The sequence below is a fragment of the Mus caroli genome, unplaced genomic scaffold (assembly GCF_978045245.1).
Source record: "Mus caroli unplaced genomic scaffold, Mus_caroli_1 scaffold_16, whole genome shotgun sequence".
Taxonomy (NCBI): domain Eukaryota; kingdom Metazoa; phylum Chordata; class Mammalia; order Rodentia; family Muridae; genus Mus; species Mus caroli.
Genome location: NW_028227271.1, coordinates 49,853,711 through 49,909,532, shown reverse-complemented (window position 1 = coordinate 49,909,532; position 55,822 = coordinate 49,853,711). Strand labels below are relative to the sequence as shown.

At 38.8% G+C, this 55,822-nt stretch overlaps 1 pseudogene; it reads left to right on the top strand.

Moving 5' to 3' along the window:
• Window positions 1-2,663: 2,663 nt before the first annotated feature.
• Window positions 2,664-52,524, top strand: LOC147000777 (ubiquitin-conjugating enzyme E2 C-like; annotated as a pseudogene).
• The last annotated feature ends 3,298 nt before the right edge of the window (window positions 52,525-55,822 follow it).

Here is a 55,822-nt window from a genome sequence, read left to right as displayed (position 1 = left end):
TTTTACTGTTCTTACATGGTTCCACGCTTAGGCAATTTTGACTTTCATGTCCCTTATATATGTGCTGTCACCTGTCATTGTTAGACACTCTCAATAGACTGACTAATATATGTTTATATTTTTTTTCAAAAGTCAATCTATATTTGGGTGACAATTTATCATGTTCAATTTAGAAAACAAAGGCAGTACAAACGTCCATGCCTACACAAGGGACTTTAGACACACTAAGCACTTTCAAAGTAGAATTATGTCTTTAGTATTACAAATGAAACTAGAGGGCTCAAATTGTCACTCTGTGGTGAAGCACTTATACTGTCACTCAATATATCTGCTTCCTTGTGATCATGACGAGGCTAGTAACTACCTGACTCCTCTTCCATGGATAAGTCTTACTAGGCTGGCCAAATAGATCAACAGCTTTATCCAACCACTGTGATTAGTTCTTGAAATGATATATGACCACACAAGATCAACTTCATTATTCTCACGAGTTAATATACAGATTTGGGGAGACACCATCTATCTTTCTTTCTCTGATATTACTAATAAATAGATAAAGGTGAAGGAACAGCTACCAGCACCCAGCCTTCTGAGAAGATAGGAACTGTTTACAGTATGAGAATGACTCATACAGTCAGATTTAACCCGTGGAAGATCTAACAGCATTCATCTCACTGCATCTCACTGCTGAATTCACACATGTTAATTCAACTTCAACTTCAGCCCTTGGGACTCTGAACAAGTTCCGGAAGAGAGATTTCAGAGACTCCCATGGAGGAAGAAGGGAGGAAGAAAGATAAACGTTAATGGCAACAGAGAAAATAAATCTAGCAAGAAGAAAATGAGAACTTTTAGGGGAAAACCAACAAATCTACATTGAATACCTTAGAATTTTAAAAGAATTATGAAGTCCTATACTTGACATTCCAGGATTTGAGCAGTGGTGATATCAACACCAATAAATGTTCTCCAGTGTCATTCAGAGAAGAAGATGATTTAACAAAGAAAGGTGCCCATTGAAAGAGCTACATGGCACATTCATACTTCTGACTACAGAATGACTTTGAAATGATGTTAGTAGTAAGAACCTTGAGAATAGATGATAAAATATATTAAGGCACAATCTAATGAACAACGTTTCCGCTTATTGAGACTTTCAAAGTTGCATTTACTTAAAGAAATCTTATAAACCGAGGGCAACTTCAGTGGAAGCTCCAGAAAGAAACAAACAGGAAGTTAGATCCCAGTAAAAGTAACCGATAACTTCACTTAACATTGCAGGGAATAAAAAGGAAAAGTGTCTAGCCTGATCTAGCCTCACTAGGAATTCAATTCTGTTAGATATTTGGAAGACATTTTTTATAAACTTAATTATAAAAAAATTTTAAAGAGTATGTGAGAAAGAAAAATATTTTTGACAGCTGAGGTAAACTAAGAAGTTTCAATAATGCAAATTTAACATCTTTGAGTCACTGAGTGACTAAGCCAGTTTATAATATTTAGAAAATTACTTTGAAATCTTGCACATGACCCACTGAGCCCAAGGACCAGACTGAACTCTGGCATTGCACACAGCAGGTACTCCAAAATAAGCTTTGTAAATAATGGCTATTAACCTTGCAGTAACTCAAATGCATAGCTAGACACCTAGATAAATAGATAAATGATTAGAAAAAAATATTCTTCATGGGTTAGTCAATGAATTAAAACCTAGACTATTTATTGAGTTTTGAATAAAATGTATCAGTAAGAGAATTTGTATCCCACAGAGCATTATCCTTTCTTTAAAGAATGCAGTATATTTATGACATATGACCCTTATTTATTTCCATATTATTTGGTGATAGGACTATGTAAGATGTCAAAATGAAGTTTAAAATTAATTTAAACAGACCTATAATCCCAGTGAGTCATTAGATGTCAACCACCACCAAACTCCCCCACCAAAAAAACAGTTCAGGGTCAGATGGTTTTAGTGCAGAACTCAGTCATACTTTCAAAATGAGGTAATTCTAATGCTCCTCAAATTATTCCACAAAATAAAAACAGAAGGGACATTGCTCAACTCATTTTATGAGGCCACATAGTATGAACCCCAAACCACAGAAAGACCCAATAAAAGAGAGAGAGAGAGAGAGAGAGAGAGAGAGAGAGAGAGAGAGAGAGAGAGAGAGAGAGAGAGAGAGAGAGAGAGAGAATTACAGGTCAATTTCCCATGTGAACACAGATACAAAAAAAACTCAATAAAATACATGTAAAATTGAAATAAGAGCATATTGAATAGATCATTCATTCACCATGATCAAGTTCGTTTTATCCAGGCGATGTAGGTATGGCTCAATATACGAAAATTCATCAGTATAATCCACCATGTTAACAAACTGAAATACAAAAAGCCAAATGATCATCTCATTAGATGCAGAAAAGGCCTTTGACAAAAAAAAAAAAAAAAAAAAAATACAACACCCATTCATGATAATGAATGTTGGAGAAGTTGCTCTTTCTTCTCTATGCTCTTGTCTCCTTGTCAGCACCTCTGGGATGGCCTTGCAAAAAAAAAAAAAAAAAAAAAAAAGTGACAGCCAACATTGTCACCTTTTGCAAGGGAGCCTAGCCCAACAGGGGCTCCATGCCCTGTGGGCAAGAGCCAAAAGCAGGAGATGATGACACTCATGATGTCTGGTAACAAAGAAATCACTACCTTCCCTGAATCAGACAACCTGTTCAAGTGGGTAGGGACCATGCTTGGAGCAGCCGGCACCATAGATGAAGACCTGAAGTATAAACTCTCCTTAAGTTCTCCAGTGGTTACACTTATAACCCACCCACAGAGAAGTTCCTCACACCCTACTACCACCCCAATGACTTCAGGGCACCATCTGCCTGAACATCCTCAAGGGTAAGTGGTCCACACTATATGACATCCGGACCATCTTGCTCTCTATCTAGAGGCTGCTTGGAGAACCCAACATTAATAGCCCTTTGAAAACACATGATGCAGAGCTTTGGGAAAATCCCATTTAAGAAGTACCTGTGCCGGGCGTGGTGGTGTACGTCTTTAATCCCAGCACTTGGGAGGCAGAGGCAGGCAGATTTCTGAGTTCGAGGCCAGCCTGGTCTACAAAGTGAGTTCCAGGACAGCCAGGTCTATACAGAGAAACCCTGTCTGTCTCGGGGAGAAGAAGAAGAAGAAGAAGAAGAAGGAGAAGAAGAAGAAGAAGAAGAAGAAGAAGAAGAAGAAGAAGAAGAAGAAGAAGAAGAAGAAGAAGAAGAAGAAGAAGAAGAAGAAGAAGAAGAACCTGCAAGAAACCTACTTAAAGCAGGTCTGCAGCCAAGAGCCTGACCCAAGCTGTCCAGCTTCTATTACGTGTCTTCCTTTTTCTTCCCTGGTCTGTCCTATCTTCCTGATTTCTAAGCTGTGGTGTTATTTTTGTTTTATTTGTTTATTTTTTTAATTGAGTCTGCTTGAACTCTTACAATGTATGTTAAATAAATACACATTGAGTGTTTTGTATAACAACAAAAACGAGTGTTGGAGAGATCAGGAATACAAGGGACATATGTAATCATAATAAAGGCAATTTACAGAAAGCCTGTAGCCAACATCAAATTAAATGGCAAAAAGCCCAAAGCAATTCCACTAAAATGAGGAACAAGACAAAGTTATCTACTCTATCCATATCTATTCAATATAGTACTTGAAGTTTTAGCTAGAGTAATGAGAAAACTAAAGAAATCAAGGGGATCCAAACTGGAATGGGAGAAGTCAGCGTATCACTGATAGCAGATGAAATGAAAGTATCCATAAACAACCCCAAAAATTCTACCAGAGAGCTACTAAGCCAATGAATACCTTCAGCAAAGTAGCTAGATACAAGATTAACTCACAAAAATCAGTTGTTCTCTAATTCACAAATGGCAAATGGATTTAGAATGAAATCTAAGGGAGGGGGATACCTTTTACAACTGCCTCAAATAATATAATATATCTTGCAGTAACTCTTAACAAAGAACATGAAAGGCTTGCATGGTAAAACCTTAAGTCTTTGAAAAAAGATACTGGGGATATCAGAAGATGGAGTGATCTCCATGTTCATGTATTGGCAGGATTAACACAGTAAAAATCCCATTCTACCAAAAGCAATCTACAGATTCAATGCAATCCTCATCAAAATTCAAACACAGTTTTTCACAGCCGTTTAAAAGACAATTCTCAGCTTCATGTGCAAAAGGAAAAGGCCCAAGATAGCTAAAACAATCCTAAACACTAAAAGAACTGCTGGAATTCTCACCATTCCCGATCTCAAGCTGTAGTACAGAGCTTTAGTAATATAAGCCACATGGTATTGGTACAAAACCAAACATATTGATCACTGGAACTTAATAGAAGACTCAGGCATAAACCTACATACTTACAGACACCTTATTTATAATAAAGAGGCTAGATAACAAAGTGGAAAACAGATAGAATCTTCAACAAACGATGTTGGTCAAACTATACGGTTGCATGAAGAAAAATTCAAATAGATCCATACTCATTACCCTGCACAAAATTCAACTTCACATGTATTAAAGACTTCATAAAATCAGGTACATTGAGCCTAAGAGAAGAGGAAGTGGAACATAGCCTTGAACTCATTGGCACAGGACACAACCTTCTGCTTAGAACACCAGTATCACAGACACTAAGATCAGCAATTAATAGATGGGACCTCATGAAACTGAAATACTTCTGTAAGGTAAAGAACACCACCACTGTGTACAGGGGCAGTGTCCAAAATAGAAACAGATTTTTATCAATTCCACATAACATCAAGGGCTAATATTCAAAATATTTTTTAAAAATTCCAAAGAACTGGATATCAAAAAAGTAATAATCCATTTTAAAAGTAGAGTACAGATGTAAACATAAAATTCTGAAAAGAGGAAACCAAATGGTGGAGAAGCACTTAAAGAAATGTTAAACATCCTTAGCCATCAGGGAAATGCAAATCAAAACGACTTTGAGATTCTATCACATACCTGTCAGGATGGCTAATATCAATAAAATGAGTGACAGCTTATGCTGGTGAGAATACAGAACAGGGCAACACTTCCCCATTGGTGGTGGGAGTGCAAACGTGTACAAAGACTATAGAAATCAGTGATAGATCCTTAGAACATTGGGAACTGATCTGCTTCAGCTTCGAGATCCAGCTCTACCAGTCTTAGGAAAGCATACAAAAGACACTCCATCCTACCATAAGGACACTTACTCAACCATGTTCATTGCTGCTCTATTCATATTAGCCAGGACCTAGAAACAACCTCAATATCCCTCAACATAAGGGATAAAGAAAATGTGCATTTACACAATGGAGTATTACTCAGCTGTTGGGTTTTTTTTTTTAAATGACATCATGAAACTTTCAAGCAAATGGATAAAACCAGGAAAAAAAATCGTTCTGAGTGAGGTAACTCCTGCAGCAAATGGGAACAGATAGAAGAACCCACTACCAAGCACTATACAGAAATAGAGTCCTTGGAACACACAGCTCTATCTAAATGGGATGCCTCTATCAAATCCTTTGCCTCAGAGCTCAGGGAATCCAGCAAAAAAGGATAGCCCCCAGAGATTAAACCACCAACCAAGGAGTACACATGAAGGAACCTATGGCTCCAGTCGCATATGTAGCGACTGGACATCCTTATCTGGCATCAATTGGAGTGGAGGCCCTTGATCCTGTGGAGGTTTGATGCCTCAGCATAGGGGAATGGTAGAGTGGTGAGCTGGGAGTGGGTGAGTAGAGGAGCATGCGCATAGAGGTAAAGAGGAGGGGGGATACAATGAGGGGTTTGCAGAGGGGAAACTAGGAAGGGGGATATCATTTGAAATGTAAACCAAGAAAATGATTAATAAAAAATAATTAATTAAAAAAGACTATTAAACTATTGGAGTTTTACATTAAAAAAAAAAAAAAGATCCAGAGAGAATAGAGAATACCAGAAGAACAAGACACTCTGAATCAACTGAGCAAGGCTCATATGAGCACACAGAGATCAGTCAGCAAACACTATGCCCACACGGGTGTGTGCCAGGTCTTCTGCACGTACGTCATAGCTTTCAGGTTAATATTTTTATGGGATTCTCAAGGGTGGAAAGAGTGGATATCTGATTCTTGTGCCTACTCTTGGGGATTTTTTTCTCCTTCATTGAGTTGCCTTGTCTACCTTTAAAGTGGTATGTTTTTTATATTATCTTATTATATTTTATTACTTCATGCTTAGTTGTTATCTCCTAGAGTCCTGTTCTTTTCTAATGAGAGACAGGAAGGGAATGGATTAGACAGGAGGAGAGGTGGGAAGGGACCACAAGAAGTCAAGGGAGAGGATTCTGTAATCAAGATATATTTGATGAGAAAAGAATCAATTTTCAATAAAAGGGGAAAATCTCATAAATAAAGAAGTAATTATAACATTGTTTGTCACATTCTTCTAAAACACTGATATAGTTCATAAACTCTAAGGTACAGCCAGTAGAGTGTTGCAAAATTGATATGCACTTTGAAGTCACTGTACATTGAATTTTTAATTTTCATATTTTTTTCTCGAGGCTACAATAAAGCAGTGTGGTGCTGGACAGTGGCACGGTATTCAGTTCACAGTCGTCTATGTTAATGGTAGGATAAAGAATCCTAAGTTAAAAAGGAAAGGCAGGGCTTGGATTATGACGAGTGATAAATTATTTATCTGTTATGAGTGAGGTTCTGGGATCAGTCCTCATTACTGCGAAAGTAAAAGAAGAAATAATAATTAAGTAATACACATAAGAAGTGCTTAAAACTGGTCCACAGTGAGATGGCTCAGTGCATAAAGACTTATGCTGCCAAGCCTGAGGATCTGGTTTTGATTCCCAGAGACCTATGTATTAGTCAGGGCGACCTCACTCCTGCAAATTGCTCTCTGACCTCCACACGTACAGCATGGCACCCTGCCTAGGGGCAGGAGTAAGAGAAGTGCTTATTGTTTAATTGGGATTTTTCAACTTGAGAGGCTGTTATCAAAACAAATCTTTAAGTAACTTATTTTATTCCTTGTCTAGAAACTCATAAACCAATGAGTTTCTAATGTAGCCAATGAATGCACATTGTCATGAAGTACCATCTCTTTCCCCGAGTATTACACTAATGAAAAACTTTAACCTAGTGTGTTGGCCCCTTCATTGAGAATTGAAGTGATAGTCTTGCATAGGTTAGACAAGGACTCTATTGAGCTACACCCTCACCCCTCTTTGTTAAAATTTATTCTTTGGAAAGCTCATACATATATATACATTTTGACCATATCCACTCCTTACTCCTATCTGCAACCCTTCCTACAACTTCATGCCCCCTTCTTTTTTTAAAGTATAATACAGAGTCCAATTCCTGCTGTCTGTGCAGGGGTGTAAGCCTAAAAATAGTGTGGGCTACAAACCAATAACCACACATCTGGAGAGAAATGACTCTTCCCCCCCCCCCCCCCATCAGCTGTCAACTACCAAAAGCTCCTCAGTTAAAGGTGGGGCTTTGTACACACACACACACACACATACACACACACACACACATGTTGATGCTGGAATGTTGAGTGGCTTGATGTTGTATGTGTCTACTGCAGTCAAAGTGAGCTGCTGTGGGGGGTTTATGATTGCAAAGGCCATGCCATGTCCAAACATACAAGACACTCTTCCCTGACCTGTGGCTCTTATAATCTGTCTGCCTCAGCTTCCAAGTGGTTCCCTGACCTTTGGGGTGGTGGGTGTGATATAGATGTCTCATTTGTGCTGAGCATGCCACAGTCTCTTATTCACTGTATTGAGATCATTTGTGAATCTCTACATTAACCTGTGTCCACTGGAGGAAGAGGAAGAAGAGGAAATGGTAAAGAAGGAGGAAGTAGAAGAGGAAGAGGAGGAGGAGCAGAAGCAGGAGGAGCAAAAGCAGGAGCAGCAGCAGCTTCTCTCTGTGGCTAGGGCTGAGAGCATCACTAGTCATCCACGGGCACATAGTTAGCTATTTAGAAAACAGATTGATATTTTTCTCATCTGGCAATTATTTTAAGGTAATTAAGTTGTGGAAGGCAGCCTTGAACTCCCTGTGTAGCCATGTCAGACTTTGACCTCGCAGTCCTTCTCTCTCAGTCTTGTGAGTATCTGAGATGATTCCAGGCCTGTGTCACCAGACCTGATTCTGTCAGCATCTAATTCTCACATATCTGTATTAGCAAAACTATTTGTTCTGTGTGACAAATGCCATCAAAAAGTGTCTGGCACACAATTGCCATCTCAGTGGTATAAAATGGAAGAAAATTGAACAAGTGAAGCAGTTTACAACCTTTTCAATCATTTATTTTAAAATGCACACTGTTGAATGCAAAGGGGATTAAAACTACAACAAAGGAGATTAACTTTCAGCCTTTGGCATGTTTTCTACATTCTACATTATGTGCACAAACAAAACAGTCATATCAGTATATGTATACATGTCCATTTCAGTGCTCTATTTGCAGTTCCATAGAGTACTAGTGCTATATATTCGCAGTTACTGACTTCTTATGGTGGGTAACTGTGTTATCCTCTTGTTTACTATAACTGCAAAAAAATAGCTAATATAACTCCAGAGAAAAGGTCTAGTTTGACTAACAGTTCGATGGTCTTGATCCAGCCTTGGTAGACCCTGTGGGTCAGTGCTTTTGCAAAGCAGCACGTGTGTCAGGAAGCATGTGGCTCCTGGTGGTCAGAACAAGTGGCTCACCTCATTACAGCAAGAAGCAAAAGACAGAAAGAGGAGCAGATTCCCCAAATCCTCTTCAACAGAATGCCTTCCAATGGCCTAACTTCTTCCCACTAAAATCTATGGGTTCAAACAACCTCCTTGGCATAGGCCAAAGACATTTAAAATCTAATGTAGCTCAGAGTTTTATGCCTTGCATGTATTAAGTCACACACCTGTTATACTTCCCATCAATTTACAGGTGAGAAAATCATTTGGTTCTATAGATACTATGATATCAGTGGAAAGTGATGTTATCTTTGCAGTTTGAACAGCTTATCAGAAGCGGGGAAGAGGGAAGATGAGAAATAAAAAAATGGAAGAGGAGGCAGAGAAAGGGAAAAAAGGGAGAGAAAGATGGAAGGGGTGTGAGAGAGAAAGGGAAGGTGAGAGGGAAGAAAGAGGAGGAGAGGGAGGAGAGAGAGAAAGAGGAAAGGAAGAAGGGAGGGAGGAGGAAGAGGAAGGGGAGGGGAGGGAGAAGGGGAAAGAGATGGACTGGGAGAGGGAGGAGGAAGGGGAGGAGACAAGAAACTGGAGACACTAGGGAGTTTAGAAGCCAGGTGTGGTGGGGACATCCACTAGGAGACGGGGTGTGGTGGGAGGAGGTGTGGGATGTAGGTGTGGGAGGGTGGATGGGGGAACAGGAATTGAATATGGAGTGTAAAAATTAAATTATAAATAAATAGATAAATAAATAAATAAGAAAGAAAGAAAGAAAGAAAGAAAGAAAGAAAGAAAGAAAGAAAGAAAGAAAGAAAGAAAGAAAGAAAGAAAGAAAGAAAGAAAGAAGGGGAGGGGAGGGGAGGGGAGGGAAAAGGGAGGAGAGTGGAAAGAGAGAAAGAGAGAGAGAGGAAGAACAAGAGGGAGCATTCCTGGCCAGAATTTGTTACACCTATATCAGTATGAGTCACTCAGAAATTAGGAGACAGACACCGCCAGTCACAGGGGAAAGGGTTTGGCTGGGCGTGGTTCTACAGCACAGAGACCATAGGACATTTCACACATGGTTGAATTTTTTCAGACTTCATGTTTTCTCTATGTGTTGCACTGGATAAAAAAAAAATGTAACTCAACAAACAAACCACAGAAAGTCACACTAACTTATACAAAGATTTCAGATATGATGAAGACTTTAGGGAAAGCAAGTGGTAAATAAAAGGTCCTGTCTCAGAAAAAGGGCAAGGTGTTGGCCCTTCCCAGAGCCTTTTATAAAAACAAACTCTGAATTTCTTTTACAGAAAATGAAGGCCCAAAGACAACTAACATATAAGCTAAATAACTCTTTAAATCTGAAGAGCTGGCAGCTGGCAGGTTAGAGGATAGGAAGGTAAAAACATTTACAGGAGGAGCCTGAGAACCCGAGTGTCATTTCTTCAAAGAGTGGCAGAGGAAAACAACTGACTCCTAAAAGCTGGCCTCTAACTACCATGCACACCATGGTATGTAGAACCCCACAAACACACATAAAACACTAACAATCACTGAAGACAATAGCTTTGTATGCCAACTTGAGGACAGAGTTATATTTAACCATTATACATAATACACAGAAGAGTATATGTCTGTATATTTGCTTATATATGCTTATGTAAAATAATTAAGATAGTTAGTAGAGGTCCCCAAACAAGTCAGACGACTTTTACTGAGTCACTCAAGTTCTGAAGCACCTGATATTCAGGGTTATGATTTCCTCATTGCACACATGAGGAAATAGAAGCTAGTAGAATGCCCAAGGTTACACACTGCACGCAGAGTGTCATCTGAAGTGTGGTCTGACTAGTGCCCACAAACTCTCATAGCTCTTTATCCTACTAAAAAGCCAACTTGCATTTGATAAAGTACCTTTGGCAGTGGGCCCAAAGGCAAACACAGTGAAGGTCAAGATGAGAGCAGAGAAGCAAGGCAGGTTATTGACTACAGGTTATGGGCTACTATGAGAGGCCCTTAGATAACTTTTTTTGGTCACAGTTCTACAGGTGACCTCAACCTGGCACAGGTTAGGTGAAGGTTACAGTAATGAAGAGGAAAACAAGGGGAACTGTTGGTACCCTGGTACCCTAAAAGAGCGAAGAGACAGGAGTGAAGTTCAGAGTGGATGACATTGGAAGTTCTAGCTTGGGACACTGGGAGGAACATATCCAAGGGTGAGCGGGCATACAATGAGTGGGAGAGATTCAGAGGGTCGAAAAATCACAATAGGAAATCGATCTAGGAAATCACTGATACTGTCAGCGGGCATTGTCCTGCTTCCTAAGACCAAGGCTTGATTTATCTAAATCATTCTTTACTCTTCTGGCTTACTACATCATTTTTATTTTCATGGATTTCTGTATGATTTATTTTTTATGCATATGGTTTGTTTGCTTGCATATATGTCTGTGCACCACATGTATTCATGATGACCACAGAGACTGGAAGAGATCATTGGATCCTCAGAAACCAGAGTTGCAGATGAATGTGGGCCACTGCGTAGATGTTGGAAACTGGACCCCAGCCCTCTGCAAGAACAAGTATTCATAACAACTGAAACTTCTCTCCAGTCCAATAAAATTTTTTTCTTCAATAAAATATTATTTGAATACCTGCAAGTAAGCATGAATTATATATACATAAATAAATAAAATAAACATTTGTTGATCCTTTTCAAGATATTTGATTTTGAATTTATTTTAGATCATATTATTTTATAAATTATATTTTGCAATTGTCTGTTGCTCCAAATTTGTATCTTCTGTGTCTCTTGCCTCTCTCGGGTTCCTGCTGAATGTATTTGTTAGTATTTCTAAGGCTGCACATCCCTTCTACTTTCTATATACTCTAAAATTTGTAAATAAAATTTTGTGCCTTCTTTCCTAATCTCTATGTCCTGATTTCTATCTCCAGTGCTTGGGCTATAGTTTCCAATACAACAGGGGAGCAAGTATTGAAAACAGACAACTTTTTCTGGCCCCTATGTTAAGAGAAAGCAATACATTACATGATCGAGTATATTAATTAGAATCAAGTATTTCCATCTTTAAATGATAAGTGCTACTTTTATGAATCAGTGTGTGTGTGTGTGTGTGTGTTGTACATGTGTTAGCTTCACAAAACAAGGTATAAAATCCATGTTGTTATTTTATGTGATGAGTGTTTTGCTGCATGTGTGCATGTACACTACCATGTGCATGTCTTCTGCCATCCAAGGTCAGAAGATGAATGTGACAGATGTCCTAAAACTGAAGTCACAGACAGTTGTTATCTGTGGTGTGCTGGGAACCAAGCCCAGATCATCTGCAAAAACAACAAATGCTCTTAACTTCTGACTCAACTTTTTAGCCATCTCTCCGCTTCTGTGGAGGAATTTTTTTGGCATGGTGATACTTTCTCCCTAAATGTCTAATAGAATCAGACAATTTCTCACCAAATGGGCCTGGACATTCTTTATTTAAAAAATAGATTTTTTGCATATTTAATACATTCCATGAATAAGATCTATATGTTCTGTTCTGTTATCATTTTAATATGCTGTCTTTTAGAAATTTGTCTAGTGTAAATTTTCAAATGGGCTAGAAAATTATTCTTTAATATATTTCCTTATCCTTCCTGATCTGGAAGATATACAATAAGAGCCCTGCATCCTTACTGAATATCAGTATTTATGTTTCTGTGTGCCGGTGTCTGTTTGTCTCTCTGCCTTTCTTCTTTCCCTCCTTTAGAGCAGTCTCGTTACTGTTTTATCTGGCCTTTTTTGTTTGCATTCTTTTCCCTCACGACTATACAGCAAATACCTATTCCCCCTCTGACCTGTACCCCAAATCCCTGAAGATCCTTGACTTTTGACTTTGTTGATTTTTCTGTTGTTGTTATCTTTATCCTATTTATTTATTTATTTATTTATTTATTTATTTATTTTCTCCTTTCTTTGGTTTAATTTTATCTAGATGCAAGCGATTGAAACATAAATGATTTGGTCATTTATTTTGTAATGTTAACATTTGATGTGATACATTTCGCAATGAATCCTGTTTTACCCACAGCACATTATTTTTATGCCATGATTTTATCATTCCATTCAAAATTTATTTCTCACGCCTTTTATTTTCTTTCTTATATTTACATGTTATTTGAAATGTTCGTTTTCCAATTTCTAAAAGGTGGAACTTTTATACATATCTTATTTCCACTGACTTATAATCTAATTGAGTTGAAGTTATGAATCACATTCAATGGCTCTGTCCACAGACCACACTCTGTAAGTTTTCATCTATTTGAATTCAGTGAGACTTGTTGCATAGTCTGAGATATAATCTATCTTGACAACACCCCCTAGGCTTTGTTGGGTGTGGTGCCCACACATGTCAGTTACTTCCACAGCTTGAGAATGCTTTTGGAGTCATCCACATCTTCAGGACTTTTGTTAATCGTGATTGTCACTTTGATGAGATTTAATCACCACGGAAATAAATCTCTTGGTGTGCATAGGTGGGATTTTCTAGATTGTGCTGATTGAGGGGGAAAGGCCCTCCCTAAACTATTCAGTGGGCTGGGTCCTAAACTCAGTGTAAAAGACAAAGCCAGATAAGCATAAGCACTCAGTCTGCTTCCTGAGTGTGTCTGGATTGTAAACAGACATCTGCTCCCACCACCACACTCTCCCTGCTTTAATGGCTTGTTTCTCCTGGAACTGTAAGCTACAATAAACCCTTCTCACTCCACAGACAAGTAACTACTGCAACTCTCATCTACTCTCGCCATATGAGATTGTAATATCTCATGTAACAGCCATGAATGAGGAGTGTTCTGGACTCTTCAAATCTTCATATATTCACTGACTTCAATCTGCTGCAACAGTTATGAGGGGGGAATGTTTTAAAACCCTACTCAGTCTTCCACCCCTTTACTGACTGCTTTCTCTTTGTTTCATCAGTCAGCAGAGAGGATGGAGCCAATTCTGTAGGTGTGGATTTGTGTCTTTCTCTTTTTATTTTTGTCCATTTGTGTTTAGTGTACTTAGGAATTCCACTTCTATGTATAACTGAAGTTTTTGTATCTTCTTCATGAGTTAATATTTTTCCCTTTATAGTGAACTGATAAATCCTTGTTTTACTTGTCTCAGATTATTATAGCTACATTTGCTTTCTAAATCTAATGTTTGCATTGTGTAGCTTTTCCATCATTTTTAACAGTTTGCTTATTTTACAAAAACGAACTTTCATTTTTATCCATTATGACAGACTCTGCTTTTGATTCAAACATCATTATTGGAAGGTCTGGGTGGAAGCTGAAATATGCCTGTTGTTAATACATTTTCTCCTCCTTTGCTTGTTTCTTTTTTAACCAGGGGTATTTAGTCAGCTGTGGTAGTGTAAATGAGAATGGGTACCATTGGCGCATACATTTAAATACTTGGTCCCCATTTAGTAGAACTGTTTACAAAGAAATAGGAGGCATGGCCTTGTTGAAGAAGGTGTGTCATTGGAGGCTAACTTTGAAATTTCAAAAGACTACACTATTCCTACTTCCAGCGCTCTCTCTCTCTCTCTCTCTCTCTCTCTCTCTCTCTCTGCGTGCGTGTGTGTGTGTGTGTGTGTGTGTGTGTGTGTGTGTGTGTGTATGAGTCTGTCTTTCTGTCTGTCTGTCTGTCTGTCTGTCTGTCTGTCTCCTGTTTGTGGATGGAGAGGTGGACTCTCAGCAACTAATTCAGTGCCATGACTGCCTGCCTGGTGCCATGCTTCCTGCCTCAATGATCATGTGCTCCAACCCTCTGAAACCATGAGCCCCAAATTAAACACTTTCCTTTACAATTTGTCTTACTCATGGTATTTTGTCACAGCAATTGAAAAGTTCTAAGTCATGTGCCATCCCTATTTCCCATTGGCCTCTTCGTTCTACATTTTCATAATCTTCTTCACTGGTTGCTGAAGGCAACGCAATACATTTCTTTAACAGTTTCTCCTTTTATAGTTCTTAATTATGTGTATATGTATATGTTACATACAGGTGTGCACATGTGTATCTTTCTCTGTCATTCTACCTGATTGCTTAAGACAGAATCTCTCACTGAGCATAAGGCTCACTGTTCCAACCAGAAAGGCTGACCAGAAAGGGGAATCTGCCTATTTTCCTGCTCTAGCAAAAACTTTACAGCCACCCAATGCCATGACCAACTCGTGTTCATATATTTTGGTTACTTTGGTTCCAAACTCAGATCCTCATGCTGGCATCCCAAGCACTTTATTCATTGACCTCCTCAGATCTCTATTTCTCTTTTCATTAATAGTTCAGCCTTTTACATTTATTGTAAAGACTGTGAAATATGATTTTATTTATTCTCCTCGTGTTATTATGACATGTTTTATTCCTGTGTATTCCATGAATGCAACATCCATTGCTTTATTATTTTAAACAGCTTATTTTTTTTAGAGAATTGGGGAGAAATAATGTTTTATTCATCAAAATGATTGCATATGAGCAATCATGCAGAAAATAGTTATCATTTAGGAAAAGGCAAATATCTTCAACTCAAGTGAACTCCTAAAGCATGTTGGCAGCCAAGAGTTCTCTACTAGTAATTCATTCAGAAGAGAGGTATTAAACTTTTTATTTCAAAGGTCTACATCATAATGTCTGTCACAAGTATCCAATAATAACAGAGAAAACTGGAAGGCTTTATTATTAGTTTCAGTGAGGTGGCCTTTAGAATCTCAGCAAAAGGATTTTGGCTACTGACCATATAATTATATATATAATTATATATACAAATACACATAATCTATAAACTTTCATACTTTATGTGTTGTTAAAATCAAAATTCATTTATGAATATTGACAGATACTTTTCTATGAGGTTTAAGTATTTATGAGGACACAATATACATTTTTGTCCCTGTTTTATTAATAAGAATGATTATTTCAGTAATTTTCAAAATCTGAAATTGTTTTTTAATATATACATATTTAAATTGACATATTACTGGGGGTATTTTCAGGGCGTGGTGGCGCACGCCTTTAATCCCAGCACTTGGGAGGCAGAGGCAGGCGGATTTCTGAGTTCAAGCCCAGCCTGGGCTACAGAGTGAGTTCCAGGACAGCCAGGACTACACAGAGAAACCCTGTCGCGAAAAACCAAAAAAAAAAAAAAAAAAAAAAAGAAGTAAAATGATCTACTCTTTCTTATTTGTTGATCTTTCATACTTGTTGCATTAATTTTGATGACTATAATGGTTTTTACTGGTAGACAAAAATTATTTGGTCAAATACACCTATGCCTTATTTCTCAAGATCTATGGATGTGAATTAATTTAGCTTGTGGTACAATGGAGTTTGTGGATGTGACTTTGTTCAGAATTTTGAGATGGAGAGATCATCCTGGTGAGTCTAACAGACTTGGAAGAATGAGAGAGGTAAGAATGATAGCGTCTGAGAAGATGCTACGCTCCTGACTTCAAACAGAGAATGTTGCCCTGAAGCCCAGAATGCACAAGCTCCACATAACTAAAAAAGACAAAACTGAAGATTTTCATCTAGAATCTTCAGAAGAAACACAGGCACAACCTGAGATGTAGTCCTGAGAAGCCTAATTCAGAGCATTGAATTTTAAACTGGAAACTACTAAATTCCTGTTGAGTTAGTTGGGTTTGTTGTGATGAGTTACAGAGTCAGCTGGACACTGATGTTTTCTTTACCATCCTCAGCACTGGCTCATTCTCATAATACCTTGGCACACAAAACATAATGCAATCTCCCCAAACACAGTCCAAATGGGCATGGTAATTTTTATTGACCCAATTAATCATAACTACCAATTACAAGATACAAAGGTCTCTTTTAAAGAGTTTGTTATTAAAAAGCAGGATACTGGGTAAAAAAAAAAGCAGGATACTGTGTGTATATTAGAGGGTGTCAAGATCAATTAATAGCAAGTATAATTTTGTTTCTTAAAGAGCATTTATAATGAATATAATTTCTAATAATAAGAAGATATCTGCCATTGTGAAGCTTGCTCATTTTTCTTGGAATTAGAATATAATTGACATGATGAGACAATTGTGTTATCCCAACCACTCTTCAAGAAAGTCTAAGTCACAACAGCAGCCTTCTTCCCTCCTGCTTATATAAAACACCCATTCTGATCCCTCTTGTGTATCACCTTGAAGCTCTCCCTGCTCTGAAAAGATGTGGAAGGCAGTGCACTGACTTTACTGTATGGCTCCTCTTCGAGCTTACACTAAACTTTTCCTTTTGTTTTCAGGTATTACTAGCATCTTCACTCTCTCAGCCTTATGGCTAAAAACAAATGTGTAGAAAGGGGTTTTCTGGTCTTTGGTTTCAAAAGACAGTGGGGGGGGGGGGGAAAACACATGCACTGGATCCAATACCATTTATATATGTTGGGTATTTCTACTTCCTTGTATCAAGAAGCAGGCAGTGCTTTGCCAAGAATGCAGACTAACTGGTTCGATTAGTTTTATGTACTCTATAAAATTTAATGAAAAGGAACTGAACACAAACGTTTTCTTTAATTTTGGTTTTTGTGAAGTCTACATGTCAGGTACTTCGGTTAAAAATTGAAAACACAATTTTAAATCCCGATTCTTTTATTTGGAAAAATAAAAGGGAAATGATGGCCTTAAAGGGTTGTGATAACACAACCCTACACTAACTAAGCAAGTATATTTATTACCCAGCTGTTTCATTTGGCTCATATAGCTTTTTGTATTAGCTTAGTCTTGGAACTTAAAATTTCTCACACATTTTATTCCAAGACTATTGTATAAGGTTGTATTACACTGATTTTTCCATTTTCATGTAAATTTGAGAACCTGGTATACAAAGAAAGAAAATGACTTTTACCCTGATTTTTGCCTCTATTTTCTTGACAAATCCCCACCCTCTGACATCTATATGTATAGAGGGTCTATTATGTCCATCTTCCTGAGCTACTAGTCATATAAAAAGCATAAGGCACCATCACTGTCCAGCTTGAAATATATAAGAAAAAATTAGAGATCACTGATTTTTTTAAAGACCTCCATTTGTTTCATTTCCTGTCATTATTGAAACATGATCATACTCTGTAACTAAGGCTGGCTGCCCTACAATGTGCAACCCTCCTGCCTTTGCCTTTGGTGTGGACATAATCAATTATTTGTGCTTTAATTTATTTATGTATTCATTTATTTTTCATTTTGTTTGAGTGGTAGTGATGAGGATATGTTCACATGAGTGTAGTGACCATAGAGGTCAGAAGATGGCATAGATCCCCTGGAGGTAGACATAGAGGCTTCCTGAGCTGCATAATTTGATCTTGGGGACCTGAAAAAGCAGTACGGGTTCTGCGATGGTTATTCTTGGTTGTTAACTTGGCCTTATCTGGGAGTTAACAAAAATCCAAATGACTGAGCACATCCTTTAGAATGTTTTTTTCTTAATTAAATTATTTAAAGTAAGAAGACCCACTTTTAATCCATCTCTTTGATGTGGGAAGATAAATCTTTAATGCAGATATTCTGCTATACAATGATGTACTTTTCATCTGACCTTTTGTTGACAGCCTATATTAAAAGACATGGAAGACGGAGGCTTGCTCTCTTTTTGCCTGCTTACTCTTACTCTTGCTAGCAAGTCCTTCAATGTCATTAGAGGCTATGTCTTATGAACTAACCAGTACCCCCCGGAGCTCATGTCTCTAGCTGCATATGTATCAGAAGTTGGCCTAGTCGGCCATCAGTGGAAAGAGAGGCCCCTTGGTCTTGCAAACTTTATATGCCTCAGTACAGGGGAACACCAGGACCAAGAAGTGGGAGTGGGTGGGTAGGGGAGTGGGGGGGGGAGGGTATGGGGGACTTTTGGGATAGCATTGGAAATGTAAATGAAGAAAATACCTAATTTTAAAAAGAAAAAAGAAAGAAACTCCAATGTATGCTGAAGATCAACTGAAACAGCCAGCCGGGAGAACTAAGAATTGCTGGATTCTTGGAACTTTCATTGATAAATGACTATTGTTGGATTAGCTAGACTCTTGTGAACTAGTGTGTCCTGGAAGTGATTCTAATAAATCCTGTGTGTGTGTGTTTGTGTGTGTGTGTGTGTGTGTGTGTACGTGTATGTTCATTCTATAAGTTCTTTACCTCTAGAGAATCCTGACTAATAAAAGTTCTTAGCTGATGAATAGTCTCTACAGCTACATATTCAGTTTTTAAATGATGTTTTAGAGACTCACTATGTATCATAGACTGTCTTTGAACTCACAATCCTCCTGCCATGGCCTCATTAGTCTTGGGGTTACAGGCATATGGTACCTGGTCAATTCTTAAGTGACTTTTTGGGAGACTTAACAAATTTTAACACATTCAAAACAATTATTTTCCCCACTTAAAGACCATAGTTAAATCAGAGAGACCTTAGGGAAGGAAAAATCCTATCCACTTTTGGCCAATGCTGTGCTACTTTTAATTCTAAATCCTTTATCCCCAAATCACCCTCAATCCTACACAATCTGAAACAGAGATTCACCCTCCTTTCACTTGGCCAGAATCCAGGTAATTATAAGCATACTTAATGAGTGTCTCATGGAGTTGCCACCCTGCTAGGGAACATCAGCATGAAGTATTCATTTCTCAAACCAGAAGCTCAGTCTTTTTTATAGTACACAGAGTGACCAATTATTTGATGATGTATGTAGGTAGCCCACATAGCTAAGTAGTGTATTTTCCTCTTATTTACCACTTGATTTTGAAACAGCAATAAAAAAAAAATTCAATACCTTATAAAATCCAAATGACAACCTTCAAACCCTTTGGTTCTTAGGCATCATACCTGAGCAGTCACCTTGGCCTTGTGTCCACAGTTTATTCTAATCAAACTACAAGGATCAGCTGGTGTATGTGACTTATACTTCCTGAGGAATTTATAATTTGAAATTATTTCATATTAGGTTTTGCATCTCCATTTTAAGCTATACTGTGAGTATACATATGTTTTATAAATATTTAGATTAGATGTTTAGTGTGGCAAAAAGAAAAAAAGAAAAGAAAAGAAGCATTGAGTACCATTGGCGTTGCCCACTTGGCTGCTGTTCAAGTATTTTGGAGCCTGATTACAAACATGTTTGCTTGATCCAAATCCATAGCCAAGAGACTCTTCCAGTATTTGAATAGTAACTGATGATAATCAATGAAGAATTATCAAAGATACTCCAACCAAAATAATTCCATTTGCTTATTTTATTAAGATGGTTATTAGTAAGAACATCCGCACAGCTTCTTTTTAGGATACAGTATCATTGATTTTTCTCAAGACATATCAGATTTAACATGTTCCAAGAAAAATGGCTGGCTCAGGTTTCTTTCACACATCGGCTCTTTGCCTACTTTACCTTACTAGTAATTCAGATGTCTGACATAGTCAATTTCCTATAGTCCTTTTCTGTTCCTTCACACAATTTCACATCAACTCCTCTTTATCTATAATGATTATACTTCACCTCTATGTCCTCATTATGATTTCTTTCCCTCTTTCTCTTCTTCCCTCCCTCCCTTCCTCCTTCTGTCTCTCCTCTTCTTTCTCTTCTCTCTCTTCTCTCTCTCTCTCTCTCTCTCTCTCTCTCTCTCTCTCTCTCTCTCTCTCTCTCTCTCTCTCTCTCTCTCTCCCTCTCTCTCTCTTCTCCCTTACTGAACCAACAGGCTGCTGACCTGGTACCCTCAGCTCTTGTCCAACCCAGATTCACACACCCTATTAAAAGTATCAAAAAGACACATTGGAATCAGTTGCCTGTTTTGTTTTATTTCAATAATTTATTTATTTACTCTCTTTACATCCCAATCACTACCTCCCTCTCTCCTCACAGACCTTCCCTTACAAATTCCTCCCCTCAATTGCCCCTTCCATTCTCAGAGAAAGGGGAGCCCCCTTGGCTACCCATTTTTATATGTTTCAAAGTCCTCTCTTGATTTCTCATTACACTTGAAACAGAACCCAAACTTTGCTAAGACTGGCCTGAAATGCCTGCTTTGATATGACCACCCATTTCCTCCAGCCTTCCCACTGCTGCAGGGTTAATTTCACGGAAGCTAGGGGCAAAACAATGCTCACAGGGCTTTAAAAATATTCCTCTCAAATGGAAGTTTCTCCTATGTGAAGAAGATAAGGAAAGGGGAAATGATGTAATTATAGCATAACTCAAAAGACAAAAAAAAAGAATTTTAAAAATATGCAACTTATAAAATATTGCTTCTTAATTAGTTTTTATTTGTGACTCACTTTGCCTTAGAAAGAATTCTGTGACCCTAGGTATATAAGAATATAGCATAGGTATACAGATCAAGCATTTACTGATAACAAGGCCTAAAGAAAATTTAAAAACAATTCTTTGCTATATGCATAATTTTACCATTTATTAAAGATTAAACAAAATTTACATATTTTTTTAAAGTTTCACCCTTTTAATTTAATTTTTTTTTTGATACAGGATGTCAAATTCACTCTGCAGCTGAAGGTGACCTTGAACTTCTGACTCCTCTGTTTCTACTTCCTCAGTGCTGGAATTACGAGCCTGCATGGCATTCTTAACACATATGGTTCTGGGTTTCAAACACCAGGGAACTATGCTCCAAGTCCCTTTTATGTTTTGTGCATCACTTACACACCATCTTTTCAGGGACTTCTGACAAGATTACTGTACCCAAATAGTACAGTTTCATTTTGGCCTTTACTACCACTTAGCATTATCTGCCTGTGTACTATTTTGGTTTGTTCTGCCCTAAGAGCATAAGATCCATGAGACCAGGGGATATTATGTGCCCTGCATACATGTCTGCTTTCAGTCCTCAAAGCCACATCTACAACAAAGTGAGTATTAAATGAGTACATGTTGCAGAAGAAGCATTTATAGTTTGAATGAAAATTAAACATGCTATGCCTTACACCATTTAGCCCCTAATTAGAGTCAGAAACTATTAACAACATCATTTAATAGAGGAAAAAACTGGCAGGGAGTGCCTGTGATCACATCACTAAAAGATGTTGGTTTCAGAGTTGAACCATATCTGTCTGCTCTATAATCCAGCTTCCTAAAAGCCCTGAGGGTGCAGGAGTACTAACTCTGAGAAGCAGGGACAAACAAAGAGCCCTCTTGCCTGCCTGACTAGGAATTATACAACTGTGATTTTTCTAATTTTACCATTCTTCAAAACACTTAGGTAGGCTTCTCCTACTATAGCTTTGTGTGTATACATCCTATACTTGTTATTGAGGGAAATTGGAATTAGTCAATAATGTGGATTATATAACAGGGATTTTAAAGACTTCATGAAATGTTTTTAGAGTAACAGAAAGGGAAAAATGAATCCTTCTTAGTTTTGTCTCTTTTCTCTTGTATATCAAGATGCTTCTTTCCTAGGTAATACATTATATTTATATTAAAAAGATAGGCAAATATTCTGACACAGATATTACATTGAAATGTAACATATTTTCATTGTTAGGAGTACAGCTTACTTGGTAGAATACTTGCCTAGCATACACATGGGCCTAGGTTGGATCCCCAGTAACACATAAAGTGATTGTTGTCATGCAGGCCTTGACAGTGTAGTCAAGACAATAAAAAATTAAAGATCACCCTTCACTACAGAGCAAGTTTGAGGCCAGATAGATAGATGCATATATAAAGGTATATTATATTTATAATTAAGTTATAAGAGTGAGAGAATTAAAACAGTTTTACAAATTCCTAGTAGGCTTACCATAAGCAAAACTTTCCTAAAATACAGAACATGATATACTTGATCACAAACTCTCCTATACCACCTATCTTCTTCTCCCTTATGCTCTTGGATATAGATGATCTAAAACAGGAAGATTAATGACTGACAATATTATCTTTATAGAGGAGAAGAAGAGGGATCTTTCACATCCTAATCACATTCTTATTCCCAGAAAAGTAAACTAAACAACAGCAGTGAATAGACACTGGAGCATGCCAGACATGTATAAGCCATTGGGCTTTGAACCATGTGAACCAGGAGGAGCCAGGATTAATCAGGTTGTCCATGACAGAGACCATGAATATAAGATAGGAAAAAGGCTCAAGCTTTAGAGAGTATATAACAACCTCTTCTAACTTCACACTTGCTAAAAATTGATCTCTGCAGATAGGGTGAGACTTTAGATTTGGTTTTTGAATATATAAGCATTTGAATACAGCACTGATTGTCCTAGTCAGTTCCTACATAGAAAGACACATGAACATTATCACAGAGTATTACAAAACCTTTTTGTGAGGCTCTAGTGGTAGATATTCTAAATAGGAATCTATGAATAGAAAAATCTTCAGCTTATCCTGAAAAACAATATAATCACAACACAGGAGTGTTAAAAGCTAGCAAACAACAAAAAAACAACATGGGGAATTATATAAAGGTGTGCTGCCTCTTTTGTCTCCAAAATCTACAACTGTAGCATATGTTGGTCGCTTATTAGAGAAAGCTATTGCAAAGAGAAACAAGCACCACATAAGATACTCAAAGCAAAACAATAAGCAGAAGCTGATATTTTTCTCAGTGAAATGTCTTCTCATCATAGCTCACTGAGTAGGTTTCATCCTTTAAGTCTACAGAAAACCTAAGGAAGCTTCGCCATGGTTAGGTTCCAACCCTTTAGTTCCACGGATAATTTTGGTTTACAGCCAAAATTCCTTTGCTCTTCTTTCTTCTCACATTTCCTCTGTGGCAATATAGCCAACCAACACCAAAAATTTTAGCAGTCTACCTCTGCTTGTAAATGTCTATTAGTAGGCAAATTAGTATCCAGTAGTCATTAATAAGTATAGATTTGAAGGACAACTCTGGGTCCCTAATCACTATATGCATCACCTCTGTTGTGGTCAGAACATGTTTCTTGGCATCACACATTGAAACCTCACCTTGAGTGTGATCATGTTAAGAGGTGGGGCCTTTGGGAGATGATTGGCCCATGAAGACTATGCCCTTGTAAATGGGAAACACCCTTATAACAGAAGCTTCAAAGAGCTTGTGGAGTGAGTCTTCATGCTGTCTACTAAGTGAAGACAAAGCAAGAAGAGCCTCATCAGACCCTGGGTGCTGGAGACTTGCTCTTAAGTTCATAGAGTACGAAGAAATTAAATTCCTATTCTTTATAAATTATCCAGTCTTGGGTATTTATTTCTAGCAACATGAGAGCACTGTCCTTACAAAAATTTCCTTTCCTCAAACCTCTGATATCTCATCTTTCCTTCACATCAGAAGACTTGAAGTGATTTCCCTCCCCCTCTCCAATTCAAGGGAAAAAAATAAAAGAAGAAACCATTACATTAATTATTCTCAGTATTGAAAACTGCCTAAAAACCTGATTCTAATTCAATATGTTGTACTTTTCATTATTTTGATAATAATTCTTACTTACCTCCTCAGACACACACAAACACATACATACAAATGCACACAACACACATGGACACATACATACAAATGCACTCAACACACACACACACACACACACACGCACACACACGCACACACACGAACAGTCTTTCTCTCCCCATAACCAAATCTCATAGAGTTTATCACATTTGCTCCTTCGAATTTCTTACTTTCCACACCTAATTACCATCCTGCTCCAGCCATTCTACTAACACTGATTGCCAAGTCACTAAAACTTAACTATGGATAAATAGTGGAGTTTCTAAAGCAAGCCATACTAAAGCACACTGTCAGCCCTCTCATTCTATCTCATAACCTCATCCAACCTCATCCAATTCTTTATCCTTGAAATAAGCATTTCTGTTGGAATTCTTGGCACTGCTGCTTTTGATTTTTCTCTTGGATCTATTTCTCTACCCAAACAAGAATCAGATCTCTCCAAATTGCACTTAATCATCAGAATTCCTTGGGATTCAGTCCAGTATTCACACCAATTCCCATTCTAAGCAACATCTTCTCTCACTCTCTCTGTTACCTGTCTATCTATCTATCTATCTATCTATCTATCTATCTATCTATCTGTAATTATTTATTTGTGTGTGCCATGGCATAGAGTGAGACCTCTTCTCTCACTGTCTCTATTTTGTATATATCTGTATCTACATATGTCTGAGTCTATGTCCTATAAATCCAATGGCATAACTATTTGAACTTACAAAGACACATAGGCATCAGCAGTGTTTTCTCTGTAAAGATGGCTAGGCAGACATAGGCTGTTGCTGCTGTTAGACCTACATGGTAGAAATGAAGAACTGAGATGCACAAGTTGTTCTCTGACCCCAACCTGTATGTCATGGCACACACAGATAGATAGATGATAGATAGATAGATAGATAGATAGATAGATAGATAGATAGATAGATAGATAGATAGATAGATATGTATACAGATAGTGAAGTAAATAACATTTTAGAAAAAAATGTTTGCTGCCCTTGTTTTTCTCATATGCCTCTATAAGAATGCTCATGCCCTCTGCATCCATATCTATCTTTCGTGTCCTCACAGAAAGGCATGAGAGAACAGGCACCCAGTTCATTTAGTTGTACCTCTGAAATGTTTCTTGATTCAGTCTTACTTTCCATCCTATAGCACTGTCCTTTTTTGTGTCTCCATCTTCTTCTTTGTGTAACAACACAATGAAGATACAAAATTCTCCTAAATACTCCATTGCATCCTAATGGTGCCTCTTTGAGTCACTAATGATTTTCTCTCCTTGTAGTCATGGCTTTTTAATAATGTCCAATCTCTTTTCTTTAGGACAGTGGTTCTCAATTTTCCTAATGCTGTGACCTTTTTTATACAGTTCTCATATTGTGGTGACCCAAAATATAAAATTAGTTTCAGTGTTACTTCATTAGTGTAACTTTACCTTTGCCACTGTTATGAACCTAAATGTACATATCTGATATGCAGATGTCCTTAGGAGGCCCCAATGAAAGGGTAGTATGTCTCCCCCCAAAGGGGTCATGACCCACAAGTTGAGGACCACTGCTTTGAGACAAAATTCAAACAATATTTACAACTTTCAGTAGATTGGCCCAGAGTTATGTCTCACTCCTCCCATATTGTTGTTTTCTCAACCTTGTGCTTCCTTGAGATCCTTCATCACGTTCTGCTGTACTTCATGAGGTACCTATGTTTAAGGGCCTTCCCTTTTCCTGTGCCTAAGGTTGATGAACCCCTCCATGATGAAGTTTCCCTTGCTCTTCCCATTCCCTAGAATCAAAGTTCACATACCTTGATATCCTAATCCTCTGCATTGTCCTTGCACATCATAAAAATTCAAAACTATTTGTTCAGTGGCTTTTCAAATTACCTAGTGATCCACACTTTATAGACTATGTATTGCTGAAAACTGGTACAAATTGGGAGGAACAGGAAAAGACGATGCACCTAAGTCCTCCCACCAGTCAGACACATTCTAAGAAATCACCGAGGTGAAAAATGAAAACTCCCTATTACCTACTTGACGACAGAGGCCTGGTAAGCTTGCTATGCAACTAAATGTCAAAATTCTGTTTCTCCTCTGCTGAAATGCAGTAGCTTGGTAACTTTATTAACATTTGGAGTCCAACCCACACATATCTTGTTGCAAGATAAAAGCCAGAACTGGATGGTTTCCATTGAGAGACACCCACCTCAAAGCCAGGAATATGGATCCAATGTGTGTGAAGAAAAAAAAAAAAACCTAACAACCAGTGTACACTAAGCTTGCATGGCTATAGTGTTTTACCAATATCATTCTGTAACTAGAGAACATATCTGTCTTGATAGCTGAACAGCTTGGATTTTCTACATTAAGATGAAGTTAGGTATAAAGGTTATTGTGCTGAAAATATGAAGTGTAATTGGAATGTTGACTGCACATTTCAACACAGGAAATGAAGCAAAACCAACAGCCATTATGAAAGGACTTTTCAAAGCATCTAATTCCTGCTGTTCAATTAGTCCAGTAAACAACTCTAAAATGAAGTCATAAATCAAAGGTGTGCTCATGTATACCGCCTGAACTGAGAGGCCCATGAAAACAGCTCTGCAAACAGTGAGGATATAGTAGAAGCAACCATTAAAACAAGACTATTCCAATAAACTCTTCTTTATCTTCTCACTTACTCAAGTTCGCTGGAGACAGAACACACCCATTAAAGAGTTCACTAAGCAGTCCTAAAATTATCATAATTGTATTTTCATAAATCTTAGACATTGGTGGCTGCTGAAAACTGCCCTTCAATAGTCTTTGGTTTAAAGTGACTGAGTGCTTAGTTTTATTATTTGGAGCCTATAAATATGCATATATATAACCATATAGAACAGGTGTAAACTCTAACCATTTCCTCATTCAAACAGACTCATGCATAACTAAAACTTCGTAGTTGAGTAAGATGAGTTGGTATGTTGAAATTGAATGACTAAAAGCAATTCCTTTCCTTGTAGTTATTTATTAAACAGCCTAGCTAACCATCTATTTTACTGATTCTCCATTTTGTTCCTTTATGAAATTATGAGACAATTCTAACTTTCTCCAATGTCAAGTAACCTAGAAAATTGTATTTCTGACAAGGTTGACTGCATTTTGTTCTATCCCAAATTATCCAAAATTGAAACAAAAGTATCTCATGGCACTATATGATTATCTTTAGTTTCCAGTGGATAGATTTTCAACCTATGATTTTCTCAAGAAAGTAAACATAAAATTATAAAAAGTAATAACCATGTATTTTATGTTATATAGTGATAATCTCTAAAAATGAAATAAAATACCCATGCTCAGTATTTTTAATGTATTTTCTGACTTATCTGTGCAAAATAAAACTCAAAGCTTCTACTCTGGCCTATATATAGGTCAGATAGCTGTAAAATAAACAAATTCTGCTAGATAGGTTGAGCAAACAGTAGTAGCTAATTCCCAGACAGGCACTGATGAACATCTGCCATTTTTCTGGCAGTATGATAAGATCCAAGAGAAACTTTATCCCAAGTAATTGAAAAACTGAGGTTGCTCTAAGCTGCAATGCATAGTACATTGGACTTCTAGTGACAAGAAACTGTCTGACTTACATTCTGGGCTTTGAGTTTTGTGCAATTCTCAATGAAGTTCAACCCTGGACCAGTTATGCACCATCATGCTAGGAAAAAAGGAAAATACCTGAATGGGATTTGTGACTGTCATGTCCAAGATATCTCAGATGGCTCATTCAAGGATAGACGAGGTGTTCTGCTGTGTAGCAGCTGGAGCATATGGAAAGGAAATATTCACAAGAATGGAATACAGTCCCTGGTTTCATGATAGAGCCTTCCCCTAAGACTTTAGGCAAGTTATCAAAACTGAATAAGACTTTTAAAAATTCTCTACTAATACCTGTTTTGTGGGATTGCAATAAGGCCTACCTATAGTAACAAGTGAGAATGTGTTTACAATTCTAAAGGATCTTTCTGACCCAACACATAATGGTTATTCTTTTCCATATTGTTATTCTTGCTATAGTGTTAATGAGCTTGTGACCTTGGATGATACATTCTAATGTCATACCTACAGGGTCTACAATCATTTGATTGTGAGTACAAATAAACAGAGAAAACATCTGAGAACTAAAAAGTTAGTAAGATAAATTTTACAACTCTGAGATGAGATAGGCTTGTATCCAATCTTTGAAATCGTATATATCATGAACAGCATGTTAAAAGTTGCAGGGTGCCAGCAGTGGTGCCACATGCCTTTAATCCCAGCACTTGGGAGGCAGAGGCAGGTGGATTTCTGAATTTGAGGCCAGCCTGGTCAACAGAGTGAGTTTCAGGACAGCCAGGGCTACACAGAGAAACCTTGTCTCGATAACAAAAAACAAAACAAAACAAAACAAAACAAAAGTTGCAAAGTGATAGAAGCCTGTGGAAACTGATTTGTGCTTATTGGTTTGTCTTTCTTTATATAGTATTTCCTGAAATGCTACATAAAACTGACTCATGTTTAGCTACAGTGGAAGAACACTACTCCCGATTTTAAAGAAACTTGCTGTGGTAAATGCAGTACATAGCTGTAGAATAAGAAGCCCTTCAGTGTTTAAAAAAAAAGTCTATAAATTTGAAATTTCATATGACTGGTGTTCTTAAAATAGGAATTTAACTTAACTAGGTTTTTTAAAAAAGATTTGTTTAACCTAGGAGCATATTCATAAACATGAAATACCTACATTGGACCAAAAATGAGATAAATGAATAATTAGCACACTATTGCTTAAATAGGTTCATTGTGTTGAGTAGCAGAATATTCTATCCACACTAATACAGCAACATTTCTTTTTGCATTAGAGTAGCAATCACACATTCATTTGGTCCTAACCACTATAAAGCATTAAAACCAAAACATTTACATTTGTGTTATAGACTCAGCTTTATACTTACCCCTCCTGCCATAGCTACTTAGTTACTAAGTTAGCTCTACTTTCCATTAAAGACCTACCTACTGGCTTTAACTAGGTTTTTCTGTGTGTTTGTGTTTTGTTTTGTTTTTAATATTTTTGTTTATTTTTGTTGTTGCTGTTTTTGTTTATTTTGGGGGGACAGGGTCTTCCTGTTTAATCCTGGATGTTGGGAGCTCACAGAAATCCTCATGCCTCTAACTATTGAGTTCTGGGAATAAATGTGTGTGTGTGTGTGTGTGTGTGTGTGTGTGTGTGTGTGTGTGTGTGAGAGAGAGAGACTATACCCAGCAGTGTCTGTTACTGTTTATGCTGACTCTAACTGCCTTACAATGGTCAGCAGTTTCACTTGGGCAGCTTCCTGGTTCCCAGCTTCTCCGTTTTCCTTATTTTCAAGTCCTTCCAATTGAATTCTGAGTGGAGTCAGGCAAGGACAATATCCACACCTGAACCTGAATCAGCTCCAACTTCAGGATCTTCCATTTAGACAGACTCTACTACCTCCTGTTTGCCTGGGTTATGACATTTTTCCTTTTTAAAAAGTGTTTCCTAAACTAACTTTCTTTCCCTAATGCTAGCCAGAATCCAACTTGGAGAGAAAACCACATTATATTCTAAATGCATTGCATCTCTTCTCCATGTGTTCAGTTCATTTTCTTACAAAAGAATTTTCCACAAAGAGGAACCCTAGTCTCTTCAAACAGTCTATGTCATCATCAGAATGTGACTGACCCTTGCTGTCTCTTTTTCTAAATTAAAATTTCACAATATGGTTCCCACTATAAGCAGGTTGAATGAAAGTCTCCTTTCTTATTATCTAAGGTCAGGCCATGATGTCTCCTTAGATATCTTTGGTCACATTCTTAATGTATTGCATATAGAAAACTGACCATTTCCTAGAATGAGAAAGTGATGTTCCAGGACCTATTTATACAAGCAGGAAGTCAGGACTTCCTGACAGACAAGGAAATATTCATAGACTGGGACAGGTGTCTAACCTACATCTTACAGTAGATATTTTAATCTTTCTTTTTAACCTGTTAGACGCCTGGATTTTGTTTGAATCAAAGTTTACTTAATATCAAGATAATGGGTGGAAAGAAATCTGAAAGGTTTGTGAGAGAATTGAGACTATATGATGACTACTCAGTTTTCAGATATTTCCTCTATAATCATCTATTTCCTCCCCTAAATTCCTCTGAAGTGAGAGGTGTGCAATTCCAGTCAAACAAAAGACTAACTAGGAGATAATAAATCATAACATCAAAATTATACAACTAGTAAGAACTGAGTTAGAAATAGAACAATTTTATCCATGTGGAAAGGGAATGATGAAGATACACGTAGGATTTGTGATCGTGACTGTGAGGAAGTGGCTTGTGGTACCCAGGACTCATCTTTCCCCTTCTATTTACACAAAGGAGATTTAATGCTCTATGAGAATCAAGTAGAAAAAAGTCAGACCACATTACTGATATATTTTAGTACAAGGATAAATATATAAATGTTCTCCTTTATTTCCTTTGGGTCAGTTTTATACACTATCCTGTTTTAAGATGGGAAATTGAGATTAGGGTGTAGATCTAGAGAAATGAAGCCAAGGAGGCCAGCTATCCCACTGGGCACAGCACATGCTGCCAGCATTCTGAGAGCAATCATGTGAGAGCACTATGGGGATTTGGCGGGAAATCTTTTAGAAATGAACAACATGATTTTTCCCAAGATTATCCCTTTGATATAATGCCTTTTTTAAAAAAATCCACTGAGGTGTGTCCAGAGAGTAAAGGATTCCTGGTCCCTGGTTCCTTGTCAAATGCCATTGGAGTTTTAATAACACTTGTCCAGAAATTTTCCCATGCAGAGAAGAAAGATAAAACACTTGAACCCACATAACACTGTTGAATCCCTTCTTCATATCATCTTATATGTAATACACATCCAGTGTAGTAACCTTGAACTTGGCTTCTAGCATAAAAGCTCTTGTCTTTTTTTTTTTTTTTCAGTCTAAGTACAGTGGACCAACTTTGATATATTCCTCAGTTCAAAACATTAAATCAATTCTCAAGATAACCACTGGGTAACCACTAGGCACGAAAAGTCAGCTCTGTGCAACAGTTTTGTAAGGAAGCCAACAGCGCATATCTGCTTGCACATCACCATTTTATCTGTGGGGTCTGGAGCCCACACAATTTTTTTCATGCTAAAACTCCACACTGGGAAAACTTGTTTTTCTTTTCCTTTTCTTCCCTTGTATAATTTTCTAGCTCCTGAATCATAAATCTGGGAAGCATTCACTAAACCAGGTCCTGACACTTAAAAGAATTGACCTGATTTGGACACTACAGTGCTAGTTTAAGCTTATGCATGATTTATGATAAGTTGTAAAAGAATATGATCTAGAAAATAAGATGAAATCAGAAACATTTTCCTAATGTGTTCATATTTCTAACATCCAGAATTGTATCCAGATTTAAATTATAAATATGGTTACAAAAAGCACTCTCTAAATTGGAATGAGCATATTTTCTGTATAAGAAAATATGAAGTAGAAATCTCAGGTTTCTTTGGAGACTCAGTTAAGTCAAGTGATGTTTTTCTGTAGATTGTCTTATGAGAGGATGTTTTGCTGAAACAGACATGTGGGAGAATGATTTGCAGATAACAGACAGGTAGTTTTTTGGAAGCTGCCTGGAAAGGGGGAATGGGATATTTTTCTGGAGTAGATGTTTAAAAGGACACATGATATTTGGAAATGGTAGAAGTATAACCCAACAGACAGTAGATGACACTGTGGAATTGGTTTATCTTGCCACTCTGCTGGGCTTTGCTGGGCTTTGCTAATGCTGGTCTTCACTGACAATGCTGCTGCACTGGTTCACCTTGCCCTCTATGCTGATCATCTTTTGTCATGACTTTGTTGAGAAAAACTCACCAAAGAGTACCTTGGCTTCTTGCCCTTCCCAAGGACACAGAATGATTGGCAGAACCTAGTGGTTTCTTCTGGGGCAAATTGCTGTTGCTGATTCATGAATGGTGTTTGAGAGTGGGTCAAGCTCCTGCTGCTAATTTGTGTAAACTGAACTGCTGATATCCTGACAACAAAGGCTAGAATTGCCCCCAAAGAACTATTTCTAAACAGGTCCACATTCTCTGTCCTATTAACTTTTTCTTTAACTACTTCTAGTGGGTGGTCAACTAAAAAGAAGGTTAAAGTATTTAATAACTCTTATTAAGGCAGATTTTGAAGAATCTAAGCCTATAAAAATGTCTTGATGTTATTCTTGAACATGGGTAATTCTATTTTAACCAAAGATTCAAATTATTCTGACCAATATTTATCGACCATTTTTTATTTTACTTTCCAAATATTTTTATTACATATTACTGATTTATGACTATCATTTAGTCAAACAAAATGACACCTATAGCCAATATTTCTTTTATTGGAGTCCAAAGCATATATCCATACACTCATTAAAATATTACTTGTCCTAAGTAATCTATTTCCAGTGTATAGACATTTAAAAATCTTTGATATTAATTATTTAATGCAAATGAAATAGTTTTGTTCATCTATCTTATCAGTATTATTATTCAGATGGTTAAATAAGGATTAAGTTGGTTGATTCAAATGTTCCAGGAAATGTAACTTCTGAATGTTGACACAGAGATATGAACTGATAAAGCAATTTCTCCCTGACATTTCAAACACTTAGTAATGTTGCTATCACTCATACTTCATTTATTCTAAGTGTGAATTTTTCTTCACCCTCTGTCAATTCTCTGCATTATTTTCAACAATTCAAGATCACCTTGTCTTATCTACTTTTCTACTCCTGTGACAAAGCATCATGACCAAGGCAGCTTATAGAAGAAACAGTGCCCTAGGGACTCCAGCATCTGCATGTGAGTCCATGGCTATCCGAGGAGGAAACCCAGCAGCAGGCACAAACAGTTCCACCAAGTGGTTAAACATATAGGCCTCTGAGGGTCATTCCCATTCAAAGAACAACACACAGAGAAAGTCATTTACTATTAAAATATCTATCTTATGAAAAGTATTGTGTCAGACAAGCTCTGGCCTTGTGGTGTTCAAACTTTAGTCTTTAAATGAACTATTTCTTTTTCATTTCCAAATTTACCAGAGCTAATGACAGCAAAACAATCCTAGCATCTCCTCATTCCTTCTGTCCCTATTGCTGTGACAAAATTCTGTGAGAAACTTAGATAAGGGAAATTTCAGAAAGTTTATCATAGGACTAAAGGCAAGGTGGGCTGGTTCTGTCCATGGTGGAAGACACAAGGCAGCCAACAGTTTGTTCAAATTATGCCAGGCAGGAAGCAGATAAAACCCCAAACTTTTCCCTTATAGACCTATTTCTGAATGCTAGACCTTCTTCTAAAAGGTTTCACAGCCTTCAAAATAGTGTCCAAAAGAAGGAACTAACGGCTCAGAATGTGAGTCTTTAGAGGATAGTGAAGATTCAAACTGAGTCTGGTGTAATGGCACACACCTTTAATTTAGCTCTCATGAAGTAGAATCAGGAGGATCTCTTTGAATTTGAGGCCAGCTTGGTCTACCTAGTGTGTTCTAAAACAAACAGTCACATAATGAGACTCTGTCTCAGAAAACAAACAAACAAGAGATTCAAGCTGTAGCAAGTTTGAAGAGGCCGAATGATGGAAGAGATAGCTGACATTTAGGAACAGTTTGGACAGGACCACCTAGAAGAACTGTACATTTTGCTCAAGTGGGGCTCTGCTGCTCCATAACAATCTCCTGGGGAAGACTTTGACCTCTCTCTATTCCTCTACATTCCATCTTTCCTTAATGCTCAGCCAATAGCACAGTGTGGTAGTGAAAGGGGAAAGGAGTCCTTTATGCTGAAGGGATCAGCCTCCTGAATGTGGGGCAGAGTTCCAAAAAGACAAAAAGGTTTGGAGGAGAAAATGCCCAGCCCTTGAAATAGACTTGATCCCAGGGTCTGCTACCTTTGCTTACTATCAATTTTATACTGGAAATAAACCAATGGCTGTATCCCTGCTGCTATAAGTTGCATTCCATGCCCTTAATACAGCATAGAAAGAACTCTGTAGTTACATACTAAGTAGCCACTGAAGTAATTATTTGGGAGCCTTGCTGACAGAATAGATTCATGATAAATATTTACCAAACTCACTCATTTTGAATGAATCGGTAAGTATGGACAGCTGGCAACTGTTCATAAATTGCACCCTGGCAGGATGCTCAGAAGCAACACCTTCTGCTTTGGATACACTCCTCCAGAAGAATACATTGAATAGCAAACCATCAGCAGCCTTAGTTATCTGCAGCAATCCTGCCTTGCAACAGCGGCTACTTTTGGGTGAACGGAATCAGAAGTTCCATTTTGCTTGAACGGTGCTGTTCATTTTGGAAGTGAAAATCCAGGGTATTCTTTGCAAAGTGTCTCATTTCAGGAGTGATAGGTAAGGAAATTGCAAAAGGGCTTTGCAGTGAGAGCTGAAACATTGCTGGTGCTTTCAATAATAAAAGGATATTACTCTGCGTAGTGAGAAAAGATAGCATCTCACGTTTCCTATCTTCTTTTCACCATGTAAGGTTGGTCTCTTGATATTTAAAAGCTCTGGAAGAGCTTTTAATGCACAAGAGTAATTACTTTAAAAATCAAATGTTCCCAATGAGAAATGGACCAGCATAACACATACTGCCTGAAATGACTGAGTCATCAACCTCCATTATAAATTATCCTCAACACTCTATTACTACATCCAAGTTACAAGACCCTTATACACCCACCACCTTTAAAATTCAAGAGTTGCCTCTCATTTACACTCAAATATGTGATTTATTTAATGATAGTTGCATGAAATTGTCTATAGTGTAAAATTCTTAGAGGCACATATAACAACATTTAATGTACTAAGTACACTTAATAGATTATTGGCATTTTAAATGTATTTATCAGTGTTATATTTTTAGATTTATTTATGTGTAGGTTTGGACTTCATGTACGTATGTGCACCACATATGTGTCTGGTGCCTGAGAACATCAGAAAGGGGCTTTAGATGGAACTGGAGTTTTGAAGAATTGTCAACCACCACTTAGATGTGGGAAAAACACTCTGGAGTCCTCAGGAAGAGCAATGAGTGTTCCTCACCTCGGAGCAATCTTGTCATTTTATTTTCACTGAACCTGTTCCCTTTGCTTGCTCTATTCTATGACCTTCACAAACTGGTCAAATTTACAGGACTCATAAAAATCCCTGCACTCTGGCAAGAACTTTTGTAAGAAATGTATTTTACTGCTTTTTTTTAGCAAAGGTTATCAGCAGAAATGTTTTTCCACAAAATCGTTATGTATTTTGACATATTAACTGCCTACCATGCCATGCCTCAGAAACCTTGAGCCCAACAAAGACAGGCATCACAAGTACCTTCTAATTCAACCTGTGATACTATGCTTCCGTCAGGACTGTTGTTTCTCCAAGGTAACAATAGGGGGCTTGGTTAACATTCAGAATTACAAGGCCACCAAGAAGCTTAACCAAGCTACTTAATCCTTCCCTCCCTCTCTCTCTCTCTCTCTCTCTCTCTCTCTCTCTCTCTCTCTCTCTCTCTCTCTCTCTCTCTCTCTCTCTCTCTCTCTTTCTCTCTCTCTTTCTTGATTTCCTGGTCAGTAAAATGACAATTAAAAATAACATCTTCGAGTAGGGGACCTTAACAGGGGAGATTGGCTAATCCTAGCCAAGCATTTTCTAATGTAAGATCTGTATTTCTCTTCCTATGTTCATAACTCTGACATTATTTATATTCCAAGCATGGCTGTTGAATTCACAAGACCGGAATTTAGAGGGGAATTTCAGGTTTATCTGTGACATCCTCCCACATTTTATCTGCTTTATTTGTCTGGGTAGGTAACAGCAGGAGACAGAATTCTTACAAGCTCCTATTTAATGTAGGTCTCTCTGGATACGTGTGTTCAGCATTTATTTATTGAGAACCTTTAGGTTAAGTCATACGGAGTTGCCAGTGGTCTAAACTGGGTAGTTCCATATAACTGAATGCAATAGTATACTCCAGGCAAAAGGTTGTAGATATCTAAAGGAACAAGACAAAGTAGAACTTGTCCTCACAATGGTGCTGATCCCAGTGGTAGCTCCAGGTGATACTACCCAGACATTTTTAGGGCCGATGGAAAATAAGGCATTTTAGCCTGTATGCTTTATACTTTCACAAACATTCTGGAACAAACTTTTTGAACAATGTCTTAATTAAGAATTTGATAAAACTTGATTCTACTTGTAAGTCCCTATAGTGGGACTAACACAGGCACAGAGAGATGAAAATGCATTGACAGAGCACTTAAAGACTTTAAAAAAGCATTCCCTGGGGTTGGGCAAATGGATCAGTCAAAAAAAAAAGTGTGTGATTTACAAACCTGAGGTCCTGAGTTCAGATCCCTACCACCCATGTCAAAAGTTAGGCATATGTACCTGCAATCCCAGCACTGGAAAGGCAGAAATAGGAGAGTCTCTAGGACTTCCTAGCCCACAGGTCTAACTAATTAGTGAATATCTGGTTCAGTGAGGGATCCCATCTCAAAAATAGAGATTAAATTGAGACTCCACTGTGTTGCTTTTTGGCATACATACATAAATACATACATACAACACACACACACACACACTGATTGATAGGCATGAGTATAATAAAAGTGAGGAAGAGATAAAAAGTAAGGCTGGGTTAGAGGAAGTAGCTCATTAATAGCACACTTTATATCGTTTTACTACTTCTTTGGAAGTGAGATATTAACAGGTAGAAGAGGCAAAGAAGTGAGGTTATTTGATCCATTCTGTCTCTGGAAATACTATTTGCCATGTGTGAGGAAAGAACTAGAAGAAAGGCATGATGGACTTGAAGACCAGCTCAGGAGCACTGGTCATCAGAGATAATGAGGTACTATTCCATAAACTCTAGTTCCTGGGTTCCATATGTATTCAGCTTATCCCCCCAAATCCCCAAATGCATGCATGCACACACACACACACACACACACACACACACACACACACACTGAACCTTTAAATGTATTTAAATGTAGTATCTCTCAACAACAGGATTACACTTTACATGGATGGATAGTGTGTTTCATTATATGTTGCAATTATCTACAATTAGCTCAAGTTAATAACCTATACCATGTGTACCTCAGTACTGATCTATCAGGCAAGATCTGCCCACTCATGCAACATTGACACAACTATTTATGGAATAGTCAGCCACTTCATGATTGAATGTAAGGCTGGCATCATGCGAGGGAATATACACCTAATGCTATATAGGGCTGGCTAGGGAGAGGATGGGCCCAAATGAAGAATACATGTTAGGATTTCTATTGCTATGATGAAACACCATGACCAAAAAGCAAGTTGGAAAGGAAAGGGTTTACTTGGCTTATAATTCCACATCACAGTTTTTCAGTAAGGAAGTCAGGACAGGAACTCAAGCAAGCCAAGAATCTGGAGGCAGGAGTTGATGCAGAAGCTATGGAGGAATACTGCTTACAGACTTGTTCCTCATGGCTCACTCAGCCAACTTTCTTACAGGAGCCAAGACCACCAGCCCAGGGATGACACCATCCACAATGGGCTGGGCCCTCTCCTATCAATTACTAATTGAAAAAATTCCTTATGGGTTTGCCCTCAGCTTGTTCTTAAGAATGCATTTTTGGTTGAAGTTCCCATCTCTCATATGACTTTAGCTTATGTCAAGTAGGACATAAAACTATCCAGTACAATATAGTATTGTTCCATCCCTAAATGAATATTTTTATCAAACTGCCTTCAAATTTTCATTTTTATACTCATGGAGTGGTGGTCCTCCCAGGCAGAGGATCTCCTTCCTGCAGATGATGACAATAAATGCAAAGATTTGTATTTGGTCAAAGTACTGAGAGCAGGTGGTTGGTGACTTCTCAAACGGGACCTCTTTATGGTGCTCTCCCAACAAGGCCCAGATACTCGCACAAGAATGTGGAAAGAACTTAAGAGCCAAGGGATAGATGCTGCCACCCAGATATTATATACATTGCTACGGAAACCGTGAACACACAGCTACTATGGGTAGCCCCATATTGGGCTCTCCAGCTTTCCACCATGGATAAAGGATATGGCCACAAGGCTCCATCTCTTCCTGCAGATCTAATTACTATTAATGGTTACTGGGGAGGGAGTGTCATTTTCTCTAATGGTGTCATACCTGGAGGATTAGGTGGGAAGAAAAAAAAAGAAGGTGGATACCAGAGAGTGCTAGAAGTGGATATATCACAATACATTCACATGCAAAAGGAAAAGAGAAAAAGTCTTTAAAATATGCTGGCCTGTTTTGGTTTTGTCACTAATGTTGTAAGCAAGATTTAAGAAATCCCTTCAGTGATTGGCTGGAGTCAAAATAATAGAACTACTTCTAACATTTTATTCTTTTTTTTAAAAATATTTTTATTACATATTTTCCTCAATTACATTTCCAATACTATCCCAAAAGTCCCCCATAGCGCCCCCCACTTCCCTACCCACCCATTCCCATTCTTTTGGCCCTGGCATTCCCCTATATTGGGGCATATAAAGTTTGCAAATCCAATGGGCCTCTCTTTCCATTGATGGCCAACTAGGCCATCTTTCGATACATATGCAGCTAGAGACAAGAGCTCCAGGGTTCTGGTTAGTACATTATGTTGTTCCAACAATAGGGTTGCAGATCCCTTTAGCTCCTTGGGTACTTTCTCTAGCTTCTACATTGGGAGCCCTGTGATACATCCAATAGCTGACTGTGAACATCCACTCCTGTGTTTGCTAGGCCCTGGCATCATCCCACAAGAGACAGCTATATTTGGGTCCTTTCAGCAAAATCTTGCTACTGTATGCAATGGTGTCAGCGTTTAGAAGCTGATTATGGGACGGATCCCTGGATACAGCAGTCTCTAAATGGTCCATCCTTTCATCACAGCTACGAACTTTGTCTCTGTAACTCCTTCCCTGGGTGTTTTGTTCCCAATTCTAAGAAGGTGCACAGTGTCCACACTTTGGTCTTCATTCTTTTGAGTTTCATGCGTTTATCAAATTGTATCTTATATCTTGGGTATCCTAAGTTTTGGGCTAATATCCACTTATCAATGAATACATATTGTGTGAGTTCTTTTGTGATTGTGTTACTTCACTCAAGATGATGCCCTCCAGGTCCATCCATTTGGCTAGGAATTTCATAAATTCATTCTTTTTAATAGCTGAGTAGTACTCCATTGTGTAAATGTACCATAATTTCTGTATCCATTCCTCTGTTGAAGGACATCTGGGTTCTTTCCAGCTTCTGGCTATTATAAATAGGGCTGCTATGAACATAGTGGAGCATGTGTCCTTTTTACCGGTTGGGACATCTTCTGGATATATGCCCAGGAGAGGTATTGCTGGATCCTCCGGTAGTACTATGTCCAATTTTCTGAGGAACCACCAGACTGATTTCCAGAGTGGTTGTACAAGCTTGCAATCCCACCAACAATGGAGGAGTGTTCCTCTTTCTCCACATCCTCGCCAGCATCTGCTGTCACCTGAATTTTTGATCTTAGCCATTCTGACTGGTGTGAGGTGGAATCTCAGGGTTGTTTTGATTTGCATTTCCCTGATGATTAAGGATGTTGAACATTTTTTCAGGTGCTTCTCTGCCATTCGGTATTCCTCAGGTGAGAATTCTTTGTTCAGTTCTGAGCCCCATTTTTTAATGGGGTTATTTGACTTTCTGGAGTCCACCTTCTTGAGTTCTTTATATATATTGGATATTAGTCCCTTATCTGATTTAGGATAGGTGAAGATCCTTTCCCAATCTGTTGGTGGTTTTTTTGTCTTATTGATGGTGTCTTTAGCCTTGCAGAAGCTTTGTAGTTTCATGAGGTCCCACTTGTCAATTCTCGATCTTACAGCACAAGCCATTACTGTTCTATTCAGGAATTTTTCCCCTGTGCCCATATCTTCAAGGCTTTTCCCCACTTTCTCCTCTATAAGTTTCAGTGTCTCTGGTTTTATGTGAAGTTCCTTGATCCACTTAGACTTGACCTTAGTACAAGGAGATAGGAATGGATCGATTCACATTCTTCTACATGTTAACAACCAGTTGTGCCAGCACCATTTGTTGAAAATGCTGTCTTTCTTCCACTGGATGTTTTTAGCTCCCTTGTCGAAGATCAAGTGACCATAGGTGTGTGGGTTCATTTCTGGGTCTTCAATTCTATTCCATTGGTCTATTTGTCTGTCACTATACCAGTACCATGCAGTTTTTATCACAATTGCTCTGTAGTAGAGCTTTAGGTCCAGCATGGTGATTCCACCAGAGGTTCTTTTATCCTTGAGAAGAGTTTTTGCTATCCTAGGTTTTTTGTTATTCCAGATGAATTTGCAGATTGCACTTTCTAATTCCTTGAAGAATTGAGTTGGAATTTTGATGGGGATTGCATTGAATCTGTAGATTGCTTTTGGCAAGATAGCCATTTTTACAATGTTGATCCTGCCAATCCATGAGCATGGGAGATCTTTCCATCTTCTGAGATCTTCTATAATTTCTTTCTTCAGAGACTTGAAGTTTATATTATACAGATCTTTCACTTCCTTAGTTAGAGTCATGCCAAGATATTTTATATTATTTGTGACTATTGAGAAGGGTATTGTTTCCCTAATTTCTTTCTCAGCCTGTTTATTCTTTGTGTAGAGAAAGGCCATTGATTTGTTTGAGTTAATTTTATATCCAGCTACTTCACCGAAGCTGTTTATCAGGCTTAGGAGTTCTCTGGTGGAATTTTTAGGGTCACTTATATATACTATCATATCATCTGCAAAAAGTGATATTTTGACTTCATCTTTTCCAATTTGTATCCCTTTGATCTCCTTTTGTTGTCGAATTGCTCTGGCTAGGACTTCAAGTACAATGTTGAATAGGTATGGAGAAAGTGGACAGCCTTGTCTATTCCCTGATTTTAGAGGGATTGCTTCAAGCTTCTCACCATTTACTTTGATGTTGGCTACTGGTTTGCTGTAGATTGCTTTTATCATGTTTAGGTATGGGCCTTGAATTCCTGATCTTTCCAAGACTTTTATCATGAATGGGTGTTGGATCTTGTCAAATGCTTTTTCCGCATCTAACGAGATGACCATGTGGTTTTTGTCTTTGAGTTTGTTTATATACTGGATTATGTTGATGGATTTCCGTATATTGAACCATCCCTGCATCCCTGGGATGAAACCTACTTGGTCAGGATGGATGATTGTTTTGATGTGTTCTTGGATTCGGTTAGCAAGAACTTTATTGAGGATTTTTGCATCAATATTCATACGGGATATTGGTCTGAAGTTTTCTATCTTTGTTGGGTCTTTTTGTGGTTTAGGTATCAGAGTAATTGTGGCTTCATAGAATGAGTTGGGTAGAGTACCTTCTGTTTCTATTTTGTGGAATAGTTTGTGAAGAACTGGGATTAGATCTTCTTTGAAGGTCTGATAGAACTCTGCACTAAACCCATCTGGTCCTGGGCTTTTTTTAGTTGGGAGACTATTAATGACTGCTTCTATTTCTTTGGGGGATATAGGGCTGTTTAGATCATTAACCTGATCTTGATTCAACTTTGGTACCTGGTATCTGTCTAGGAACTTCTCCATTTCATCCAGGTTCTCCAGTTTTGTTGAGTATAGCCTTTGGTAGAAGGATCTGATGGTGTTTTGGATGTCTTCAGGATCTGTTGTTATGTCTCCTTTTTCATTTCTGATTTTGTTAATTAGGATGCTTTCCCTGTGCCCTCTAGTGAGTCTGGCTAAGGGTTTATCTATCTTGTTGATTTTCTCAAAGAACCAGCTCCTTGATTGGTTGATTCTTTGAATAGTTTTTCTTGTTTCCACTTGGTTGTTTTCACCCCTGAGTTTGATTATTTCCTGCCGTCTACTCCTCTTGGGTGAATTTGCTTCCTTTTGTTCTAGTGCTTTTAGGTGTGTTGTCAAGCTGCTAATGTGTGCTCTCTCTAGTTTCCTTTTGGAGGCACTCAGAGCTATGAGTTTTCCTCTTAGAAATGCTTTCATTTCGTCCCATAAGTTTGGGTATGTTGTGGCTTCATTTTCATTGAACTCTAAAAAGTCCTTAATTTCTTTCTTTATTCCTTCCTTGACCAAGGTATCATTGAGAAGAGTGTTGTTCAGTTTCCACGTGAAGGTTGGCTTTCTATTATTTATTCTGTTATTGAAGATTAGCCTTAGTCCATGGTGATCTGATAGGATGCATGGGACAATTTCAATATTTTTATATCTGTTGAGGCCTGTTTTGTGACCAATTATGTGGTCAATTTTGGAGAAGGTACCATGAGGTGCTGAGAAGAAGGTATATCCTTTTGTTTTAGGATAGAATGTTCTGTAGATATCTGCCAGATCCATTTGATTTATAATTTCTCTTAGTTTCACTGTGTCCCTGTTTAGTTTCTGTTTCCATGATCTGTCCATTGGTGAAAGTGGTGTGTTGAAGTCTCCCACTATTATTGTATGAGGTGCAATGTGTGCTTTGAGCTTTACTAAAGTTTCTTTAATGAATGTGGCTGCCTTTGTATTTGGAGCATAGATATTCAGGATTGATAGTTCCTCTTGGAGGATTTTACCTTTGATGAGTATGAAGTGTCCCTCCCTGTCTTTTTTAATGACTTTGGGTTGGAAGTCAATCTTATCAGATATTAGAATGGCTACTCCAGCTTGTTTCTTCATGCCATTTGCTTGGAAAATTGTTTTCCAGCCTTTCATTCTGAGGTAGTGTCTATCCTTTTCTCTGAGATGAGTTTCCTGTAAGCAGCAAAATGTTGGGTCTTGTTTGTGTAGCCAGTTTGTTAGTCTATGTCTTTTTATCGGGGAGTTGAGTCCATTGATATTAAGAGATATTAAGGAAAAGTAATTGTTGTTTCCTGTTATTTTTGTTGTTAAAGTTGGCATTTTGTTCTTGTGGCTGTCTTCTTTTAGGTTTGTTGAGGGATTACCTTCTTGTTGTTTCTAGGGCGTGGTTCCTGTCCTTGTATTGGTTTTTTTCTGTTATTATCCTTTGAAGGGCTGGATTCGTGGAGAGATAATGTGTGAATTTGGTTTTGTCGTGGAATACTTTGGTTTCTCCATCTATGTTAATTGAGAGTTTGGCTGGGTATAGTAGCCTGGGCTGGAATTTGTGTTCTTTTAGTGTCTGTATAACATCCGTCCAGGATCTTCTGGCTTTCATAGTCTCTGGTGAAAAATCTGGTGTAATTCTGATAGGCTTGCCTTTATATGTTACTTGGCCTTTTTCTCTTACTGCTTTTAGTATTCTATCTTTATTTAGAGCATTTGTTGCTCTGATTATTATGTGTCGGGAGGTATTTCTTTTCTGGTCCAGTCTATTTGGAGTTCTGTAGGCTTCTTGTATGTTCATGGGCATCTCTTTCTTTAGATTTGGGAAGTTTTCTTCTATAATTTTGTTGAAGATGTTTGCTGGTCCTTTGAGTTGAAAATCTTCATTCTCATCCACTCCTATTATCCGTAGGTTTGGTCTTCTCATTGTGTCCTGTATTTCTTGGATGTTTTGAGTTAGGATCTTTTTGCATTTTACATTTTCCTTGATTGTTGTGCCGATGTTCTCTATGGAATCTTCTGCACCTGAGATTCTCTCTTCCATCTCTTGTATTCTGTTGCTGATGCTGGTATCTATGGTTCCAGATTTCTTTCCTAGGGTTTCTATCTCCAGTGTTGCCTCATTTTGGGTTTTCTTTATTGTGTCTACTTCCCTTTTTAGGTCTAGTATGGTTTTGTTCATTTCCATCATCTGTTTGGATGTGTTTTCCTGTTTTTCTGTAAGGACTTCTACCTGTTTGATTATGTTATCGTGTTTTTCTTTAAGGATTTGTAACTCTTTAGCAGTGTTCTCCTGCAATTCTTTAAGGGATTTTTGTGCTTCCTCTTTATTGTCTTCTGCCTGTTTAGCAGTGTTCTCCTGCATTTCTTTAAGTGTGTTATTAAAGTCCTTCTTGAAGTCCTCTATCATCATCAGGAGATATGCTTTTAAATCCGTGTCTAACTTTTCCGGTGTGTTGGGGTGCCCTGGACTGGGCGAAGTGGGGGTGCTGGGTTCTAATGATGGTGGGTGGTCTTGGTTTCTGTTAGTAAGATTATTACGTTTACCTTTCGCCATCTGGTAATCTCTGGGGTTAGTTGTTATCGTTGTCACTGTTTAAAGATTGGAGCAGAAGCTGTGTTCCACTCACCAGCAGTCTCTAAATCCTGCGGCGGGGGTTGTGGGTAGCTGACGGTACCCCGGTGCTGGTCCAGCCGGAAGAGGCCTGTGGTCCTACTCAGGCCGTTTTTCTGCTTCCCTAACTAATGCAGTCTCTGGTCCCGCGTGCAATTGGATTGGAGCAGAAGCTGTGTTCCACTCTCCAGAAGTCTTAAGATCCAGAAGTCTTAAGATCCTGTGGCGGGTGTTGTGGGTAGCTGGCGAGTGTCAGCAGACCCTGCGCCCCAGCTGCCCTGGTGCTTTTCTGATCGGAAGAGTGTTGTGCCTAACATTTTATTCTTATGGATATTTGATCTATAATGTCCTGTTCTTTCATGTGCAGCCTTATAAATCTCCTGGTATCTTCCTTGTTATTGTCACTAGACATACAGACCTTAGGAAGTCTTTAATCCAAGAGCCAGTAACTGTACAATGTTAACTACACAGCTATCAGTTATAGCGATACCTTACACTGTATCAGGCAAGTGTCTTCACTTGAATGTCCACACAGTCAGACAATGAGACTGGCATTGAAGCAATGGTTTATTTGCTGGTGCTCTTGAGGAGCAGAAAGAAGAAATTTGGAATAAAAATAAAATGGAGAATGGAAAGCAATAAGAATGTGTTTTCAAGACTGCGCTTGTGCTGCCCAGGCCTGGATTCCCTGTGAACTACACACAGCATCCAAGTGGAAAGGAGATATAGTGGGAGGAAAGGTACAAATGTTAGAACGGTTGCAGACTGCAGTAGGGACAGGAGTAAACAGAATGCAATGTGTTATTCAAATGCCACAGTGAGCTGGATGTGGCGCTTCAGAGGCAGGAACATGTCTATGAATCCAAGGATAGCCTGTCTACATAGTGATTTTCAGGATCGCCAGAGCTACATCATAAAGTGATGCTGTGTCTTGGCTGAAGTTTTATTGCTGTGAAGGGTCAGTATGACTGTGCCAACTCTTAAAACAGAAAACATTTCAGTGGGGCTGGCTTACAACTGCAGAGTTTTATGCCATTATCATCATGGTGGAAAGCATGACAGGCTGTAGACAGGCCTGATACTGGAGACAGAGCCCAGAGGTCTCATCCAGATCTGCAGGGAGTGAACTGGCTGGAGCTCCTGAGCCCTCAAAGCTCACCCCTTAGTGACACACTTCTTTCCACAAAGCAACACCTACTCCAATAATGTCACACATCCTAATAGTGCCACTCCCTATGGGCCTACAGGGGCCATTTTCTTTCAAACAATCACAAATTACCTGAAGAAAATACTAAAGAATAGAAAACGGGGAGAAAAGACAATGCCATGGTGACAGACATTAGTTTGATGATAATTAAAGATATTTTCAATCTAAAAACATTTCAAGATGTGAGACAGAAGGGGTATCAAGTAGAAGAAATATTAGATTGGCAAAGGGTTGTTTCATTGACTATTAACTCTCATATTTCTGGAGGGCATTTTCTGTAAGCTGACCGTAGTCTTCGAGAGAAGGCCCTGGCACAGCTGCCAAAGAAGCATTTGCACTAGCTAGAGCCTGAGTTGCCAGTGAACTTCTCCCCATGTGTCTGCTCTCAGAGGGAGGGAGTGGCAAAGATCAGCTACTGTGAGGCTCCCACACTGGACTCCCTAACAAGCTTTCTGAAGGTACATAAGCTGCCATCTTTGCAATGTCGCTAGAGTTAACTCTCAGTGGGGTCATTTTCCTCTCTCACCTGAATCTTGAAGTTGTTCTGTCAACAAATGATAACGTGACTCCTTGAGAACAGACCCAATGGCAATAAATTTAACAGTTTAGAACACAGGATGTATCACACCTGTAAGGAAAAACAAAATGAAAGAATCAGCCCAAGCTGGGCCCAACAAATCACAGCAACCTGGGGAAACAAGGCTTATGAGAGTGGCAGAGAAACTGTTCACTGAAGATGAGCTCAGAGGTTCTCTGGGCAGAACTCTGTAGCCAAAGAGTGAAGAGTGTGTGTAAAGGCTTTGAAGGCAGCAGAGTTTCAGTTTGAAGAACAATAAAGGGACAGATCGGAGGAGGTAAAGGACAAGAAGGAAAGACATCCTCCTCTGAATCCAAAAAGGAGAGCAAATGAGCCCTCCTCCACCAGAAACAAGCGGGAAGGGCGGCACTGGGAGGAGAGGAATCCAATTACTAAGTGAACATGGCAATGGCTTTATCTGAAACAAAAAACCACAAATGGAATTAAGTGGGTGATGACAGAGCACACAGCAGTGAAGAGATTCAGTCCCTGAGATCCAACACAAATAATGCAGGAGTTCCTGGGAAGCGATGGACACTTTCTCTTTCATTGTGGCTTCTACTGTAAATAAAATAACTATACATGTTCCTCTTTCCTAGCCATGCATCCTCACATCTATACACGGAGATAGCATTTTATAAAACGGGTTTTCTCGCTTGTTCTACGGAATGAAAGATAGTGTCATCCACCAACCTACACAACACAGAAGTAAAATAATGAACAACTTGGCTTTGGTTTTAGACACTTTGAATTTGAGGTGCCCATACAAGACCAGGCAAGCAAGAAGTTAGATATAAAAGAGCTAAAAGAGCAGTAGCAGTCCTTTGGCAGCTGTGTCTCCTGGATGTTAGACCATCTATCCACACTCTTGCACCTTCACTTAGGTTCCTCCTCCTGAGTAAGAAAACAAGACTCCAGGACTTTCTCAGTTGCTGCACATGTGAGTAAAGGGTTTGCAACCTTGAGACCCTAGTTTTATTATTTTATCATTTACACCATGATTTTATCCTCCCCTCTCCATCTTAACGTCACTATTGCTGTGATGAAACTCCATGACCAAAGCAGCCTGGGGAGGAAAGGGTTTATTCAGCTTATGCTTCTGCATCATACTTCATCATTGAAGGAAGTCAGGACAGGAAGTCAAGCAAGGCAAGATCCTGGAGGCAGGAACTGATGCAAAAGCCGTGGAGAAGTGTGACCTGCTGGCTTGTTCCTCATGGCTTGCTCGGCCTTCTTTCTTATAGAACCTAGAACCACCAGGCCAGAAGTGGCCCCACCCTCAATGGTCTCGGTCCTCACCAATCAATCAGTAATTAAGAAAATATATCACAGGCTTGCCCACCACAAGATTTTATAAAGGCCTTTTGACATTGGAGGCTCCCTTCTCTTCAATGACGCTAGCTTGTGTCAACCTGATATTAAAGTAGCCAGTACATATTTTCTCCTGGTGCAAAATTTTCATAAGGATTGTGAGGAAAAAATATGAAAAGAAGATTTGGTCCACTGAGATTTGGAGGGGAAAGGAGTCTCCATGCCCCCCAAAATATGCCCCCTACCTTATAAATATTCATTAAAATGTCTTTACCCCAACCTCAGCATAGAACCTGAAAGGGTACTTCTCACATTTGAATTAGCCTGTCCTGAAGTTCCTCTAGAATATGCATTCACTTTGATTTGGTTTGCTGAATGAATTTCTGTTTTCCTTCCACAACATAAGAACAGAGAAGAAACCTTCACCTGATAACACAGAGCTCATCCGATATAGATAGCTATGATAGTCTGAAATATAGGAGTTCAAAAAGGTACCAGACTTGAAATATATGCACTGGGGTTAAGGCAGTCAGAATTGTTCAAGTGACTGGCTTCACTTAGAAATGTAACTAACAAAACAAGAAAAAGTAAAAGCATTAATGAAAACCAAAGCTCAAAGACAGTGGAGAAGGATCATAGATGGTAGGAGGGGAGGAAGTTACAGAAATGAATGCAGTAGAGGTGGAAAAACTTCAAAGAAAAAAAAACTAAAGTCTTTCATTTAGTGACTGTGGACATTAAGAAAAGCAGTAGAAGCCAGATTAAACAGTGTCAGTGGGAGTCAGAGACAGGAGGAGGAAGTCAAGGGTAAGGCCAATGCAGAGAGTTGCGTGCCAGCCATAGCGTTATAGTGAGATTGTCTCAAAATAAGACTACAAATGAATGAATGAATGAATGAATGAATGAATGAATGATTAATCAATTTAATTACTGAGTGAGTTCAGTAAACAGTGAGCAAAAGACAAAGGTTGAATTGGGTGAAAACGAATAAAGCTGAGACTTACAGTAGTAGACAGACGCTTCTCTTTCTAGAGGTTTCTAGCAATGGAAAGGAAAGAATCACTCACTTCACAGGAGGCCTCATGGCAAGGTCGTTGGTTGGGTTTTTGTGTTAGAAGACCGGAGAGACTTAAACAAATATAGAGCCTAATGGAAAAAGCTCTAATGTCCACACACATGTGAATGTGTCTGGGCAGTTGCTCCAACAGAGGCCTTTTGGAATGCTGAAAACATTTGATACAATTATTGAGAATGAGGGAGATTTTCTTGTGGCAGCTAGTCTCAGTGTTAACATATGTACATGGAAGTGTGCTGGTCACATCCACAGTGTCCATCCATCTGCATTCTGACGGCGGTGCTGAGAAGAAAGTCAGAGCTCTTTGGCACAAGTTCATCACCATTTTTATATGATGACTGTGAAACACTTTTGCTGGATGGTTGAGAACCTGTTTCTGGTGCTACTGGAAGAGACTGTTCCTGGCTGATTCTTAGAGGGGTCAAAACCACAGTCCTGATACATAAATCAAACAGCCCATCCTGTGTCTTGCCTTCCTGGTTCTCAAGGCTTCTATCTACAGCTTTCAGTTCTCTTTCTAAAGTACCTTATGTGTATTCCTCACCTTCCTTCCCATTGTCAGGATCCCCCCTCTCTCTCTCTCTCTCTCTCTCTCTCTCTCTCTCTCTCTCCTTCACTAACTCCCTTCCTTTCTTTCTTATACGTGTGGAAGCTCTGCATTCTGCTTCTGCTTACCTTCACAGATGTTAGACATCATCAGAAAACCTCCCCCCTTTCACCTTGTATTTCACCCTTTCTGTTCTTTTTCCATTAGGCTCTCTATTTGTTTAAGTCTCTCTGGTCTTCTAACACAAAAACCCAACCAATGACCTTGCTATGAGGCCTCCTGTGAAGTGAGTGATTCTTTCCTTTCCATTGCTAGAAACCTCTAGAAAGAGAAGCGTCTGTCTACTATTGTCTCAGCTTTATTCGTTCCAGTCTGTTCATTATTTTTTTCAGAACCAGTACCTTACTGGTTTCTTTACAATTATCAAAACAATTCTGGGATAATTTTATTGTTTGGAGAAATTTTTGTTCCACTTGAGGTCATCTCATTGTTGTATATATTGAGCACATAATTGCTGCATGTAATAGCCATTAAGTGTTCTGTGTGTAGAGTGAGCATTACCATTCTTATCTCTTAAACATCTAGTGTTGCGAGGAAGAAAGGTAATTACTAGACAGTGTAGCTTTTTTTATGCATATCTAGATATTCGCTCCAAGTTCAACACAATACCTGATGATTTTCTATCCTTGGGATAGTTATAGCAGTCTCAAGGGATAGTTCCCCAAAAGGGCGCAACTTACAGACTAGGATTTAAAGTAGTATGAGTAAAAGGTAGAAAATAACTTAGGAAGACAAAAAAAAAAAAACACCCCAGAAGAGTAACTATCGGGAGGAAGCATGGTTTGCCGCTGGAAATCATCCCTGTTTATTTGGTTTCAGGCCAGCTTTAATGAAGGTGATAGAATTTACCCTTTAGATCATTGTAGGAAGAAGGGAATTTACCTAGAGCAGTGCCAAGAGAGCAGGCACAAGGCAATAACAAAAAAGTGGGGAGCATATGGCAGTAGTCTGAGAACATGGTGCTTCCGTTAGGATGAACCACTCTTATGTGCAATTTCCCAGCATGCAATTCCTGCTATGTAAATTAGCCTGTTTCTGATTGGTTGGTGTTTGGTCCTGGTTAGGATGAATAAATGTGTATGCAATTAGTTGTGCAAATCCAGCCATATAAATGAGGGCAACTCTGTGGTATGGAGTTGTAGCTAATTCTGTTTAGCTACGCCATTCTGCTGTTCTGCTTTTTGGGCAGAGCAAAGTTGTTGGTTTTTTTTCACTTGTTGGGGTGCTTTCTAGACCCCTTTTAACACTGAAAGATCCATTTTCTTTCTTGTCTCTCACTTTTAAGAGAAGTGACCAGTGAGGTCACACAGTTTACTCAGACTAGCTTCTAAAATTTCACCCACATGTCTTGTTTGGATTTCACCCTCAGGGTACTGGGTCAGTCAAGAAGGGAGATGTACTGTGGGTGAGAGTAATGACAAAAGGGGTGAGGGGCATCCACATTAACATCAGACCAACCTGTGTTATCACAGAACTCCACATAACTTTATCTAAGTAGAAATGGCATACCTTCTTTGCTAAGAGCTTCAGGCTGGCTCCCTTTTCTCTATGCTTGCCATCACTCATGTGTATACACTTCCCTCATACATCAAGTCCACTTCCCATTGGATTGTATCTTCTTCTATAAGCAAATCACCAACAATGAAGTAAAGTTGAGGAGGAGTTCTAAGACTCTTTCAAAATAGTATGTTATTTTAGGTCAAAGTAGAACGTAAAGGTCTCCAAGGGAAGCTGCTTCTAAAAGTGCATAGATGTGAAACATACCATCTCCCCAAGCAAATGCCTGCCACTTCTCTCAGTCTGAGTTCGTCATAAAACACAGTCCTTCATTTTCATTACTTTCTGACTCCTTGTTCCAGCTACAAGTAAATCCGGAAGATGATGCTGAAAAGGATATGGCAGAACAATTCTGCCCAGAGCACCTGCTCCAAAGCATGCTAGGTATGGACTGCTGTTACCATATTCGTTTTGATCTTTACAGAATAAGGTAAGCAAAACTCCCAATGTCTACACAGAGACATTGAGTCTCTGAGTGCTGCATTTCCACTTTCTCTATGCCAAGCCATGGGCTGAGCCACAGAAAACTGTCTTGGGTCACAGCGCCTGGTTTGGGAGGGACCTAAGGACAGAGTCTTTGCTCATGCCTTCCCGACTACATCACAAGCAGGCCTTTGTAGCTGTTATCGAGGTCTTTTGCTTCCCGGACCAGTGCTCATGCAGCTTGCCCAGTCCCTGGTTCCCCAGCTGTCCCTGCCTTTTCCCTCCCTATGGCACCCTGAGTTGATGGCTGCCTGCCCAGTCAGACTTTGGAGTGAGTCCTCATATTACTTTGCCCTTGGGTGTCTGCAGCCTGCTGATTTCTGAGTGCCCACCTGTGTACACTTCCTCATTGGCTTATAGCCAGCTCAAAACAGCTCACCTGGATTCAATATTTTAGTTCCACTTTGCCCCCACTCCTTGACCCGCATAAAACCTCTGTCTGACAAATACAACCAGGTAGGAAACTTGACTCTTGCCAGTCTCCAAATCCCTGTATGCCCCCCACTCCACTCAAAGGCTTGTCGATCATTCTCAGACCCTCCAATAAGATAGACCTTTAGAGCATGCTCTGTTTTTCTCCTCCTGTGCCATTGAGCAATTTAAAACAAATTGCAAAACAAACCAAAGAAAGCCTCATGATGGAGTATTAATACTTTCTGTTTTTAAAGTTGCAGGGTCCAATTAAGTCTAACAATTTCTTACAAATTGAATACACGCAGTAAAGTCAAGCTCACAGATAAATTAGGTCAGAAAACAGAGGCAGAGAATTACAAGCCTGAGCATTCTGAAAGGCCATTTACCTTGCTCTTCCTTCAAGTAGGAACATAATTAAAACTGACAGACAGGAAGGGAGGGAGGCCAGGAGGGAGGGAGGGAGGGACAGAGGCCTAGACAGAGAGATTTTATGATACATGCTATTCTTTTAAAGTTCAGGAGATTATTTAAGCTATTTTTCATCTAGGGCTGTTTATCCTGGAGATTATTATATGGAAGATTATTATATCTCAACATCCCTGAAAGTGGGGGGCTTGAGTAGTTTTTACAATGGGAGAGGGGTCTTCTCTGAAGCAGGTACTTAATTTGAGATATTCCTATGTAGCACCCCCAACTGTACAGTAGAGTTCAAGTTTGGTATTCTTTTAACGTGGATAACTTCTTAACTAGTCATAATGTGTTTCCTGGTCCAAGATAAGATATGACTAATCAAATCTCATGTTTCAGGCTACAAATTCATTAGTGCGGAGAACAGAGTTTCATTGCCTGTTGGGAGGGAGAGAGGAAAGAGAGAAAGGAGGAGGGGGACAAAAGAGAGCTCACAGGGAAGGACAGGGAAATGAATGGAATCTGGAGAAGGAAGGGGATTGATCTGAAGGCTCCTGGGTGGAAGGTGGGTTTATTTGTTTGTTTGTTTTGTTTTCTGAGCAGGCTTTCTCTATGTAGCTCTTACTGTTCTGGAAATTTCTATGTATACCAGAGTAGACTCAAACCCACCGAATTTCACCTGCATCTAGAAGGCTGAACTAAAAGGCATGAGCCACTATGCCTGGCTTAGCTTTAGTCTTGATAGCACGCCCTTTCAGATAATAGAAAAAGAAGAATTAAAAAACAAATATTCTGTGTTCGAGTTTAGTTTACAATCTAGGAGCAGCTAGATTGTGGGCACAAGCGGAGGACACAACAGTCACAGCTCTCTCTCAGCCTGCCTAGAGACTTAGAAACATTCATCTTGATATGAAGAGATTCTTCTGCTCTGTCCCTCTGTCTGTCTCTATCTGTGTGTCTGTCTCTGTGTGTGTGTGTGTGTGTGTGTGTGTGTGTGTGTGTGTTTTATGTTACAAGACAGCAACCTTAATGAGTTTCTCACTAAGAGGAAAAGTAACAGTATTCATAAAGCAATAACAACAACAAAGGATAGTCTTGAAAGCAGAGCATTCTCAGTGGGCTGTGGTGGCTCATGCCTTTGAGCCCAACATTCTGGAGACAGCGCCATGCAGATCTCAGAGATTGAGGCTAGCCTGGTCTACAGGAGTGAGTTCAGGACAGCCAGGGCTACACAGAGAAACCCTGTCTTGGAGGGGAGAGCAGAGCATTCTCTAGGCACGTTTGCAGACAGTATAGCAATGGCTGTCAGCCAAATTGTTACAAAGTCCAGGTGGTTTTGTAACAATAATGAGCCTAAGTTTATTGAATAGTATATATGCAGGCACAAGTCTAAATCAGCTCTTCGGGTCTGACCAGCACCTGGGTAGCTAGAGCGCAGGGTCTGCTGACACCCTCCAGCTACCCACGACACCTGCCACAGGATTTTGAGACTTCTGGTGAGTGGAACACAGAGTCTGCTCCAATCTTTCAACAGTGACAACAATAACAACTAATCCCAGAGATTACCAGATGGCGAAAGGTAAACGTAAGAATCTTACTAACAGAAACCAAGACCACTCACCATCATCAGAACCCAGCACTCCAAGTTCGCCCAGTCCAGGGCACCCCAACACACCGGAAAAGCTAGACACGGTTCTAAAAGCATATCTCACGATGATGGTAGAGGACATCAAGAAGGACTTTAATAACACACTTAAAGAAATACAAAAGAACACTGGTAAACAGGTAGAAGACATTAAAGAGGAAGCACAAAAATCCCTTAACGAATTGCAGGAGAACACTGCTAAACAGGTAGAAGACATTAAAGAGGAAGTACAAAAATCCCTTAAAGAATTGCAGGAGAACACTGCTAAACAGGTAGAAGACATTAAAGAGGAAGCACAAAAATCCCTTAAAGAATTGCAGGAGAACACTGCTAAACAGGTAGAAGACATTAAAGAGGAAGCACAAAAATCCATTAAAGAATTGCAGGAAAACCAGACCAAACAGGTGATGGAATTGAATAAAACCATCCAAGACCTAAAAAGGGAAGTAGAAACAATGAAGAAAACCCAAATTGAGGCAACACTGGAGATAGAAACACTAGGAAAGAAATCTGGAACCATAGATACGAGCTTCAGCAACAGAATACAAGAGATGGAAGAGAGAATCTCGGGTGCAGAAGACTCCATAGAGAACATCTGCACAACAATCAAAGAAAATACAAAATCCAAAAAGATCCTAACTCAAAATATCCAGGAAATCCAGGACACAATGAGAAGACCAAACCTACGGATAATAGAAATAGATGAGAATGAAGATTTTTCAACTCAAAGGACCAGCAAATATATTCAACAAAATTATAGAAGAAAACTTCCCAAACCTAAAGAAAGAGATGCCCATGAACATACAAGAAGCTTACAGAAGTCCAAATAGACTGGACCAGAAAAGAAATTCCTTCCGACACATAATAATCAGAACAACAAATGCACTAAATAAAGATAGAATACTAAAAGCAGTAAGGGAAAAAGGTCAAGTAACATATAAAGGCAAGCCTATCAGAATTACACCGGATTTTTCACCAGAGACTATGAAAGCCAGAAGGGCCTGGACAGATGTTATACAGAAACTAAGAGAACACAATTTCCAGCCCAGGCTACTATACCCAGCCAAACTCTCAATTCACATAGATGGAGAAACCAAAGTCTTCCACGATAAAACCAAATTCACACATTATCTTTCCACGAATCCAGCATTTCAAAGGATAATAACAGAAAAAAACCAATACAAGGACGGAAACCACGTCCTAGAAAAAGCAAGAAGGTAATCCCTCAACAAACCTAAAAGAAGACAGCCACAAAAACAGAACACCAACTCTAACAACAAAAATAAAAGGAAGCAACAATTACTTCTCCCTAATATCTCTTAATATCAATGGACTCAACTCCCCAATAAAAAGACATAGACTAACAGGCTGGCTACAGAAACAGGACCCAACATTTTGCTGCTTACAGGAAACTCATCTCAGAGAAAAAGATAGACACTACCTCAGAGTGAAAGGCTGGAAACAACTTTCCAAGCAAATGGTAGGAAGAAACAAGCTGGAGTAGCCATTATAATATCTGATAAGATTGACTTCCAACCCAAAGTCATCAAAAAAGACAAGGAAGGGCACTTCATACTCATCAAATGTAAAATCCTCCAAGAAGAGCTATCAATTCTGAATATCTATGCTCCAAATACAAGGGCAGCCACATTCATTAAAGATACTTTAGTAAAGCTCAAAGCACAATTGCACCTCACACAATAATAGTGGGAGACTTCAACACACCACTTTCACCAATGGACAGATCATGGAAGCAGAAACTAAACAGAGACACAATGAAACTAACAGAGGTTATGAAAGAAATGGATCTGACAGATATCTACAGAACATTTTATCCTAAAACAAAAGAATATACCTTCTTCTCAGCACCTCGTGGTACCTTCTCCAAAATTGAACACATAATTGGTCACAAAACAAGCCTCAACATATACAAAAATATTGAAATTGTCCCATGCATCCTATCAGATCACCATGGACTAAGGCTGATCTTCAATAACAAAATAAATAATAGAAAGCCAACACACACATGGAAACTAAACAACACTCTTCTCAATGATACCTTGGTCAA